Source organism: Chinchilla lanigera, unplaced genomic scaffold, assembly GCF_000276665.1.
Source record: "Chinchilla lanigera isolate Chin_1 unplaced genomic scaffold, ChiLan1.0 scaffold00092, whole genome shotgun sequence".
In the NCBI taxonomy this organism is placed as follows: domain Eukaryota; kingdom Metazoa; phylum Chordata; class Mammalia; order Rodentia; family Chinchillidae; genus Chinchilla; species Chinchilla lanigera.
Genome location: NW_004955493.1, coordinates 5,434,380 through 5,503,804, shown reverse-complemented (window position 1 = coordinate 5,503,804; position 69,425 = coordinate 5,434,380). Strand labels below are relative to the sequence as shown.

Sequence of the window (69,425 nt, the reverse complement as noted above, 5' to 3'; positions counted from 1 at the left end):
CTCAGTGCAGTTTGCATGATATAGTATTTCTTTTTTTGTGTGTGAATTGTTCCTGTAAAGCTTAGCTTGACCATGTGGGGAGTTGGAACAGATCCTCTATTATCATTTCAATTTTATTAATAATTATTTTCTTCTTGGGCCAAGTTTTGTAATTTGTATTTTTGTCAAAGATTACTTCAATCTAATTTTTTATTATTATTATTATTTTAATTTTTAAAATTAAAAAAATGACAAAACAATGAAGACAAAATCAAACAACACAAAAACAACAAAAATTATACATGATCTCAAGATAGAATGATAGAAATTTACAATCGTTGCTAAATTACATACTGTTATCTTCAACAAAGTTGCTCAGTCCTTTAGACATAAAAATGTAAAATTGATCAAAGAATTAAAGACGGTAACAAGTAAAAAACAATAAAATAATTTTAAAAAACACTGGAAATGATGCAGAGTGTCACCATACAAAATGGCAGGAGTTCAACAATGGTTCTTATACTGCATATTGTTTTCAGATCAGTCATTCTAATTACCAAATTCAAGCGTGTGAAACTGGTCAAGAAAAAAAGAAAATTTTAAGCATTGACTGTTCCTCTCAATCTAATTTTTCAAATGTATTGGGATAAAGTTGTTCATAGTATACTCATGTCTTCTAAAACTTTTATTTTATGTGGTATGTCTTCTTTGCCATTTATAGTATTATTTGTACCATTTCTTGTTAAATCTCACAAGAAGTTTGTCTACATTACTGGTCTTTAACAAGACACTAACTTTTGGTTTCTATAATCTACTGCCATATTTTGTTTTACTCATTTCTGCTTTTTTTATTATTTCCTTTTTTCTGCTTTTCTCTGAGTTTGTTATTTTTCTACCTCTTAAACCAAGCAATTAGCTACTTTACATTTCTTTGTGTTGCTTTATAGTAAGTGTACTTAAGATTATAAATCCCCTTCTACTTACTGTTTTAGTTGGTTCCCATGTGTTTGTGGTTATGTCAGGTTATGTTACTCTTTTCTGAATATTTTGTAATTTCCATGTAGGTTTTCCTTTTAATAACTGTATTTTCCAGTTTTCAGATGTATATTCTTTTCTTTTAAAAATGATAAAATCTTTCAGCTTTCAGAAAGGTTACAAAAGTTAATGAAAACCTGCATACACACTCCTGTATGCTTCACCTAGCTTAAGAAATAAAACTCAAATGTATGCAGTGCATATAATTTTATTTTTCATAACAGATATAAACAGTAAGACAAAATATTCATTCTGACTTCCTGACTCCTTCCTCAGAAGCGACTTCACTTACTCATTTAAGATGTGTATATTCTATGTGTTCTAAGGGTTTCTATTTGGCTCTCTGTGTTGTTGATTTTTAATTTTACTACATTGTGGTTTGTAAGTGTGATCTACAGATTCTTTGGAACTTATTGAAGTTTCCTTTGTGGTTTTGTGCATAGTTACTGTATATGTTCCAAGGATGTTTGAAAAGAGTATCTACCAAAGTTCTTTTTGTAAAATATCAGCTTGATCTCATCACTTCTCTGATAGCGTCTATTGTCTTCAGGGGAAACACCAGTCCCCTTAGTGTATTGTTTGATCCCAAGCTTCCTGTCTCGCCAAGGCCTTGGCCGCTTCTCCTATGAACAATAAATCTGTGTGCCTGTCCCATGCATCTCAGGGTCAACTTTCAGGAGAACATTTGAACTGTAGACTTCTCGAGCAGACGGTTGTCCCATGTGTGGCACATCAAAGGTCCCAACTAATAATGAACCCACAAGCGAAGGCACTATCTTCTGAGGGTCGAGTCACAGGGAGGTAGGACAGTCATCCTGCGGGGAACCACGGTGCACCGTCAACTCCAACCTCTCACTGCTTGCTCCTGCTGAACCAGGTGCCCCTCACTGAGGCCCTGGCTGCTCATCTGTCCACTGTTTTGTCCTCACTTGTCAGCACTGTCCCTTCTCACGTCTGCCTGCCCCTACCATGGTGGATGGCTTCCAATCAACAACTGACAATTGCTCCATCTTCTAGTTAGTCCCACTGCCCACTCTAGGGTGAATCTGAACTGAGCTTCTATGCTGAGGCCCCTGGGACGGGGATGGGGCCGGAAGGCATCCGTAAGTGACCTTGATCACTGCACAGGTATGGCTTTGAGCTTAGCTGGCACCTCCCTCTGCATCCCCCCTTGGTATCTGTTGCAAATCTTCGCCCTCTCCTCATCTCCGCCGTGCCCATGTTCAGCAGCGTGATTCTGCTTTGCTCCTTTATGGAGAAAACAGAAACATCACGGTGAGCCTTTATTTAGCACCCTCCCCTTTCCTCCTGTTTCAGCGACGTCTCTTTCTCTAGGGCAGGGATAATCCTGTCTCCATGTGCCCTTGACCTCATCCTCCCTCACATATTTTTATTCTCGATTACTCTCTCTGCTCCTGAGTCTTCAAGTCCTCTTCCTAGGTGGGTAGTCAGCTCGCCCTCCGCTTCCGTCCTTCCCTCCTCTCGCCTCTCTATCTGGCTTCCTCTTCCTTTTCATTGAGACTGTTCTTGTTGGCCTTCACACTCGAAATCAGTGACACATCTTTCCAGACCTCTCCTGAGCAGCGACAATCCTGACCACACCGTACGCCACATGCCCGTCTCTCCCATCTATGTGCCTCTCACACCACTCAGGCTTGAATTCCCTTTCTTTATTTTCTATCTCCTTTCCGGCCCTTTGGTCCAGAAATCTATCTCTAGCACTTTCTATACTTGGTCTTCAGCTTTTATCTCTCCACACACCAGGGGAGCACTGGCTCCACAACAAAAGGGAACAGGCTCTCCCAAGATCTGAACAATGCCACCAAGGGTGACTGCTGGCCCACTGTCACCAGATTTCTCCATTTTTCAAGAGCAATCATGTACCCTAAGGTTTAACGTAAAACACCTCCACTTTAAACAGTGATGATGAGCTGGGCGTGGTGGTGCACGCCTGTAATCCCAGCACTCGGGAAGCTGAGTCAGGAGGATTGTTGTGAGTTCAAGGCCAGCCTGGGCTACAAAGTGAGCTCAAGGCCAGCCTGAAGTGCATAGTGAGACCCTGTCTCAAAAAGAGAAGAGAAAACAACAACAACAAAAATAAACAGTGGTGACAAAGTGAGAACTTTTACAAAACTGTGTAAGGCAAACAAAACATACATGTTCCTCCATTGGTCTGTTTTCTTCTCTGATTTGACTGTCTCTGAGGCGGTTTATGAAGTTCTTATTTAATGTCTTAGTTCCTTTTCTCACTGCTGAGACAAAATACCCGTTAAAGTTAAAGGAGGAAAGGTTTATTTAGTTCACAGTAGAGGTTTCAGTTCATAGTTTGCTGGTTCTGAGGCAGGGTGGCATGGCAGAGAGGCATCACAGAGGAGAAACAATTCATGGCAGGCAGCAAGCAGCAAAGTAGTGAGGAAGCAAAGCAGCAAGCAATGACCAAGGGGCCCTCTTTCTGTCCCTTACCTCCTATCTATGCGATCCACCTTAGATCAGGTAGCAGTCATACCCAGGGTAGGCCTTCTCATTATCCACACTCAGAACTATGCTGATGGAGAGCACTACAAAGCAGACCTGAGCAAGACTTAATCAACTGGCTTTTCATGTTCACTTGTGAATCTGTCCAAGGCCTAGGCTCCTTGTCTGGAAATGGCGGACTCATGGTAACTGAACCTCTGTGAGTCACTAATCTCTACTAAAACCTGTAGTGGTGATGAAGCCTGAAAGCCTCAACGGATAAGACAAGATCGAAGCCAAGGACACCTGGATCAGACCTCAACTGGATAAAGACTATTGCCTCAGGCATCTCACTCCTCGGTGGATTAACTTAATACTTTACTTAGAGAAGTCCTTGAGTGATTCTGCTCTTCTTGAGTACTCCCCTCCCTTCTTCTGATAGCCAAATAACTACAGATCACCCAGAAAAGGTTTTGGTCTTAGCCCTAAGAGAATCTTGAATTCTGTGAGAGGGCTTTGATCCTCCTGGAGCACTGAAATCATTCCATTTGCCTCTTTTATTTAGCCTTCACAGTACACTTGTTTGGGAGATTGCAGACCTGATCAGCCTGAAATAACTAAGGGATATTATTAACCCGATACTATGCCAAACCCAATCAGTGGACTAATTTAGAAATCACACACCCTTAATCCCAGCATCACACACTCTAGATCCAGCCACCTCTGAAGCGTCCCACCTATAACTGCATGAGGCTTTGGAGGAACATCTGGATACAAGCCATAACAGTTAGTAAAGGTAACTGACATTTAGAGGGCTTCCTATATACCAGACACCCTCTCAGGGCTTCGTGGCTAATTTGCACAACAACCCCAGCAACAAGCTGACATTATCATCCCTGCTTTACAGATGGACAAACTGACGGACAGCTTGAATCTTCTGTTCCGGGGCTCAGAGATTTTGAGTTCTAGGACCAGGACTCAATGTTGACCACCCAGCTCCAGAGCTCAAGCTATTCACCATTACTCTGTAGGCTTCCCTCTCCTGGCAGATGAGAAAATAGTCCGGAGAGATTGCGAGGCTGTCCAAGATCCCAGGGGTGGCAAGTGGCAAAGCAGGGATTTTAACAAGTTGGGAGAGGGAGAGTAGAGAGAGGAAAGGGGAGGGGAAGGGGGAGAGGAGAGAGAGGCATTTACTGTATTCTTGTATAGTCAGCCATTATTACCCAGCTAGGCTACATTCCCAGCCCTCAGGCTAACATAACGCCTGGGAGAGTCAAAGCAACCCACTCACTTCCATTGGGAGCTTTATGAGGGCTTCTCACAGCACTCCCTAAGTAAGACAATACTGTGGCTAACACTTAACCCACACTTCCAGGCCACAGGTTTCAAGGGCTGTGCCAACCACGTGATTTGCATCTTCTAAATCTCCCCTACACTCTAGCAGGGACTGTTATCGCCGTGGAACAGAAGGGGACACTGAGGCTCGGAGTAGCTCAGTGGCTTCCCCACGCTCAGGTAATTCAAAATTCTTGACCACGATGTCGCACTGTCAGTTCCCATAGTAGCAAACCGAGGTCCAGGTCTCAGCATTCCCTTCTGCCTGCGGACCGGGGCCAAGGAGGCAGGCACGGGCGGTACGCCCGCCCCTCCTTGTTTTCGGTCGGGGTTATCAGCGGAGGCCTATTGGCGTCAGTACTTCCAGCCGTGCGGGAAATCAGGAGATCGCTTAGCTGGGGGCCCAACCCACAGATTCCCGAAGCGCCATTATTAAGACGCGCGGGGGGCGGGGAGGACCGGAAATGCGTCATCCGATGGGCGGGGAGTCTGCTGGCAACCACGAATAGGAGCGTCGGCTTTGCGTTCGCCCCGCCCCAAAGGAGACCGTGAGTCCGCCTTCCGGCAGTCACCGGCTGCACAGTCTGGGCAGCGTTGGGCGCTGTGGCGGGTAAAGCTCCGGGCCGGGAGCGGGAGGCCGGCAGGGAAGGAAGAGGGGCATCCGGAAAGATGAGGGGGCGGACGAAGAGTGGGGCTGGGCGGGACGGGCGAGGGGAGTGAAGCCCAGGTCGGGCCCGTGCGCTCTGACGGCCGGGCAGCTAGGGGCCGGCGGCTCTCGAGCTCCTCCTCGAGATGGGGAAACTGAGGCGCGGCGAGGGGTCGCAGGCGCCGGTGGAGCGGGACTGCGTCGCGGGACGCGCACAGGGTCACAGACCGTAATATTAGGCGGGGAAAATGCGCCGGTCGTGCTGATCCGGGGTGAAAGCCGCCAGATACACGCTTCTCTACCACCTGGCTGGATTTGCGGGAAGCGCAGCCTTCGGCCCGCCCCCGCCCCCGTTTCGCGCGCAGGCGTTGTTGTGTAAAGTCCACGCCCCTCCCTGTAAAGCCCCGAGGCTCGATGTGTGCACAGTCCAGACTTGCTCCTCAGCAGGCCCCTCTGACAGAGTCACAGCCAAGCACGTGCTTACTGCCCGGAGGGAGAACGAACCATCTATAAGCCCCTCTTTAGGTCAGAGCACATGTTCTTTCTTTCTTTCTTTTTTTTTTTTTTTTGGAGATTAAGAGTAGAAAAATGTATTGGGGATAGGAATGGGGAATAGAAATAACTCCTGAGACACAGGAGGGGGTCGCAGATAGGTTGCCATGAACATGACTTTACGATTATCATTTTAAGCATTGTATAATTTCTAAATTCTGTGATTATAAAAGTGCACATTTATACGTTTTTATAAATCTTTGTATATATTTACAATATTCTCTTTTTTGTTTTAAAAATAAAAGAACGAAAGCGTATGAACAAACAGACATCCATTTACAGAAGAGCACAAGAGCAATACAAGTGGGCCAGGGATATAGCTCAGTGGCACAGGTGCCTGCCTGGTAGGCGCAAGGTCCTGAGTTCGATTCCTGGTACCAAAAAAAAAACCAAAACAACAACAACGATACAAGCGATACTAAAGTACAGACAAGGTGACAGGAAATTTTCAAATCTAAGAAGGAAGTTTTTGTTTCCGGACTTGTGCGATTTGAGCATTGGAGATAAGACACCCACAGCGTAGTTTGATTGTTCACACATTTTTCTTGCTTACCTGGGGCTGGGAGTGCCTTGAGAACAGAAGTGTGCTTTGGAGTTGCCACCTTATCGCTGTCACTAACGGTCACCTCTGTCCCCTTAGCGTTAGTTTCCTCCTCTGTGAAATAAGTAAGGTTCCCTTGGATAAATGAGGCCGCCCGTGAAGCTGTGGCACTTTGTCTAGCGTATCATCAAATGATAAGACAGCTTTGTTTACCGCACAGACATTTCTGTTTCACAATGATCTGGGTGGGTAGAACATGCCAAGGGTCATCCACCTCTACAACAGAGACAGCTGATATGCTTAATAAGCTAGTTATATTTATGCACCTCTTCCAGTTCCATTCCCTCCACCCTTGTCCTAAATGATAGTATTTGAACCTCTTCTGTACCTCCTCCTCCTTATTAACATTGGTGTCTGATGTTACTTGTGACAGGCTCACATCTTTTTCTTTCTTGTTTATGATATATAATATGCCTGTATGTGTGAGGCTGGCACAATGGCACAGAGGTGTAATCTCAGCTAGGGAGACTGAGGCAGCGGGGTGGAAAGTCTGATTCCAGTCTGGATAATTTAGGGAGACCCTAACTCAAAATATAAGTAAATAAATAAAAAGGGCTGGGCGTATAGCTCAGTTGTAAAGTGCTTGCTTAGCATGTATGACATCCTGGGTTCAGTTGCCAGTCTTTCCCTCCCTGCCTAAAGCATGTAGAAATATAAACTTGAACAAAGGCTATTTATCTGGTCGGGATGGTAGCGCATACTATACGTGTAATCCCAGCATTTGGGAGGCCGAGGCAGGAGGATCGCTGCGAGTTTGAGGACAGCCTGGGCTATGCAATGAGTTCAAGGCCAGCCTGAACTACACAGGGAGACTCTCTCAAAAAAAGGCTATTATTACACCACCAAAAGCCCCCACTGAATGCTTTTCTTCCGCTTCCCAAAGATAATCATGAATATTTAGTATTTTGTTTTTCTTTTTACCGTCTATATGTTTCTCTAATGAATACAGTAATGTTTTTGCTGGGTTTGGAATTTTATTTGAATGGGGACCTAGTACATGTGTGTGGCTTGCTTTTTGCATATAACTTTTTTTTTAGAAGTATTTGTGTTATTGTGACTAGCTCGCCTTTGTCTTCATTACTGTTTTGAATTCCATGGTATGATTATAATCAGTTTATACAGCCGTTCGTCAGTTGATAGGCCTTCATACTCTTGCCAGGCTTTTGTAAACATATCAACGTGTTCCTGGGCCAGCGTAGGCGGTTCTGTAAGCTATCTACCTAACAGTGGAGTTCTGAGGATATGCTAATTAGCTTGTAAGAGCAGATTCTTGTCTGAAGTGGTTTTAAGAGTTTGAGCTGGAGATGTAGCTTAGTGGTAGAGCCCTTGTCTAACATGTATAAGGCCCTAGGTTCAAGCCCCTGTACTGCAAAAAAAATATTCTACTCTATCAGCAGTGAAGGAAAGTTTTAGCCATTCTTTAAAAGTTTTGACTGGTGGTGGGTAAGACACTATTTCATTGGATTTAACACCTATTTGCCTGGTAACATTGAGGTTGGGCATCTTCTTAAATGTGTTTATTAATCACTTGTGCGTTCTCTCTCTTTTTAAATATTCCTTTTTGCCTGGTAACATTGAGGTTGGGCATCTTCTTAAATGTGTTTATTAATCACTTGTGCGTTCTCTCTTTTTTTTAATATTCCTTTTCTCCGTTTTTTCCTCTTACTGTTGTCTTTCCTATCCTGTGGGAGTCTTTATTCTGAAGATGAATATTTTGCAGCTGTATGTATTTCACATCTGTCAGTTTATAGCCTCCCCATTCCTTCCACCTTCCCTCCCCCTCTTTGGTATTTTTGTTGAACAGAGTTTCCTAATTTTAAAAGTCAGTTTTACCAGTATATTCCATTGTGGTTTGTGCTTTCTTGTATCTTTTAAAATCCTAGAATTTTGATTGGAATTGCACTGGTCATTTGCAATTTTAAAGTGATTGCTTTCAACATTTCATCTTTAAGTTTGCTGTAGATTTTTTTTTTTTTTTTTTTTTTTTTGATCTCACTTAGATACCAGAATTTCCTTTGGGCTGATTTCCTCAGTGGCAGATGACTGGCTTAGCATTTGTGAGGCCCTAGGTTCAGTCCTCAGTGTCATCCCCAAACCCGTATTCATTTTTAGTATGAGTAAATGTTGAAGTTTATCAAGTTTTTTTGTGCATCTATTAAGATGATCATATGCTCTTTTCTTCGTAAATGGGAAGACTTGCGTTGATTGATTTTTAAATGTTAAACCATTGTTGAGATAAACTCCCTGAGTGACGATATTTCAGTCTTTTTACATTGCTGGATTAGGTTTAGCATGTTGCTTAGGACTCCTTTATTCTGGTTTTGGTTTTTTTTTTTTTTTAAAAACTGAGAATTGAACTCCACCTTGAGTTTACCAGGCAGATGCTGTGCCGCTGAGCTAAACCCCCAGCACTGCTTAGGATCCTGGTAGATATTTTCCTCGAAGATATCCTGTGTGTAATTGTGTCTGTGATTTTCCTGTTGTTGAAGTCTTGTTAAGTTTTAGGGCCCAAGTTATGTCAGCCTTATGAATTGGGCTGGGGAGGATTGACTTTTTCCTGGCTCTAGGATGACGCATATAACTTTTGTTCCAGAATGTCTGGGAAGACTTCCTGATAAGTTTTATTGAGACCCAAAGTTTTCTTTGCAGGAAGATGGATTTCCCATGAAATGCTTTTCAGTCTCTAGGACTTAAGTTTTCAAATAATTTTTACATCAGTTTCAAATGAGTTTCCTATGACTTTGTACATATTTAGAACTTCGTATTGTTATAAATTGTTAATGATATGTTTAAAAAATGTTTGTGTCACATGCAATTAGTTTGGTCTTTTGTGTTCTAAATATTGTTTATTCATAAAGTTCTCTTAGGAAGTCTTGTCAAAGCTTATTCACACTCGCTGTTTTTTCAGATTTTTTTGCGTTTTTTTTTCCTGTGTGTGTCTGCTGCTGGGAATTAAACCCAGTTCTTGTTCGTTTGTTCTTTGTTTCTTTCTTTGTTTCTTTCTTTGTTTCTTTCTTTGTTTCTTTGTTTGTTTCTTTGTTTGTTTGTTTGTTTGTTTCTTTCTTTCTTTCTTTTTCTCTCTCTCTTTCTTCCTTCCTTCTTTCCTTCTTTCCTTCTTCCTTCCTTCCTTTCTTTTTTTTTCTTTCTTTCTTACACTGTCTCCTTCCCCCTCTTTTTTCTCTCTCTCTCTTTGAGACAAGGTGTGCTATGTAGTACAGGCTGCCTTTGAGGTCAGTATGTAGCCCAGGCCCCAAACTTGTGGAGATCCTCCTACCTCAGCCTCCCAAATGCCAGGATTATAGGTGTACACCACCAAGCCTGGCCCTAGTTTATTTTTTATGGTTCTACTGTTCTGTTTTTTTTTTTTTTTTTTCCTCATTTGTTGCCTTCTTTAGGATTCATTATTTTTCACATTACATTACTAATTTGGAAATTATATACTCTATTCTCGTTTTTTAAAGAAGTAGTTACTTTAGAAATTATGAAATGAAAATGTAAAATTCATAAACTTTTTATTCTGTTCACAGCCATCATAAGGGTATTAGAGCACTAATTCTAGTGGGCACTTATCTCTCAATGTATGCGCTAGTATTTTGTATATCTTAATTTTTTTTTTCATTTTTTTTCCAGTACCGGGAATTGAACTCACGACCTTGAGCTTGCCAGGCAGGTGCTGTGCCGCTGAGGTAAATCCCCAGCCCTGTACATCTTAATTTTAAAAGTCTCACAGATACTCGTTTTAGTGTTTTATACAATCACAAGTCAGCTTGAATGTAACCATGTGTTTACCAACTTCTTTGCCTTCATTTTATCTTTCATCATAAACTTTCCAACTTGTAGCCCTTTTGTACTGAGATACTTGCCTTGGAATTTCCTTAGTGAAGATCTGTTGGCCATTTAACCTTTCCCTTTTTGTTGTTTGGGGATATTTTACTTCATTCTCAGTCTTCAGTTCAATATTGAATGCTACATTAAGAGACAGGCCGTCCTAGCACATTGACGGTGTTTTCTCACTGCCACAGGTTTCCGCAATTCCTGTTGTGAGGTAACTTGTCCGTCACCTGGCCTGTTCTCTGATTTGGCGGTTGAAACGACCTTAGCACTGAGCTACATCCCTTGCCCTTTTTAATTTTCTAAAGTTTGAGACAGGGTCTTACTAAATCGCTAAATTACACAGACTGGTTTTGAATTTGTGATCTTCATGGCTCAGCCTCCTGGAGTGTGTGCTGGAATTACAACTGTATGCTACCACACCTCATTGGCCTATTCTTTGGTTGCTTTTAATCTTTGATACTCTAGCCTTTTCCACCATGGGCCTAGGAGGGTGTTCTTAAACTTGTCCTCTTGGAGTTGGGCGTGATGGCGCGTGCCTGCTGCAGTCCCAGCGCTCCAGAGGCTGAGGCAGAAGAATTGCCAAGAGTTCGAGGCCAGTCTGGGTTACATAGTGAGTGCAAGGCCAGCCTGAACTACGTAGCACGCCCCTGTCTAAAGAAAACTAACCAACCAACCGACTAACTAAATACAGTTTTCCTCTTTGGGATTTGATGGGGCTATCATGACTGGTACCATGATTTTTAACATTTGCCACCAGGTAAAGCTCAGGGAGACCCTCATTCCCTCAGGCTGGGTCGGAGCGAGGACCGCCGAATGACTCTTTGACTGCCATTTCTTTTCTCCTCTGGTGCCCCTCTGCAGTGCCGAAACCATCTTTCTGAGACACAGCCGGGCTAATACCACCTTCCTGCTTTGAGACCTTTAGTTTGGAGAGCTTTAGTTCCCAGGTTTCCCTGCATCCACTGGCAAATCACTGGTGCGCAGTACCTGGAAGGAGAACGGGCGAGTGAGGGTACCCGACCCTGTTGGTAGGACATAGACCCGACAACTGGCTGAGGCGGAGGTTTCAGGAGATGCTCAGCTGTGTGGGTTACGTATCGCTGTGGCCTGACGATTGACAAGGAGGAGGGCCCAGGAACAGGGTCGAGGGTGGTGGGAGGAGAGGCTGCGTGTAAACTCAGTTAGGACTTGTTGAGGTACAGGTGCGGGTAAGATACTCTCTGGGGTGTCCAGCAGGCTGTCGGAGAGACTAGTTATGGGATAGTGCATCTTCCCAGATTGGAGGTCCAGTTGATGGTGCTGTAAAAAGAGAACAGTAGCTGGGCCTGGTGATGCATGCCTGTAATCCCAGCACTTGGGAGGCTGAGGCAGGAGGATCGCTGCAAGTTCAAGGCCAACCTGGGCTACATAGTGAGTTCAAAGCCAGCCTGACTCTGTTGTCTCAGAGAGAGAGAGAGAGACAGACAGACAGACAGACAGACAGACAGACACACAGAGACAGAGAGAGACACAGAGGCAGGACAGCAACAAGCATTTTTGTGTCTCCTTTGTGTAGCAGGCTCTTGGCAAGCTTCTGGCGGTCCTGTCTCGCTTACATGTCATCTTATGCCTTTAAGAGATATGTATATTATTATCCCTGCTTTGTAGACGAGCAGAGCCTTAGGGAGACAGCACATGTTAGCTAAAAGGGTTCCTTGCGCCATTTGCCCAAGGCAACAGCAAATTTGCACCGTAGACTGCGGCATCTCCTAAAGTGAATGTTAACACCTCAGAATCCAGGCCCCATGAGTCTGACCCTCCCCGAAAGGGGCCCAGGAATCTCTATTACTAAAATGCAAGGTAGATGATTCTTGAGGTCAGGCAGGTCTGGCACACACTGGCCCCTGTCTAGTCGCAAACCCACGCTCTCGGGCCCTCCCCTGTGGTGCCTCTGAATGACAGGAGCAGGTGTTTTGAGCAGTGCTTGTGTTGTACGTTTATCAGCTCTGATCTTTGCGGTTTGTGGAAAGATAGCATTTTATTAGAGAGCAGGAGATTTTCGAAATAGCCCGTAGTCCTGCTGTGACAGTTGATTTACTAGTGGTTTGGGGAGAGGAAGAGGAAACTAACATTTATTGTTTACTAGCAGCTTTCTAAGCAGTGAACGCTTTTATAGTTTTGTGGGGAGAAAACACAGCCCCTGCTAAATCTCTGCGAGGCCGCAGGTCTGGTAAGTGGCTGAGCCAAGGTTCAGACTCCAAATCGCCGGGCAGTGAGAAGAGCCAGCACTGGTGTAGTGCTTCCTGGCACTGACAGGCTCACGCATGTACTTACTGATTTAGTCCTTGTAGCAGTTCTTTGGAGGACACTTCTATCATTGTTCCTATTTTACCGAACAAAACTAAAGCACGTGGAGACTTGCCCAGTTTCACACATCTGCTAAGTGGTGGTGGAGCCAGGCTGGGAGCCCCAGTGTTCTGCCTCCGGAATCTCTGCTTCCCGGCACCAGTGTGGGCAGCCCTTGGCTCATGTTCTTTTCCCCTTTGTAGTAATCACCGCGAGGAGCGTAATTCTAAAAACCGTGATAAACATATCTTTCTTAGCATAAATGAGTACAAAGCCCAGAGCACCGCTTCTGTGCGCCCACAGGTGACTAGATTTCCTGTGCTTCTCTCAGCTCCTTTACACATGCAGGGCAACGCCAGAAGAACGGGCGCCATGACCGACGTGCACCGGCGCTTCCTGCAGCTGCTGATGACTCACGGTGTGCTGGAGGAGCGGGACGTCAAGCGCCTGCAGAACCACTGCTACAAGGTTCACGACTGTAAGTGTCATTTCCCTGTCCCCCGCATGCGCTGCTGCTTGTGGATTGGGAGCTAGTGACGCTGGCGTACTACCCTGCGACAGGGTAGGCCGTCATCCTGACCTGAGCATTCACCTCTCCTTGCGCGTTTCCACCGTTCCATCTTTCCGGTCTCATCCTTCCCTGCTCCAAGTCAATGTGACATTTAGCTCAGTAGATAAAAACCTTGATTCTAAAGCGCTGGCCTGTGCTCCAGCCGACTTCCTTGTCTGTAAAACGGGGTCGGCGATTATACACAACACGTAGGGTGGTTCAGGGAAGTAAGAGACGTGAGGCACACAGGACCCTTGGCCCTGGCAGAGCTCCACTGTCGGGTCAGTGCAGCAAGTGGAATCAGGTCTGCAGGCCTGTGGAGGGTCACTGTGGGGAAATCTTGCAGAATGAAGGAAGCTTGGTAAGTTATTGCATGAGGTCATTTTGTGGAGTACAAAATGATTTTCATTGCTTAGGAGTACAGCTGCAAGTGAAAGGGGTGAACCGAAAGGGTGCAGTGCCCTGGGGGGTGCTTGCTTGCGGGCAGGAAGAAGAGTGGGAGTGGGTGCCCAGTGCGGATTACAGGGGTCTTCATCTTCATCCTGTTCTGTTCTTTTAGGAAATGAAGACATAAAGCAAACGTGACATTACTGGCTTTGTCACTTCTGATTCATGGGAATATAAATATTTGCTTTTTGTTTTGCATTTTTGTATTTCTGTCTGTATTTTTAGTTTTCAACAGAAAAGTAGGAAAAAATAACAGAGGTGAGCTGAGCCAAGAAGAGTGAGAAAAGGGTCTGCGGTCTGGGCCCACAAAGCACCCAGGTGAATGGACACGAGACGGGGCCATGTTTCAGTAGTGCCGTTTCCACAGCCTGCTAGAGCTGGAGCCCACATCCTGAGAGCTGGGGGTGAATGGGGATAAGAAGGAGAGATGGTGAATAGAGAAATAAATATTCTTTCAAGATGTACAGAAGAAAAAGGGAGGCAGGGTGAGGGGGTCCCACACGGCATTCTGCAGAGGCCTGGTCCACGGGGGCCTGCGGTGGGATTCTGGGAGCCTGAAGCACAGGAACAAGTCATAATCCTGGAGGGTCCCACAGTAAGGCGCACAGGTGACCACTAAGGCGTGCTGTGGGAATGCCTAGACAGAAGGTACGAAGTGCAGGAAGAAAAGGTTCTTTGGGTGTGCAGGTTTTCAGATCTGAAGTGGCCTGCGCACTGTAGGAACGGTCTGGCGTCTAGTCTGTGCCCAGCGCAGACCTGTGGGAGAACCGGATGCAGGAAAGTGGTGTCCGTGCTGTGTCTGGAGCTGTCGCTCCAGTCAAGGTCTGGGTGCAGTAGTCGCCTGTACTGTGGAGGATGGGGGTCTTTGGTGAAAGACTTCTTCACTGAAAGGGATTATGGTATCTGTCAGCCTGCCTTCCTTGCTCTTTAAAACACCCCCCAGGGCTCTCAGCCTGCCACCCAGCCTCCTGCAGAGATAGGCCCAAGAATGCCTGACTCGTCTCTTATCTGCAGGGCAACGTGTTCCTTTGTCCTTTTGGTTTCTCTTTGTAAGTCCTGAATGTAAGTGGTGATACTGCTGGGGAAGTTTCACAGTTGGTGCAGGGAGCTGCATGGTACCTTAATACTCAGAACGAAAGTGTTTTTGTCTTTGTTTGACCTTTAAAACTGGTCTGAGCTAACTTAGGAAAGTCCTGTACAATATATCTAGGAATTGGTTTACAGTAGTTGCCCCTTACACTCAGGGGATAAATTCCCAGACCCTTAGTGGATGCCTGAAACTGGAAGGTACCAAGCCCTAGAGAATCTGTTTCCTTCCAGTATACACATACACACCATGATAAAGTTTCATGTATAAGGCATAGCAAGAGATTCCCAGCACCTGATAATAAAATAGAGCAATTATAGCACTGTTCTGTCATAACTTATGTGAGTGTGTGCTCATGCTATCTTGTATCTGACTTTTCTTTTGTCTTTTTTTTTTTCCCCGGTACCGGGGAATCGAACTCATGACCTTGCGCTTGCCAGGCAGGTGCTGTGCCGCTGAGCTAAATCCTCAGCCCTGTATCTGACTTTTCTGTATTTACCCTGACTGGGGTTCACTTGGGATGAACAGCAGCAAGTGAATCCAGGAGTAAGACAGGACTTCATATTTTACACTTTGTGTGTCCTTTTTTTAAAAAAAATCCAGACAGGCTTATGGTTAGAGTGAGCAGGATATAGCTATAGTCAGTTTTCTTCTATCTGTCATTAAAACCAAAAAGCAAAACATTAAAACATCAAAAAGCATGTGCTGGGCCCAGTGGTGTGCACTTATAATCCTATCTGCTCAGGAGGCTGAGATGGTGAGACCAGCCCAGGCAGCATGGTGAGACCCCATCTCAAAACCAAACCAAAACGAAATACAACAAAAAGTTTGTTCCCAAGCATTCTCGTTGCTAAAGAAATGTTAAAACAAGTGGAAAGGAATTGCCTGAAATTAAGTCAATACTTACAAGCCCTGATATTATTCATCTCTTATGCACTGAAGAGATGCCCAGGAAAGTCCCTGTACCAATTGGAAAAATACTTTGCTTCTAAGAGAACTGTCAGACAAAGTGAAACCACAAGGTATTCTAATTGCTCCTTCCCTGGGTTTGTCCCCTGATCAAAGCACTTCTTATTTTGGGCCTCTGTTTAGGCTGTCTTTTTAACTGTCCTTAGGGGGTGTCATCTTCCCCAACATCTCCTGGCTAGTGAAGAATTTAGATTTGTTCTGAAGTCTCAATGCAAAGTCTTGAGCCTGGCCTTTCAGAACAGTGTTGGGGACCTGTGTTCTTAGAGGACCTTAGATTTTGGGCCAGGGTTGCAGCGATGTGTGTAGTAGTTCATCCAGCAGAGCTTCCTGAGTATCTCATGTGAGCCAGGCTGTGTGTGGGGGGACTGGTGACATCGAGGTGAAGTGTTTGCTTCACCTTGGGTTTTGTGAGTCATTCAGACAAGGAGTCAGATGACTCCACTAGGAGCCTCTTGCTGGTGGTAGTCACAGGAAGCTTAAATGGCCATGTGGTAGTGTTGAGGACGACTCAGGTTTGCAGGCTTCCATTTTTGGTTAAGTTGGATTCTCAAGGACCAATACACTCTCCTGCCTGAAACCATCAAAGATGGACAAAATATGTGAAATACGGGACATTCCTCAATGGGTGAACAGTGATCTCTCTCTCTCTCTTTTTCCCTTTGGTGCTGGGGAACTGGGGATGGAACCTAGGGCTTTGTATATGCTGCCAGGTGCCCTACTAGTAAGCTACATCCCCTGCCCAAGAGTGATCCCCTGAGAAACATATAATGAGATTTTTTTCCCCACTTCTGACACTAAATAGCTGATATCTTTTGCAGTACTACTTTTCCCATTCTACAGATAGTAATGTAGTGCCCAACAATTCATTTTAATTCTCACACTGTTTACCTGGACTTAACATTGGATCCCACAACTGGAAGGGACTCAGTCCCACAGACTGCCCCAACTTCAGATGCCAGCTGCAAGTCCTGGCCACCTGTACTTCTGACTGACTGGCTGTAAATCAGGAGTTTCCATGACCTACCTCCTTGCCTCCTTCCTTGTGTTTGATAATTTGCTGGAAGGACTTGTAGACCTCAGGAAAACACTTTCCTTACCTTTGTTAGTTTATTATGAAGGATACTACTCAGAAGTAGCCAATAGGGCCAGGCTGGGAGGTGGAGGTGTGTGGAGGACCTGTGCCCTCTCTGAGTGCACTGCCCTCTCAGCACCTTGATGTGTTCAACACCCCAATCTCCAAAGCCTATCATTTTGGGGTGTTACGGAGGTTTCATTATATAGGTGCCAGTTGACTCGTTTCTGCCAGCTTGAACCACCAGTGGTACATGCATGACTCTTCCATCAGGTGGAACCACGCCATGGCACTGTCCCATACTGCCCGATGGCGCCGTTGTGCGTGTACCGCTGGTGGTCTGGAGCGGCCCGCCAGTGAGACATGTATTACGGCCACACCTTGAATGAGTTCAGTCTTTAGCCATTAATGATGAGCTAGTCCCTGTCTTCAAGGGATAGGGCTGAAGCTTCCAAGCCTCTCATCCAGGCTTGGTCTTTGTGGTGACCAGCCCCCATCGTGAAGCTGCCGAGGGGCTGCTAAGAATTGCCTCATTAGATGTGGTTGGGCATGTTCAAGGTGGTATAGCTGTGAAAGGGTTGCCTCATTGAAACAAGAAATAGTCCCATTGTCACCGTTCTCACTCAGGAATTCCAAGGCTTTGAGAGTCTGTACCCGGAACCAGTGACAAAACCAAAAATCTTCTCTTCTACAATAGGTGTGAGTGACAGTGAGCACTGCAGTAGTCCCGACTCATTGCATGGCAGGAAGTTCCAGGCCAGGGCCCTGGGGTTCCCAGGCAGAGCTAGGCTGACTCCCTGAGTTAGGCTGAGATGAGAATTCAGAAGGACTCAGGCGGCTAGAATTTGCACAGGGGAGAATGTTAGTACTTGACGTAGGAGAGAGACAACTTCGGAGACTCCCATAGTATCTCTGCTGCAAGGGTCATCATGGGAATCGCTGAGACCAGGGGAAAAAACAGTTGAGAGGATTAAAGAGAATAATGCACGGGACTGGGAATAGTACTGGTTCTAGGCATTGATGGTGTCTATCCAATATTTAAGGAAGAAATATAGGCTGAGCATTCTTAATCTAAAACGCTCCAAAATCTGAATGTTTGTGAGTACCAGCAGGGTACCACATGTAGAGAATTCTACACCATGTATCTTTCATAACAAAGTTATTTAAAATACCATACAAAATTGCATTTAAGCTATTTGTAAGAAGTGTATATGAAAACATAAATAAATTACTTGTTTATACTTGGATCTTATCCCCAAGATAGCTCATTATATATACATATGCAAATATTGTGAAATTGGAAAAAATATAAAATTGAAAATATTTCTGGTCCCAAGCATTTCAGATAAGGGATATTCAACCTGTACCACCAAACTTCCCCAGAAAACTGAGAAGTAACCACCTGTCAACTCATTTCATGAGGCTTGCATTGTTCTGAAACCAAAAGCTATTACAGGAAAAGAAAAAACAACCATGATTCCTCATGAATTTTAGATGCTGAGATTCTAAATACCGTTTTGGCAAATGTAACTCCCAAAATATATAAAAAGACTGATGTCTCATGACCTAGTGGGGTTTATCCCAAGAATGCAGGATTGGTTTGGTATTTAAAAGTCAACATAATTCATCGTATTAACAAACTGAAAAAAAAAATCACTTTAATACTGCAGAAAAAGTTGGTGACAAAATCTAATGTCTACCCTGCATGGTGTAGCAGAAATTTCTAACAGCAAACTAAAGGGATGATGAGGACCAGGATGTAATGAGATACACAGACTTCGGGGCTTAGAGCGGGAGCAGGGGTCGACAACTGTCTGAACCTCAGTATCTGTTCTCGATAAATAACCTTGTACAAAGTGGGGAGAGAAGGAAATTAATTTAACTTGATGCAGGACTTGATGCAGGACTTAATTTAACTTGATGTCTGTAAAACTTACAGCTAACATCATTGTAGCTGATACTGAGACTGAGGACTTCGCTCCTAATATCAGGGAGAGACAAGAATGTCTGTTCTCACCTTTGCTATTCAACATTAGCAATGGAGACTATAGGTTGTAGCCTCTGCACTTAGGCAAGAAAAAACATTTGGATTGGAAAGGAGGATGGAAAACGATTGGTCTGTTCGTAGACAGCGTGGTTTTCTATGTAGAAAATCTGAGAAAAGAAAACCTAAGAAAAGAAAACCCACAGAACTAATAGATGAATTTAGTTACATTGCCGAGTATGAGATGAAAGCCTAATATCAATTGTATTTTTATGTATTAGTAATGAATCATCAGAAATTGAATTTTAAAATGGTGCCATTCATATTAGCATCAAAAACATCAAATTCTTAGGAGTAAATCTATCAAAAATATATAAGACCTGCATGCTGAAAACTGCGAAGCCTTGCTGAGAGAAATCCAAGGGAAGGTGAATAAATGGAGAGACGTGTCATGTTCGTGGGCAGGACAACTCAGTATTAAGATTCCAGTTCTTTAGAGATTGATCTGTAGATTTAAATCAATCCCAATGAAATCCTAGGTGCTTTTTATAGAAATATCAAGTTGATTCTGAAATTCATATGGAAATATAAATAACCTAGAAAAGCCAAAACTGTTTCAAAAAAGATGATTAAACTTGGAGAACGAACATTGTCTGATCTCAAGACTTATTATGAAGCTACTGTATCCTAACCATATGATTGTGGTGAAAAGGTAGATACACAGATTAATGGAATGAAATTGAGTGTGTAGAAATAGATCTACACATAGATGGGCAGCTAGTTTGTGACAATCGCCGGAGCAGTTCTATGGAAATAGTCTCTTCTGTAAATGCTGAAAAGAAAAAATGAACCTTGAGTTATACTTAGTACCATATACAAAATTTAACTTAAAGCGAATCGTAGACCTAAATGTAAAACTTTCAAGCTATAAACACCTGTAAGAAAACACAGGAGAAAATGTTTGTGTCCTAGAATTAGGCAAAGATTTCTTGGAACCAACACCAAAAGTCTGATCATAAAGATCAAGTTGGTAAATTTGACCTCCAAGTTAAAAACTTACGCTCTTTACGCTGTTTAAAGAGTGAAAAAGCTATCGTGCTTCTTCCTGATTGCCCTTTGCAAGACAGAAGGGTGTATTTTTATTTTTTCCCTCCCTTTTTACTTGGCTCAAATTCATTTTTCCATTACCCTTCTGGTTTTTTCCCTGCCTTTAATAAACATGAAACTGCCACAAAAAGAAAAACCCAAACAAAATACTAGGAGAAACTATTTACAAGTGACATATCTAGAATATGTAGAGTTCTCAAAGCTCAGTGATAAGAAGTCATACAACCCAATAAAAGATGGACAGAAGAGTGGATGAGTCATTTCCAGGTAAGTCATACAGGTGGCAGATAAGCTGAGGAAGGATGCATAGTAACAGTTAGGCAGTAGAAGAATGCAAATTAAATCCACAGATAACACCCAGCACCTGTTAGAATGGTTAAAATTAAACAGCTTGTGCATACTAAGAATTAGCAAGAACACAGAGGCTGGAAATGTAAAACGTTACAGCCATTTGGGAAAAGAGTGTGGCAGCTTCACTGGCCCCAGAGATTCTTTTCATGGGTCTTTACTCAAGAGAAGTAAAAATACAGGTCCGCAGAGAAGTCGGTACGGAACTGTTCCGAGTAGCTTTACTTGGAATGGCCTCCACACTACACAAACCTGACTGCCCATCAACAGATGAACAAATCCATGGACTATGGCATAGTCACATAATGGGATGTTACTTAGCAACACAAGACAGTGAGCTACAGACGTTTCTCATTCAGCAGCCGGGTCACATTCGTGCAACTAGTCATTCATTGAATTGGTGGCTAAGTGAAGAATTTTATGCGTGACAGTATTGTATGTACACTACAATATTCAGAAGAAAGAAGTGGTCAGAGGAAACCCCAGCTCTTGGCTGGAGCCCCTGCCTCGCTGATCGCTTAGGGTTACTGGGGAGCAGAAGCAGAAAGCGGGCAGAACAAGTGGCCCAGCCAGAATTCCTTAAGGAGTCCCCAGGCACAGTGCCCTCTCCTATACAGCAGAGTCAGGTGTACTGTCCCGCCAGCCGTCCACCTGGCCCTGGGCCCTCACCCCCACTGCGTGCTGCCGTCGGAGTCAGCCCCAGTTTCGTGGTGGTTTCCTTGCCTCAAGATCCTAGGTCTGCTTTTCACATTTATTTCTCATTTTGAAATAATTTCACACTCATAGCAAAGTTGTAAGAACAGTGTAACCCCACCCCCGAATCATTTAATAGTAAGTTACCAATTTTCTTATAATTTTGAGTTAGCGTTTAAGTGACCAATTTAATAAATCTCATCAACCCTTGAATTCTAGACTTTCCTTCTAGCAGGGATTTTCTCCTAAATAACTTCAGTTTCACCTTTAAATTAGGAAATTTGAATTGATACATCATTACCATGCAGTCCATAGACTTCACTCAGGTTTCTTTCTTTCTTTCTTTTTTTTTTTTTTTTGTCTTTTTGAGACAAGGTCTTGCTGTGCAGTTCAGGGTGGCCTTGAGCTCACTTTGTAGCCCAGGCTGGCCTCGAACTTGCAGTGATCCTCCTGCCTCAGCCTCCTGAGTGCTAGGATTACAGGCGTGCGCCACCATACCCGGCTTCACTCAGGTTTCTTTGGTTGTTTCAATACTGTCCTTTGTAAAGCAAAGTACCCTTCCTAGGGTCATGGGTTGCATTTATTTGTTATAATTTCCTTAGTCTTACGTGAGGAGTATTCTCAGTCAATCCTTGACGTTTCCAAATGTGGCAGTTTTGAAGATTACTCCTTAGTTATTTTCTAGATAGCACTGTCTGCTAGAAATATAGTGCAAGCTGCGTATAGAATTAAAATTTTCTGGTGAAAAGAAACAGGTACAATTCATTTCCAAAGTAATACTATCCCAACATTTTAGCAATGTAAAAAATGATAAATGAATTATTTTACATTTTAAAAAATATTCTGTCTTTGGAATCCGGTGTGTATTTTACACTTAGAACATGTCTTTTTTTTTTTTCTTTTTCTGGTACTGGGAATCGAACTCATGACCTTGCGCTTGCCAGGCAGGCGCTGTGCCGCTGAGCTAAATCCCCAGCTCCACTTAGAACATGTCTTAATTTGGATTGCCCACATTTGAAGTTCTCAGATGCCACATGAGATAGTTGTAGGATGTTCATCAGCTTGGTTTTGTCTGACGTTTCCTCCTGATGAGATGCAGGTTGTGCCTTACGGTTTTGCAGACATCGTGCAGAACGGTGGCGTGTTCTATTTTCATCCCGTCAAACGCTGCGCAGTGTTGGGTGAGATGCTATCTGCCAGGCTGTCTGACTGCAAAGCTACCCTTTCTCTTGTGTGGTTAGTAAGTAGTTTTCAGGCCAGTACTTGGAGACAAAGTAGATATCCCATTCCTCGCCCCTTTTGACCCTCCAGTTTTAGCATCCATTGGTACCTTTTCCCTTAATTCATTTTTACTTTGATCGATGCCAGAGTGCCGTAAGGTACTGTACTGTTCAGTATGCCCCAGTGCTGACGTTCCGTAATTGATTTTGCTATGTTTTATGGTACTTTTTAGTGGGGTTTAAAATTATTACTGTTCTGCCGGGCATGGTGGCACACACCTGTAATCCCAGCACTTGGGAGGCTGAGGCAGGAGATTGTTGTGAGTTCGAGGCCAGCCTGGGCTACAAAGTGAGCTCAAGGCATGAACTGCATAGTGAGACACTGCCTCAAAACCACCAAAAAATAAAATAAATAAATACAATTAAAAAAAAAAAAAAAACTATGATTGTTCTAAGGAAAGTCAGGTAAAGTACCCAAAATTTTATATTGAAAAAAGTAAGATTTGAAATTTTTCCAGTGAGCAAAATAAATGAAATGTTTGAACAACTAACAGCAGAGCGACTGAAATGCTTGTGCTGAGAATAGATCAAGGAGCGCAGTATCACAGGAATGTGTTCGTTCAATCTTTTCAGCTTTTGTCAGACCTTGCATGCCTTCGGCCCAGGCTTGTTCTAAACGTGCTGATTTTTAATGAACCCCACTGGGCTGCAGGCCGCCGTGTGAGTCCCTGTGGGGTTGACGCTGTAGTTCAGTATTCTCTCCTGTGTCTGCAGTCGGACTGGTCAGCACCTTCTCTCAGAGAGGGCTTGGTGCTAATTAGAAGCCGGTTCCCAATAAAATTTCCTTCTGTTCTTAATGATCTCACTGTACATTTCTCCCCTCTGGCTGTGATGAGCAGTTAATAAGCTTACTGCTGTTAGAGTTGGCTTATCTTTCTGGGATAATCAGGAGGAATGGCACCTGGGATCATAGCTGAAGAGTGGAAAAAATTAGCTTGAAACGCAACAGCTAGCATGTTGCTTGGTGAATTTTTCAACATCTAGGATATGTGACTGGCAGTTGTGTGCCTAGGCAGGAATCTTGGGGTTCAGGAACCGCTAGGAGATGCCTTGTAAAAACCCGAGGAGCGCTTGGCTGGAGCAGAGTAGCCCTGCCTTTGGGATGGGATGTGTGTTCCGTGCACAGGTGCTTCCTGCCTAGCTGTCACAGGCAGTGGATTTGTCACTTCAGCACGTGCCGGAGGGAGCTGGTTCAGCTAAGCTGGCTGTCCGCAAGCTGTTCCGCTATTCCCTGCAGAGCGCTGATCGGCTTCTGGAGCTCCTGAGTGGGCAGGGGAGGGGGACAGCGCCACAGGAGGTGTCAGAGCTGCTGCTCCTCTCCGGCACAGTTGGACTGCCTGTTTCCAAAGAGCGTGGGTCAGGTGACCCCGCATCTAATGACCCGTGCCCACAGGCAGTGCCGTGACGGTGGCTTCCGTGTCGTCCTGGCTCCAGTGACCCAGAACTCACTGGATGGACAGGTGTGCGCAGGAGCACACGTCAGCGGGGCCGGGCAGCAGACGGGCCGGGAATGCGCCCCTCGTGGCTTGCTGTGCACACAGGGCCGGGCACCGTGGCGCTGTCCCTGCTCCAGCGGTGTCATCGTGGCCTTCGGTGCCCCTCGTGTGCAGCTGAGACACAGGAGCTGTGCAGGAAGCGTCGTGCTGCGTCCTGGGAGCGTGGCTGAAGAGTGGGCTGAATGTCTCTTGGTTTTCCACAACACGGCCTCTGTGTACTTGGAAACATCTTAGAGCAGTATGTCTGAAAACAGACTGTTGCAAGCATCCACCTCTGTGTAGCTTTAGAGCCCCCCTGTCCCAGGCACTCATTTCTTTCTCTTCTTTTTGTCTGAGACAGAGTCTCCCTATGCAGTTCAGGCTGGCCTTGAACTCACTTTGTAGCCCAGGCTGGTCTCGAACTTGGCAGTGACCCTCCTGCCTCAGCCTCCTGAGTGCTGGGATTATAGGCGCGCGCCACCACCCCCAGCCCTTATTTTTCTCTGCTTTGGTTTAGAATTATGAGGGCTAAGGAGTCAGGTTACATGGTGGCTGAGCAGGGAATTATTTTTAACTTTGTACAGTGGAAAAAGTCAGTCACAGAGAAAGGGGGGACAGTACAGCACAGGCCTGTGTGTCCAGTACCCAGGCCAAACCACGGTGAGCTCCTGACCAGTCTCATTTTCACTGGACCCCCCCTGCTGCCCCCAGTGTTGCTTTGTAGTCGTTCTCGACGTCATTGCATACCTAAGTAATGGTTTTTAAAAACAAATGTCAGGTCTTCTTGTCTGTGCATTAAACAGTTCATGGTTAGATGTCTGGTTTCTGTTGCAGACTTCGCTGCTTTCTGCCCAGTCCTTCACTTCTCTGACTCCTGTTGGCCCTTTTGAAAGAGACAGTGACTGGTGCCGGCTGGCCTGGTGGCTTCTGAGGTCTGCTGAGAAGATGGGGGCAGTGCTGTGGCACACACAGCGTTGGTGTGCCGGTGTCGGAACTGCGGGGTGTGTCACAGGATTTGCCACACGAAAAGCGACTGTGCTGCCGTCCCTGTCCTTTCAGGCTCTGTCCACAGCCGTGCTCTGGAAGTACCGCTGGCGGCCCTCGCCGTGGCCGTGCGTCTGGAGGCTGGGGTCGTCTCCTCCTCCGGCACGGATGAGAACTGCAGGCTGAGAGGTGAAGTCTTGCGGCTGCTCCTGCCCGCCCGCCTCCCTGCATCCCAGCCCACGGCCTCGGCGCAGGGCCCGCCTGCTTCCCCTTCGGGGCTGTGCGGGGCGCGTTGGCCCCTGGGTGGGCTAGGCCCCAGGGGCTTATTCTCTGCTCTCATTTTCTCTGCCTGAAAATAGCATTTTCTATTTTTGGTCCCTAGCTGAGAACAAAACTGTTTGTTGGTGAGAAGTTAGGGCAGGACACCTTCTGACTACCTGTTACTCAAATGTGTAGCAAACCCACAGGGTCCCGCTGACCTCCGGGAGCCAGGGACCCTGATTCAATAAGAAGAGGTTCACTGGGAGAGATTAATTTTGAGCAAAGGAGAAAAAAATTGTACACAGCCCGAAAAAACTCATTCGCAGTGAATGAACCCAGCCCCTTGTCCCTGGAGGAGCAGCGTCCTGGCTTGGTCCGGGCCGCCCCAGCCTGTGCACGCTCTGGAGGGCCATGTGTCGCCTGCCGCTGTTGTCAGGACTTCCAGATCAGGAAAGCACTGCCGCCTCTCCGTCCGCCTGCGCAGCGTGGGCTGAGCACGCAGGGGCCAGCCAGTGCCTGGGGCTGGGCCGAGGTGGGTGTCCCCGGCCTGGCTAGGGCTTGGCCTCCTGTGTGCCGCCTCCCCTTCAGCCGCACCTGTGCTGTCCTGGTAGCTGGCCGGGCGCTGCCCCCTGTGCGGGTGGAGCCCCTCTTCGGGGTGCCGCAGGGCCCTGTGCAGCAGGCTGTGTCTGTGGTGGGTCCGGTGTCGGGAACGTTCGCTCAGGTCTGCCTGCAGAGACCGGGTGGCTCCGTGCCCAGGGCCTGGGCATTGCTGTCAGGCAGCCCTGGGCTCCATTTCCAAGTTAGGGAAACTCTGAGCAAGTTATTTGGTCTGTTCAGGATCTGCTCAGGATTAACATCATCTGTACATAAAGGTGGCGTTAGTAGCTCACGTATGGGCCACTGTTACCATGATGAAACGCACCAAGCTTGGGAGTGGTGCCGGTTACCCAGTAAGGACAATTACAGTCACGCCAGCCGCCTTCCCGCAGCCCGTGAGAATCGCATACAGCTGCTGACAGGTAGAGAAAACACAGGTGGCACCGAGGATGCAGGTGCACAGGGTCGCCCTTGCTTGGCAGACGTGGCGCTCCTGGTTGGGTGTGTCTGCAGCCGGAGCAGAGGCGGTGGTGGCGGTGGACGAGGGCCTAGCCGCCCTGCTTGTCGCCGGCTACGCCATGTCACCCCCTGCACACTGCTGGTGTGCGGAGACCTGGCCTCTGATCCAAGCCCTGCCTGACAGCAGCGGGTCCTGTGCTGCTCACCGAAGCCCGTGTCTTTTTTCTGTCGGTTTTGCAGCACAAAGGGTAATTTGGAGACACAGAGCTGGCTGTGTCTTTCTTCTACGTTCAGTGTTCAGAGGCGCTGCTGCCCACAGGAGAAAGGTATAGATGTAGGTTATGCTAGTTCTGAAGAGGGGAGCAGTGTTACCCGCTGAGGCTCGTCTGACGGGCATTCCCATTGGAAGTAGCCATCTCGGCGTGGCAGGATGCCGCCTGTCTCTCGCATCTGACGTGGCCTTAGGCTCGGGAATACTGGGGCTAAGTGTCGTTAGCCCTGTGTCCCAGCAGGTTTACAAAGAGCAGCTTCTCCATGGCCCCAGGGGCTGGGGGTGCTAGGGGCAGAGCTGTGAGCCTCAGCTGCTGCTCCTGAAGGCCTGCGGTGGGGAAGCCCAGGGAAGCCCCAGGCTGCTGTAACTTGACCCTCGGTGGGTGTCGGGCCCTGCCACCTGCAAACACAGGTTCAGCGTGGCCAGCTCGGAGAGGGCTGACGGGGACCTGGGGGCCGTGCAGGGGTGAGCCGGATGCGCAGCAGCACCTCCTGGCCAAGGCAGCTTCCCGCGCTGTAGTGGCTGGCTGGAAGCTGCTCCAGCAGGGGGCCTTGGTCCCTGCTCAGGGTGGCAGCCTGTCTGGCTGTGCGAGTACTGGCTTCGCTCTAGGCTCACTGAGGCTGTGGCCTCCTCCGCTCCCGCCTATGGTTCCCTGACTATGGGAGCCCACCGCGTCCACACAAATGTACAGTTAAAAACAGAAAGGCCAGGGTCTCGCCTGAGAGGGGACTGGGCCGGAGGCAGCCAGACCTTGGCAGGCGACTGCAGTGTGGGTGGCTGGACACAGGAACCGGAGAGCTGTAACTGAGAGCTGTGCAGCAAGGGAGGAAGTGCCTGAGGAGGGGGTGCAGGCCGGGAGGGGCGCCCTGGTCAGGCCTGTCTGGCATGGGGCCTGGGAACCCGGGAGCAGGGAGAGGGCTGGAGGGAAGTGCCGGCCGGACGCGCAGTGTGAGGCTGCGGGGAAAGGGGCAGAGCGAGGGCAGGGCCAGGGGCATCCAGCCTCTGGTGCTGTCCCCGTGCCCCAGGCTGCCCTCTTGCCGTCAGAAAGCAAAGCCAGTTGGCGGGGGGGGGGGTGCGCAGGGTTCATTCCCAGGGAGTCCTGAGAACCCTGAAGATGAGATCGCCAGTGGAGGAAGCGGCAGGCGCACCCTGCCGGGAGGCTTGTGCGGAGGGGAGCCTGGAGGTGGGGAGCAGCCCCTGCGTGGTTTCCGCAGGGGACGGCGGTGGGCAGCGCCTCCTCCTCCACCTCCTCCACCTCCTTGCTGAGGACCCTGGGTGCACTTGCATGGCGCAGGCTGAGGTGCTGGGGATGGCCGCACAGCCAGGACCTGGAAAGGCCACGGGTTAGAAAGCCTTTGATCTGCCCACGGAGCACATTTTTCTCCGTGACACCCAGGAGGGTCCTCTTCCGTGGAAAGTGTGAACTGTCACTTCCAGGGGCGGGACTTGCTCCGAGTCACGTTGGCTGGCAGCGTGCAGCCTCCCCACAGAGGACCCTGTTGCGTGCCCGGGGAGGGGGTTTCCTGAGGTCCGTGCTTTGTGGGGCCGAGAGCTCCGGCACGGCGGAGGGGCAGGAGGGCCAGGCCCGCGAGGAAGCGCTGGCGCCGTGCAGGAGAGGGGCACGCCAAGGCATTCTGCACGGGCAGGAGGAGAGCGCTTCGGAGACAAAGGGCCGCTTGAGTGGGCTCCAGGGGAGGGGAGGCCGCAGGGGACACGCAGGGGGCGTCGGGAATCGGAAGGGAAGGCGGGGACAGAAGTGCAGCGGTGCCCCCTCCCCACCAGCTTCCCAGGACCAGGGCAAGTTTCACTGTGTGTGGCATGCGCGTCCCACCTATTTACTGTTGATTTCTCATTTAAATTGCTTCTGGAAAAAATAAAAGCTGTTTGAAAGGGAGGTTAGGCCCGGTGTGAATGGCACATTAGTGGCACTGTGTGGCCTTAACCAGTCGGCCTCTGTGCTGGAGCTCATGGGCCGGGTTGTCACCACCCGCTTCACCCGGCCGCGTGCTCCAGTGCCACCAACACGCGGCCTGTAGTTGGAGCTGCACTGCAGGTATTGAGGCGGCTGGGATGCGCCCTCTGTACGAGGTCAAATGTGGACACACTCAATGTCGCCACAGTTCCCTCCTCCGGGTCCCCCCCTACTGGAGTCCCCTCCTACTGGCGGCCTTGGTTCTCCGCCGAGGGGGTGGGGGGACCTTCCAGGCCTCTTTCCTGCAGTGTTGCCTGGTTCGTCCTGTTACGGTTTTTAACAGAAGTGGTAACATTTTGCGATCTGGAAGAACATAAATCTTGGGAAGTTATTTTAAGAAGCGAAAGCAGCAGTACCTGCTCGCAGTTTGAAAAGTGTCACAGTACAGTTGGGGCGGGTGCGGGGCGGTGGTGAGAGGATGGGGGTGGTGCTCTGCTTCTCCGTCCGGACGTTGGTCACGTGTGTTCAGTTTGTGAGAAGGCATTGAGTTGTGTGTTAACGTTCACGTGTAGATGTGAGTATAGATGCAGGTTATGCTTCATAAAGAGCCACAGGTAGTTTTTTAGTTATTTAGGGTCTCGCTGTGCAGTTCATGCCGGCCTTGAGCTCACTTTGTAGCCCAGGCTGGCCTTGAACTTGCAACGATCCTCCTGCCTCAGCCTCCTGAGTGCTGGGATTCCAGGGGTGCGCCACCACGCCCGGCCAGGTATTTTTAAAAAACGCGTATTGCAGCACAAAGGGTAATTCGGAGACACAGAGCTGGCTGTGTCTTTCTTCCACGTTCAGTGTTCAGAGGCGCTGCTGCCCACAGGAGAAAGGCCACGCTGCCCGCTGGAGGCCCCCCGTGAGCCGTGTCTCACTTCCCCTGCAGCGTCGTCTTCGCTCCTTCCTCCCCTAGCTGACTGGTGTCCGTTCCTCCGGTCCCCCTGTAGTAAGCCCACCCCGCAACAGCCCTCGCCCGAACAGCAGCCTGGGCGGTGGCCCCCTGCTGGCAGCACAGTGGGATGCGCCTCGAGGGCAGGTGCCAGCTGGGTGCTGGAGCCAGGCTTTCCGGGCCTTCTGGGCTCCCTGGGGCTCTGGCCACGCCCGGTACTTGTGCCAGGCCTCAGCACTTGTACCGCGGAACAGAGCCTGCGCTGCCGAGGAGGCGGGGGGCGGCTCGCGCCATTGCTGGCTGCGGGCATGCTCCTGAGGGCCTCTGCTCTCACCCGCTGCTGGTTTCCTCCCGTTGCCCTGGCCAGCCTGCTGGTGTTCAGTTGATGTGTGGATACTGTGCTAGGGAGGAAGGAGCGGTGATGGACCCGCCACGTGAGGATGTACAGGGACACAGGCTCCCCGGGGCCCTGGGACGCACTGGGAGAGCTGGGCGCTCACCGCAGGACCACAAAGGTGCACGCTGGGCATGGTCCCTGGCAGCAGGGCGCGCTTCAGGGGTGCAGCAGGGCTGTCAGCGAGCAGGAAGAGCAGGGCAGTCTCAGTGGCTCAGATACCATCTCACGCAGCCTTCCTGCCCTACTGCACCCTCCGTCTCTTGTCTGCTGATCTCTGACTACTCCAGGAAGAAGAGAACCACAGCCTACTGGCTTTCACCCAAGAGGGCAGCACCTTTGCCCCTTCCTGGCTGGGCTGCCTCTATTCAGATGCCACAGAAAGATTAATACTAGCTGCGTGCTTTAGGTCACGCTCCTCCCCCCTTTTTGCCCCTGTTTGCAGACAGTGCTCCAGTAGACAAGCTGGAGGACTTCATCAATAACATTAACAGCGTCTTGGAGTCCTTGTACATCGAGATTAAGAAGGGCGTCACCGAAGATGACGGGAGACCCATTTATGCGCTGGTACGTGCACAACAGCGCCCTCTAGTGGCGTTTCTGAGGACCTGGCACAGCCAGTGGACAAGTGGCCCATCTGTGCAGGCTCTGCCGCTGGGGAGGGGGTGGCCAGCGTTCAGTTAAAATACCAGGTCTGATTGTTGTGTCGACTGATTTTTTTTTAGGTGAATCTTGCTACAACTGCAGTTTCCAAAATGGCCACGGATTTTGCAGAGAATGAGCTGGATCTCTTCAGAAAGGCTGTAAGTGGCGTGGAGTAACCCCCACTGCCTGGCGGCTGGGCGTCTTACGGGATGCTTCTGCCTCCAGCATTAGACAGAAGCCGTCGTCTTGGAGGGTCAGCGGGAGGTGCAGGCCGTCGCTGCTGTGTGGGAAGGGGGGCTGCTTGGGGCGTGGCCGGCATTTCTGCCTGGCTGCCCAGAACGCCCCTGGGAGCGGCGGTCACACTGGGGACCGGCTCCTGGCTCTGCCCCGTGCTGCTGATTGAGCGCACACGCCTGCTCCGCCGCGCTTCGGGGCGCTCGCTCAGTCAGCACCCGGCGAGCACAGTGGCCCTGGCCCTGAGCGCATTGCAGTCACTGGGGGTGCACGGAGCCCACTCCTCCCCACCCCGGGATGTGCTGAAGCTGAATCTGGGGGTCCAGGTCCCTAATTTAGACTCCGTGGGGGCGGTCAGCAGCGCAGGTTGAGGACCGGGCTCTGGAGGAGGGACTCTCATGTTCCTGCCAGGAAGCCCACCTCCCCATTGGCCTGTGCTCGCTCTGCCAGGCCCTGCATCCTCAGGGCCGTGCAGCTCCTGCGGTCTCCTGCTGGCACCCCCACCCTGCCCCGCTGCCTTCCCAGCCCCCAGCCTGAGAGAGGAGAGGCACCGCCACCCCTCCAGTCGTTCACTCGACCTCCTCTCCTTCGGGTGGGCGGCAGGAGGCGGGGCGGACCCCTCTGGGTCTGGGACGTTGGGTTACTTCTCTGGGAGGACCTCACGGGAGTGACCCTTAGTCCGTAGCGCAGGACACGCCCATGGCCCTCTGACGCACAGTACGACACTGTCTCTATAGGGCTGCACCAGGGTGCAGAGCCGCCTGGGGTGGGAGCAGTTTTGCTGCATCCCTGCTAGAAGTGGGCTGATGGCTTCCAAGGCTTTCTGCTGATTTAAGAGAGGAACGCGGGGCCTACTCTCTTCCAGCTGGAGCTGATTGTTGACTCAGAAACTGGCTTTGCATCTTCCACAAACATTTTGAATCTGGTCGATCAACTGAAGGGCAAGAAGATGAAGAAGAAGGAAGCTGAGCAGGTGCTGCAGAAGTTCGTGCAGAGCAAGTGGCTGATCGAGGTACGCCGGGCCCCGCCTTGGTTCGGAACTCCTCCACACCGCAGTCTCCAGTGGTGGCGGCTGAGCCGGGCCCTCTTGGTGCTTCTCTGTGGCCCTGCGAGGAGGCCCTGGGTCCCCCAGGTACTCACACAATTGTGCAAGATGCTACAGCTGGAAGTGGCAGAGCTGGGAGCTGCGCCCAGGTTTTCCAGCTGCAGGGCCCCTTAAGCCTGTGGCGCAGACCGTGAGGCAGGGTAAGCCGGTGTGGGGCACGGCCCTGCGTCTCCCTGGGAGGAGTCAGTGTGCCTCCCGGGCCGGGGAGCGGGAGTGAGGTAGGAGTGAGGCCGGTAGTGCCACGCCACGGCACGCGGAGCGGCCCGCGGCCCTGCTGTGCTCGTCGTGGGGTGATGCCAGCGCTCTGTTCTCCGGGGCCGGGGGCCCTCCCTGGAGAGGGGCTGAGGAAGCCCGGGAAGGACAGGCTGAGAGCAGGCCTGCCGATGGGAGAAGCCCTGGGGTCTGCTCTCTTTCCAGGAAGGCAGCACTGTTTCCAGGAAACGCGGGCCTCGCTCCGAGTGGGCCCAGCTGCCTCACTCCGCCCCCTGCGGGGCGCGGCGTGTGTGTCGGATGGGCTGTGCTGGCCTCAGCGTCGTCCCGGGCCTCGGACCTGGGGCTGGGGGCCGCTGCTTGTGACAGCAGCCCTTCGCTTCCCGCCAGGGCAGCTGGCCGCCGGCTCCTCTGTAGGGCTCTGAGCTGTGCCTGTGGGAATGGGGCGGCCACCCCTGCAGTCCTCCCCGGATTCGGACCCCGGGGTGCCTGTCGGGAGGCAGGGGCAGGAAGGGGCCCGGGCAGGGAAGGTGTGGGCAGGGCTGGGAGCTCGGCATGTGCGTCGTGTCCGTGAGCGCGCCTGCTGCCCCGGGAGGGGTGCTGTGAGCTTGGGTTTTAGCTGACCGTGCGCAGTGGCCTGGTTACACTGGCACCCTGCCGGTGGCACAGCCCATGGTCAGGCCCAGAGTCGGTGGACTTGGCAGCAGGGAGTGTTCTCAGGCCGCTCAGGTCGTGACCAGCGGTTCTCCCTGGGGTGTCTGTGGCCTGGGCCAAGCAGGATTCTTAAGGACCGGGGTTAGGGCTTTGTACGCCCCGCCGCAGATGCTCCGTCAGGCTTGCGCAGTGGGCGGCTACACGGGTGGGTGGCGTGGCACGAGAAATACTGGTCATTGCAGGACGATGGCCCTTGGCAGCCCAGGCAGGCTGGTGCCAGAGACCCCAGGGGTGACTCTGAGAAGGCGGGGGCACTGCAGGGCTTAGCGTGCCGACGGGCCCTGGCAGCGCTGGCAGGACTCTCCTTGCTTGCGGTTTGGAGAGCAGTACAGGCCGGGGACTGGGGGCCTGTTCTTCCCAGCTGGACGCCAGGTCAGGCCAGGGTTGCCGGGTGCTGTGGCTGCCTGGCTGGGGGCGGGGGCCGTGCCTGGCCCCGAGACCCTGCACAGAGTCCCTGGGTGCTGCTGACTGTGAAGTCTGAAGTGGAGTCTCAGTTCTCAGAGTTGTAAAAATGAAAGCGGGCAGCGCCCGGGCCAGGCAGGTAGGGTTCCCTCCTCGGTGGCGCCATCTCCTGGCGAGGCCTGGGCCGTGGGCCTCCCGCTGCCAACCCCCAGGCAGGCAGCTCCTTGAATCAGACGTAGCAGCAGAAGGGGTACCGGGCTCACGCCCCAGTTCAGTAGTTGATTGTGACGAAACAGAAGCACCTGGCGAGGCCCCGTGGCACCTGCTCCATCCTCCTTGCTCCAGCTCCTCTCAGTGACGGCAGAGGGCCGGCCGCACAGGCAGCGGCTCTTCTGGTTCCTGGGCTGCAGAGAATTTCCAGTGTGCCAAGGCACGGGAGCAGGAGACCCAGCTTCCTCGAGCAGGCCTGCCACCCGCGCTGCGGTCAGCGCCCGCCCGGTCCTGTCCGACGCCCTCCCACCTGGTCTGCAGAGCGAGCCCGGGCCCTGTGCGGGCCCCGTGGCAGTGCTGCTTCCTGGCCGGGCCGTGCGTGGGGGCGCGATGGGAGGGAGGGGGAGCGGCGGACGCAGCACTGGGACGACGGCCTCTCCTAGCCGGGGCTGCCGGCCCCCCTGCTGAGGTCCGGGACGGTGCTTTGTTTGCAAGGCTCCTCCACACGTGGAGGGATCACGTCCGTCAGACACAGCAAGGCCCTGAGAAAATTGAGGGGGCAAGGGAACCTTCACCTCCGTGGCCTTTTAGGTCTTTGCCTCGGTTTTCCCTGCTTGGAGGTCTTTCCAGGGGGCGTCGCTGACACGGGTTGCCTGGCGTTGGTGAAAGTCCAGTGGCCGGGAGCATCCAGCCCTTGTGTCTTCCTGGGCTTTGGGCTGTGGGACTCCAGAGGGACCGAGGCCCTGAGCTGGACAGGCCCTGGCTGAGGACGCCCGCCGCGTGTTCTGTCCCTGCAGAAGGAAGGCGAGTTCACACTGCACGGCCGGGCCATCCTGGAGATGGAGCAGTACATCCGGGAGACGTACCCCGATGCCGTGAAGGTCTGCAACATCTGCCACGGCCTCCTCATCCAGGTATGGGGTGGAGCGCGCGCTCTGGTGCCCCCCGCCCCCCGTGGCTGACCAGGCCGTCTCCGTGGACAGGGCAGGGCCCTCCCGCAGCCACCCGCAGGGCGTGCCACGTTGCTGCCTCAGTTCCAGCCCACGGGCTCTCCCTCCGTTCAGTTTCCTCCAGAAAGGCCCCTCCGAGTCTTGTGCAGCTGGCATTACCGAGGCAGCTCTGTGAGGAGTGTCTTCCGCGTGGATTGTTCTGAGCCGTCTCCTCTACACTGCTCGGAAGGCTTCACAGCCATCGGGCTGGTGCTGGCCGTTGTGTTTCCTCCTGTTTAATTTTAACTTTACATGACCGCAGTCTCTTGATGGGCCTCTCACACGCATGCCTGGGCACCCAGGGGCCGTGCCCGTGGGTCAGGCTCCTGGAAGTGTGATGCTGGGCTAAGTGCGCTCGCTGTCGTTTATGATCCATGTCCCCATTTGCCTCCTGCCATGCTGTGGCCGTGTGTGCCCCGTGGGGTCTGTGTGCAGGGAGCCGAAGAGGTCTGGGCTGATCTGTCAGTAGTCTTCAGCTGCTTCTGCCTGTGTTTATATAATATATTCAGAATCCCAACCCAGAGCATTCACACTGAGCTATATCCATAGCCCTTTTTATTTTTTATTTTGAGGCAGGGGTCTGCTTAAGTTGCGAAAGGACCCAGCAACAGGCCGTTAGGTACCTTCAACTTCTTTTTTTTTTTTTTTTTGAGGAAGGGTCTCACTATAGTGCAGGCTGGCCTTGAACTCACCTATGTAGCCCAGGTGGGCCTCGAGCTCATAGAAATGCTCCTGCCTCAGCCTCCAGAGTTCTGGGATTATAGGTGTGCTCCACCATACTCCCCAGATGTGCCCAGAATTCTTTCCTAAGACCCACTGCTCTGAGGACCTGGGGATCATTAGCAGTATTAATGAGACTGCAGAGCCTGCTGCCCATCTCTGCAGCTTCCCTGCGGGTGGTGAAACTCCCTTCAGGGTGGGTGCGAGCTCCCCCTTGTTGGGCCTCTTCCAGGGTCAAAGCTGTGAAACGTGTGGCATCAGAATGCACTTGCCCTGCGTGGCCAAGTACTTCCAGTCCATCCCCGAGCCGCACTGCCCCCACTGCAACGACTACTGGCCCCACGAGATTCCAGGTGCGGGGGTTGGGCTGGCGGGACCAGCAGCGCCCTCGGGCCTGTGGGCCAGGGCCAGGGCCGCACTGCAGCAGCGGGGACCCCGACTTGCCCGGGTGGGTCCCAGCTGTGAGCTGTCTGCATGAGGCGCTCTGCAGCGCTCTCAGGACGGGGACGCCAAGGCCGTGTCCGCAGCTCCATGCCTTCTTCCCGAAACCGGGGCTCACGGGGCGCGGCTGGGGCAGAGGCGGGGTGGGGGTGGTGCAGAAATGGGCAGAGTCTTGGGCCTGGGAAGCAGCTTAGGTGGGGGCGGCTGCTCCACGCCGCCAGCCTCCCTGCTCACCGTCTTCCCGCCTGTTCTGTGCGCAGAAGTCTTCGACCCCGAGAAGGAGCGGGAAGCTGCTGTCTCCAAGCCCAGCCGAAGGTCCCTGCGGTCCCGGCAGCATTAGCAGCGTCCTGCAGGAGGGCGGCCCCTCCGGAGCCCTTGCGGGCAGGGGGTGCCACGCGGCACACGCACACACACGCACACACACACACACACACACACACACACACACACACACACGCTGCGCCCCCGCCCCGCCTGTGCTCCCTGTAGGCAGGTCTGGAATAAAGGCATGCTGAGCGCTTGCGGGCGTGCGGTTTGTGTCTGGCCACCCCTGCTTGGGCTGACGTGGTAGCGGAATCCTTGGCTTGGGTTGCAGCTGGGAAGCTTGCAGGCTCCTACTGTACGCCGGCAGCCTAGGGCAGCGCTGTCCTTGTCAGAGGGCTCTGGCCTCAGCCCCAGCCTCTGGTCAGGGACTTGGTGTCCCGGCTCCCCGCGGTCTGGATCCTCCTCTGGCCCAGGAAGCGAGAGGCCCGAAGGCAGGGTGACCTGGTCTTCACCTAGCTGCCCCAGCCGGGAGCCCGAGTCGGCCTAGATGCCCCCTCCCCTGCCGGCCCTCCTGCCTCGGCTGTCCCCCGCATCCTGTCCCGTCCACCTGCTGCGGGGCCCCTGCTGGATCCGAGCCCTCACCACTCGAGGCGGCTGCTCCCAGCACCCGTTCCTGCCACACGCCTGCGCCCTTCCTGCAGGCAGGGCAGCGTGCCCCACCCTGGGCCACAGGGACGGCCGTCTCTCCCCCCACGCCTCCCGACTCTACCTCCCGATGGGCCCGGCACCCTCCCCTCTGCCTTCACCCTTTCCCGCCACCCCTGCCGCCCGCGGGTCCCGGGTCTCCCTGCAGTGCCTTGTCCTTCCCGTCCCTTGGCTGCCTCACCTGCCACCTGCTGTGGTCCCCTGGCTCCTCCAGCTTGTCAGGACCCTTTGGTTGTTACAGAAAAGTGCACTGGAACGGCTCACACAAGGGCAGTCTCGGCCGCGAGCTCCTTCAGGAGGGCTTGGGCTCGTGCAGTGGTGGCAAACCTGTGGCTCGCACGCTGCCGTGGCTCTGTACCCCCGAAGGCCCTAAGAGCTCCCCAGCCCTGTCCATGGCTGCAGTGACATCACCGGGCAGTCACATTCCTGCCCCAGCTCTCCTCTCCTCGCGCTGGCTTCTTGTTCAGGCCGATGGCGGGGGTTTCCCAGAAAATCCAGCCACTGTCTTCATGGGTGCAAAATGGATGCTCTGCCTCCAGGTCTCACACTCACATCCCACTGCTAAAAGGAAGAAGGGGTCTCATTCAAACCCCCCAGCCCCACCCCAGCACGCGGCTCACGGCTCTCAGCTCTGGCGAGGACGCTCGCGGAGGTACGGATGGAACTCCAGCTGGCACTGGGAAATCCAGGCTGTCCTGAGCCCGTGGGTGGGATGCCGGTTCCTCCCATGCCCCGTGCTGGGTTCCCTGAGCAAACTGGAGATGCTGTTTCCGGAGCGGGGAGTGACCTGTGGATGTGGGGTGGGCAGGCATTCCCCATCCTGGTCCACTCTAAAAACACAGTGGCGCTGTACGTGGGGTGTGGTGGACGAGTGACACGGGCTGGCTGTGGACATCCCTCCCAGACCTGGTCCTGTCCCCTGAGCCTCAGCGCGCCCGCACCCACCCGCAGGGGTGCGACCCAGCCCAGCAGGGCGTATCTGCAGGGTGCCCAGGAGGCCAGTGGCCAGGCAGGCAGCAGAGACCTGGCCAGTGCTTCACCAGCAAAGGGGTTGCTTGGGAGGTGGCTCTCAGAGGCGCCAGGCGGAACTGACGGAGACGAGGAGGGCCTCGGGGCTCCGTCTGGATGGTGAGAGGTCGCAAGGCCCCGCTGCAGTAGCGAGTCCCCTCCGGCTCCCCTGCCTCCAGCGTCCCCTCCAGCTGTCGCCGGCAGCAGCCACCCTTTCCACAGCCTTGGGGGACGTCTCCAAAGTGGCGTTGGAAGAAGGGACAATGGATGACAAGAGGCAAAAAGCCAAGGCCCTTGGGCCGGCCAGCTTCCTGCTCGTCCTGCCCCGCGGTGTCAGCGGTCAGCAGGAGGCCCGTTCCTGGGGTGCGGTGCAGGGCCGTGGAGCCTCTCAACACCCTGCCCCCGGGGATACGGCCCTCCCGTGCTAGTTCCTGTCGCCAGCCTTCACCATGGCTACCAACCAGCAGGCACCGTGGGAGGCCTGGCCAGGACCCACGCACCGTCCCATCTCGGGCGGCATCCAGAACGCCCTCCCGCCTTCTCTTCCTCTCCCTCCGCTCCATCAGGGCCCGACTCAGTCCACGAAGCAACTCCCTGCCCGCCTGGTCACTAGCCTTCCTCTGTCCAGGCCTTTGCACTGCAGCAGGGCAGGCACCTGTCATGTCCCCCGTGCCCCGTTCTCTGCCTGCCCTCCCCTGGCCCGGCCTTCCCGCCTTGGGTCCACAGTGCCTGCAGCAGGAGCCGGACCCCAGCACTCGTCACTTCCAGGTTCCTGCTTGCGCACTGATTTCTGTTCCACCGTCAGCTACCCAAACCCTGTCCCGACCCAGCCTTCCCTGTTGCCACTGCGTCCTGTCCCCTCGTTCTGTGGCCCCTGAGGCGCGTGCCCCCACGCGACTCTCTCGAGCTCCTGGTTGCTGCCCTGCAGTGGCTAAAGTACCGCCTTGAGAGGAGCCCCAGCGGTTCAGCACTGTCACCAGCGTCCAGCACGGGCTGTGGCACGGAGCAGCTCCCCACATCAGGATGGGTACCAGGCCAAGCAGCGCTGGATTCCAAGCAGATGTCAGAGTCCACAGCCCTACGCCTGGATTCCCGGCAGCACGGGCCCCCGGTGTACAGGACTAGACCTCCCAGCTGCCGTCGGACAAGGCCTCCGTACCATGTGTTAAAGTCAGTGGCTTCTGGTGCCCGACTTTAGACCACTGTATCACAGACAACCTCTGTTCCCTGGCAGCAGTGGCCCTGCCAGCTGCAGTTGATGGCGCCATAATGGCCCTGCCACTGGCAGAAGTTGCGAGCCACACAGCTGTCACTCCTGCCGGGAGGGGTGGGAGCCCAGCCTGGCTAACCACAGCGGCCATTCCTGTGCGCCTCAGGGATTGCCCTTGCCCTGGGCATGGTCCCCAGGCCTGGCCCCAGCATTTTCACAGGGTTTCATGATTTAGATTGAGGCACCAGCTGCTGAGCCTGGAGGGACATATCCTCCCCTGGCGACAAGGCCTGGCTTTGAGGGGAGAGTGGGACACCAAGTGGGGAACGCTGCTGGGGCCCCCTGCTCTGTCAGCACCGCGTCATACATCTGTTCTTGTTTTTGCTTAAACTACTGTGAGTCGGGTTTCTGTCAGCAGAATGAGTCCCAGCCCAGCTGGTGCTCAGGGCCCTGCAGAAGCCAGACCGCACCTCGTGTCTGCTCCTCACCCACTAGGCTCCAGCCGTTCCTGCCCACCGCGCTGTCCCTTGGCCCTGAGGCCCACTTCCCTGGCTTCCTGGTGACCCCAGATCCCGCTCTGGCCTCTGCTTCCCCGACCCCTTGTCTTCTGGAACTGTCTCTTGGCTTTCCTGCCTGTGGCACTTTCCATGCAGGACGTGGCCCCAGGGATGTGTGGGTCTCCCCCCCGAGGCCACGTACTTCCTGCCACGGCAGTGTGGCGTCCTGTGCCTCCTTCCCGGTGCCTGCCCTGCCACAGGCAGCTGGGGAATTCGGTTAAACAAGACTCAAAATAAAATTACACAACTTTCTGTGTGCACTTACATTAATGAAAAAAATGAAAATTACAGAGCAAGAAATATTAGAGAAAATCAAGCATGCAGTTTCACTCCTGGATACACCACCACCCCCATGGAGCTGCCCTTTGGGACGTGGTGTGTCCACGTACGCACAGAGGCATGCCTGTCTGTGTCACTCTCTCAAGGTTAAGCACACCGCGCATTCACCCAACATGACAGAATCCCCTCGTGAAAATGAAGAAGCTTTTTAAAGAAGAAACGTCCTAGTTGTTCAGCAGCTTAATCTATTTCATTGCACCGCTGGGCCACTTCCTATCAGCAGCATTTGGGATCCCGTCTCGTGCTGTTCCGAGTAACGCCAGGACATGGGGATCCCTCTTACAGCCTCCAGCTTCCCCGCATCCTTCGGATGCATTTCCAGCAGTGGGAGCGGCAGACCCTGAGGAGTCCGAACGTTTGAGGGTCTTGGGTTCTCTGCTGACCTTGGGCCCAGCTGCTCTCCCACCAGCAGGAGCCCCCACCCAACACTGAGCCTGACAGCAGGAAACATCCGGGCTAATTAGTTGGCATCGCTGCTTTTAATTTGCATGTCTGGGTATTAGTAAATTGTGATTTTAAAAAACCCATGTATTGCTATCAAGAATGGAACATGGTTAATATTTTCTCATATTTACATGAAGTTTTTCAAAAGGAATAATAAAATTTCCATAAAGTAATTTGTAGTTTTTTTTTTTTTTTTTGTCTTTAATTTCTGCTTTTGTGATGGGTTTGGAATGAATTCCTGTACTTCGTGGTCATTGCCATCGAAACCCAGACACTACTGAGCAATGCCCCTCGGGCAGGTCGGGGAGAAACCTCCCAGGCTGCGGGGAAAGGACCACTTGTTTTTACACACAGGCCAGGAGGTCTTAAAGGTCAAACCATGAAATGAACCAGTATCTACACAAAGGGGGCCTGGGCCTCCCCTGGGCAGAAGGACGCCCTCCTCCACGCAGACTGGAAGGGCAGGGAGAGCTCCAGCTGCCGGGAGGGTTCTGGCGCTGGTGTGGGTGGGTGCCCAGTGGAAAACCTATCCCGCTAGGTCTCTGTGCTTCTCCCTGTCCTTCCGTAGCGAGAACAGGAAACTCTCTTTGCCTGGCCAGTAAGGACCCGCCCCTGTGACCAGGCCTGTGCTTGCCTCACCCGAATCTGCAGGCCAGTGGCTGCCCTGGGCTGGCGAAGAGAAATAGCAGTACTGTTATGGTTGTTCACCGTGTCAACTTGAGAAGTTTAAAAGGTTAACTGTGTGACTCAGCAGGAAGCCGGGGTGCTTACTTTGTATTCATCCTGAGCCTGTGCAAGAGGAAGGCACGCAGAGGGTGTGGGTGTAGAGGCCCCGCTCCCCGCACCCAGGGCGGGAAGGCTGCATGCAATAAAAAGGAAATGAGAAAGGACAGGTTGCTGGTTCTTCCGGGGAGCTCCAGTCTTCGCCTTCAGCTCGGTCATCTCCTGGCTTCTGGCAGACTGTTTGGCTTCCGCCTGGGACTCTTCAGCCTTCTGGTGTAGGCTCTCCGGCCTTCGTTATAGATTCTCCAGCCTTCTGTCACAGACCCATCAGCCTCCTGATACGGATTTGCACGGATGAGCTCCAGGCCCGGGGCCGGGCTCTTCAATCTCCAGGGTGCAGACGCCCTCTGCACGCTTCCTCACCCAACTCTGGGGCTGACCATCGTAAGCCAACCTTGTCATTTCTTGTACATTTGTTTATCTTGTGTTACATCTGCTTCTCTAGTAAACCCTGACTGATACAAGTACGTAACATTCTGTGTAACTTGGATGGATAACAATTGCTCTGCCATGCACACGTGCACGTCCCCTGGGCCTCTGGTAAGGCCTAGCACCGCCCGTGCTTCCAGACAAGACACAGTACTGTGCACGGAGGGGTCTGGGCCCAAGCGCACGGCAGTTGGCAACAAGACAGGCTGGCACCCAGTGGGTGTGTTCAGCGCCCGCGCCTTCCAGCCGCTTCCCCCTCCCCAGCTTCCGGGTGTCGAGCCTCCGGGTGGGCTGTGCGCCTGGAGTGTCCCGGGTCCTCCTGCCTTGCTTGGCCGCACGCCCCGGCCTGGAGCACGCCCTTGTCCTGCACGCCTCCCCGCACCTGGGCTCCCCCGCACAGCGAGGCTGCTGTGCCCTGGGCACCACCTAGGCTGCGCACCTCCACATGGCAGGCTGCGGAGGGAAGGTGGCGATGAACCGCTGTGTGTGTTTCCAGCGCTCCCCGCTCTTGGCCAGCTATGACCACCAGAAGCTGACCGAGAAGCTCAAATCCAGCGCCCGCACGTAATGCCAGTATTTCACCGGGATGAACAGGATCTCTCCAGGAGCCAGGGTGCACGACAGGAAGGGCGCCTCGGCAAATTTGGGGAACTTCTCCAGGTCGGGGTTCTCCACGTCCACCTGAAGGAAGAAAAAGAAGCCATTGCGGGTCTCCCAGGACAATGGGCGAGGGGGCGGGCACGCCCCGCGGTCCCGGGCACCCCCGCGCCCACCTGGCTTGTGTTATGAAGAAGGTGCGTCTCATGAGGGTACAGGGCCTCCGAGTCCTGCGGGGAGTACAGCCGGATGTACTTCCTCCCGATCACCTGCGGAGAGACCTTGCAGTGTCGGCGGGCCGCTGGCTTCCTCCGCCCTGCTCCCGTGCCTGGCCCGCCCTGCTCCCCCGTCCACGCGCTTGGGTTCCATGCGTGTGCTCTCCCCCAGATGTGCACCAACAGCCCCCCATCACCGCTGCCAGGCACAGGACGCTCTGGATGCACCGAGCAACTGTGCACCTGTGTGCTCCTCACACCCTCAGGGGCTTCATCATCACCCCTACTTTTTGGGGAGGAAACTGAGGCAGAGAGAGGCGACATGAATTACTCAAGTTCACGAAGCTGAGAGGGAGGGGACACCTGGAGTCACACCAGACAGCTTGGCTCCTGAGACCTGGCTCTCAGCCCCTACCTACGGGACGGCCTCTTTGGACAGGCCCAGGCGCACCCAGGGTGTCCATGTATTGAGCCTCCTCTCTGCCTGCAAAGGGCGGGGTGTCGTACACGGGCAGCTGTGTGCCCCTTCCATGACAACAAGCTCGCACTCCTCTGCCTGGGTGCCCGCGCAGCGCGCCCACCCTGTCTGTATCTGGAAGGTGGCCCCTGGAAGGTGGCCCACGGACGGCGGGCAGGGGGATGGCAGCGTGGGGCAGCGGCAGCTTGTGGCTTCCTCTTTCCCTGAGGTGCCCCTGTGCCAGTCCAGGATGAGCCCCAGTGGGGAGAGGGCCCCCTTGAACCCGCTTTTTTCATTTTGATCCACATCCCTGTAGTGGCTCATGCTTCTGCTGTCCAAGGGGCGACGATGTGGTGGGGTCACCAGGTGGGGCCAAGAGCAGACAGGAGCCCCTGTTCTGGAGTCCCACCTGGGCCAGGAAGTTCTGCTGGGGATCCTGATGCAGTGGGGACACGGTTCCTGGGGGACCAAACCAGGCATTGATGGTGATCTCCTCCTCCTCCCCGCTGCCCAGGCAGCAGTAGTCGGGAATGCTGATGTCCCGCTTCAGCTCCGGGATCTGCGGGCACGAGAGCAGATACAGGGAGCTGACAGCCAGCCTAGGCACAGCAGCCCACGCAGTGGGGACCACGCCTCCTCCATCCTGATTTCCGTGGACAAGAACTTGACAAACAGTGAAAAAAACCATAATTATTAGGTAAGAGCTGTAAGCTTATTTTCATATGTGTTTCCATATGGTATGGATTTACTCATTTTAAAACCTGGTATTCATGCTTTATACTTAAGAATAATAAACCAGCTTATCATTTTCTAAAGAATTAAATGTCTTTTTTGAAAATTACAGTACTCCATAAAAGGAGATCGAAGAGGATATCAGAAAATGGAAAGATATCCCTTGCTCATGGATAGGAAGAACCAACATAGTGAAAATGGTCATACTACCAAAATCGTTATACAGATTTAATGAATCCCAATCAAAATACCATTAGCATACCTCAATTCATTTGGAAACAGAGGAGACCTAGAATAACAAAGGCAATCCTGGGCAACAAAGAAAAGGCAGAAGGCATCACAATCCCTGACTTGAAATTATACTACAAAGCTACTGTGAAAAAATCAGCATGGTATTGACAAAAAAAAAAAAAACAAAAAAAAAAAACAACAGACCTGAGGATCAGTAGAACAGATTAGAAGATGCAGACACAACTACAAACACACTCAGCTACCTTATCTTTGACAAAGGGGACAAACATATTCACTAGAATAAAGATAGCCTCTTTAATAAATGGTGCTGGAAAAACTGGTTTTCCACATGCTGAAGACTAAAACGACACCCATGTCTATCACCATGCACTAAAGTAAAAATGGATCAAAGATCTAAATATTACAACAGAAACACTAAATCTACTGGAAGAGAAAGTAGGTAGAAATCTTGAAGACAAAGGGGTAGGCAAAGAGTTCAGAAACAAAAGCCAAATTGCACAGGAAATACTTCAAAGAATCAACAACTGGGATCTCATCTTATTAAAAAGTTTTTGCACCTTGAAAGAAATCACTAACAGAGTGAAAAAAAAACCCCAAACAGGGTAGGAGAAATTTTAGCTAACTGTCCCTCAGACAAAGGACTTCTATCTAGAACATAGAAAGAATTTTAAAAAATTAGGTCCCCCAAATTCAAAGACCCAATAAAAAAGTGGGCATCTGAGATGAATATACACTTCTCAGATGAAGAAATACAAATAGCAAATAAATATATGAAAAAATGTTCAACATCATCAGTCATTTGAGAAATGCAAATCAAAACAATCCTAACATTCCATCTCACCCCAGAAAGAATGGCTACCATCAAGAAATCAACCAATAACAAATGCTGGCGGGGCTGTGGGGAAAAAGAAACCCTTCTCCACTGTTGGTGGGAGTGTAGACTGGTGCAGCCACTGTGGAAATCAGTGTGTAGTGTGGAAATTCCTCAAAAAATTAGGATAGAAAAAAAAATTAGGATAGAGGTCCCATCCAACCCAGCTATTCCCCTTCTGAGTATTTTCCCAGAAGAATTAAAAACATCATACCATAGCGATATATGTGCACCTATGTTTATAAAAGCACAACTTGTAATAGTCAGATTGTGGGAAAAACCCAAATGCCCATCAACTAAGGAATGAATAAAAACGATGTGGTATTTTTATACCATGGAGTATTACTCAGCTGTAAAGAAGGTTAAACTTGAGGCTTTTATAGGTAAATAGATGCAACTAGAGACAATACTTATAAGTGAAATAAATCAGACTCACATGTGTAAATATTGGATTGCTTCCCTAGTGTAAGAACCTGAAAGAGTAAATAAGACCAAAATGTACAATAGGTATTGTGAAAGAGAAAGAAACTGCTCAAAAGAAAGAACAACTGGGGGCCTGGTGAAAGGAGAAAAGAAGGGAAAAGATGTGGTGTGATAGCTAAGATAATTATATTACTAATTTCCATTAGTTAATTGAAAAGAATGGTTTGTGCTTACATTGTTTGATCAATTGTGCATGCCTTGATCTTATAATCTGAACAACTACTCTGAAGATAATAATATGCAATATATTAACCATTGCTAATTTCCTATACTTTGTTTTAAAATTCTGTATCTTTTTTTCTATTTAAAATAAAAAAAAGAATTAAATGTTTTAAAAAAAATCAAATTAAAGAAAAACAAAGAGAATATAGGATTGGATATTTACCTGACCTCTGAAGGGGAAGATTTTCCAAAATTTACCAAAGAAACTACAATGGATATATTTTAAGTATATTCAGCATAAAGACCAGCGAACTAGGAAATGTATTAAAACAGCTCTGGGGAGTGAGGGATTAAGGCGGAGCGTCCTTGCAAGTCAGAAGGAAAGCACCACACTCTCAGGCCATAAACTTCACAAGTAATCAAAGGACAGGAGCAGGGAGATGGCAGACTAGAAGGGCCTCGATGTCATCAGCAAATAAGCCCAAATGAAGTCAAGCGTGAGTCACTATTTCCCATTAGTCCCATGGACATGGACTGAGACTCTCCCGGGTGACAGGTGCTCGGGGGCTGCTGGGGCACATCGGCGACCCTGCCCAGACGGCGGCGTGGCCACGAGCAGATATGAAGTGCACCCCAGTCTGAGCAGCTGGCCGGGCTCCCTGCCGAGGCGCATCTGAGGAGCTGGGCTCCCCAGGGGCAGTGGTGCGAGGCTTACGGCGCTCACTTGCCGCAGCACACTCAGGAGCCAGTGACGGACGCGTGTGACAGATGCCCCTGGAAACCGGCAGCACGCGGCACCCGCGCTTCCTGAGACCTCCGCTTGCCTCCGGTCTCCGACGGCAAGGCCCCTGCCATCTCTGGGTAAGGGCGCCTCTCCCCAGCTGCCCACTCTTCCCAGCCCAGGGAGGCACGTGATGCTCCCCAGCAGGCTCAGCCCTGACTGTCCGCGTGTCCAGGCGCCCCAGCCCCTGGCTGCACCTGCTGGTACTTCTCAAGCTTGAGGAGAACGGAAACGGGGCTGGCAGGGGCCTCCCGTGTTTCCTGCGAGCAAGCTCCCCCCTCACCGTTGGCATGCTTCCGGCGCCACTTTCTGTAATTTCCGCTGCTGACCAGGAAACCAGGGGCTGCCTGGGAAGGCCTGAGTGCTCCCTGCAGGGAGCGTGGGCCTGGATCCTGCTGTCCTGGTCTCTGAGAGTCCGTCTCACGTGGTCAGTGTGGCCGAGGAGGGCTGCTCTATCCGCTGCTCTGGGCAACAGTCAAGCTCACGGTCTAAAGTCCCCAGTGCTGCAGGGAGGCCTTAGCCTATTCGCAAGATTCTGAAAGGTCCCTCAGAATCTTGGCTCCCCGCCACATCCCGCTACTGCTTCTGGCTCACACAGCACCAGATCTGGCCCTGTGGGATGCTGAGCAGAACGCTGATTGGTTCCTGATGACATAGTCAGGATTTCTGAAAGGTGAGTGGCTGAGGGGATCCCATCATCAGAATCTTACTGAAGATTCAAAGATTCAGAGACTGCAAGAAAACTAATTCTCCCATGATGCGACTAATAGCTGAAGACAGGCCTAAAATGGCCAAAAGCTTCACAACACAGGGTTTCTGCGAGGAAGGTCAGGGGAGGTTGCTGGTGGGAGCCTCTGAGCTTCCTACAGGCCCCAGAACACGGTCTGTGCCACGCTGCATGAAGGACCCCAGCTCAGGCTGCCCCGACTGCTCTCTGAGATGCTCTGAACTGCATAGGCAACGACCTTGCGGGGGCAATGACCCAAGTGGCCCTCCACTGAGTGAGACCCCCTTCAAGTCCTGGTTTGTCTTAAAAGTAACAGTGAACTCAGCCTTCTGCTCCTGTGTGGGTCTTTTCTTGCCCTAGGGCACTGCAGTGGCTGCTCCAGGGCTGTGCCCTGAGGGTCCCGGCTGACTGCACTGGGGATGCTGTGCCCAGGAGGACTGAGGTCAGGGCAGAGGCTGGTCTTGGGGACATGAAGAGGGAGCACCGGATAGCAGCCTCTCTCCTTCACTGAGCAGGAGAGGTAGACACGAGGCAGATTTACGGGTACTAGCGCAGGCAGGCTGGGCAGGAGGCCCTGTCCCCCACGCCGCAGCCCCTCTGAGCTTGAGACACACAGGCTGAGTCTGGCACAGCCCAGCCTCGGCAGCAGAGAGCAGCAGAGTGACATTTCTGGGACTGACTCAGACCTGTCCTGCTTAGGTCAGGCACCCGGACCCGCCCCAGATCCTGCCAGTGGCCGCCGCCCTGCCTACTCCTTCGGTCTCAGCATGCCGAGGCCACGCTGGTGAGCTCCTGAGTGTTCTGGCTCCCAGACCGAGTCTCCCTCCAGTGCCGCCTTTGCCCACGTGTCTACCCACATCTGGTGGTCCACACGTGCTCCAAATCTCTCCTGAGCCTGCACATCAGCTCGCCTGGGCCACATCCTGTGGCTGTGGAGCTGCAGCCCGCTGTGTGTCCTGCTGTGTGGCGCCTGTCCCCAGGACTGTCCTCCCGCCAGCTTCCCCTTCAGCCGGCAGCCACCTGGACCCTGTCGACAGGAAGATCCCGGGGGGCGGGACCTGTGGTCGGTCCTATGTTCTCATTGCTCGCCCAGGGGAGCAGGAGCACACAGAACCTGCTCTGTCCGTCTCCCTGCCCTTGCAGCTATCCGTGCTCTGCTGGATTCTTCCGGGGAACTTCGAGCTCAGAGGCTTCCCAGGGGACCTCAGCACACAGATAAAATCTGAGTCCTTGGCCTGGTCTCCAAGCCCCACCTCCAGGCTGGCCCCGGCTCCCCTGCCCACCTTCTGTCTCCACTCTTCTAAACCCCTCTCCTGGCGGCCACTGCAGCGCTCTACCTGCACCTCGGGGTGTGGGCGCCTGTCCCCAGGACTGTCCTCCCGCCAGCTTCCCCTTCAGCTGGCAGGAAGTAGACTGGAGGGTCTCTCTGGCCCGGGCCAGGTGTGGGGAGATGGTCGTGTTCACGACGTCTGGGTCGTGGGAAGGCCACCGAGCCCTGCCCAGCCTCTCCCTTTCATGGCAGGCGCAGAGCCGGCGCCCTCACCTGGCTCTCTGGAACCCACAGCTCAGTGCTGACCACACCTGCGCTCCTGACCCAGTGCCGCCGCCCTCACCTGCCCGTGGCCTCATTCCCGTGCTGCACACCTGAGCCCTCCCTAGTCCAGGGTCTCTCACGCCTGGCGTGCCACTGTCCCCAGCTGCCTGTGGCGAGGAGGGGACGGTGCCATCACTAGGAGGGCGCCCCTGCTTCTGCTGGGGAGCAGCATCAGCGTGCAGCTTCCTTCCCTGGAAAAGAGGCAGGCGGGGAGGGAGAAGGGTGCAGGAGTACGGTCTCAGACTCACCTGGTCAAAGAGCTGGTGCTGAGCCAGGTACCCGACGTCCCTCGCCTACCCCGCAGGGGAAAACCAGAGGGACAGAGAGCCCGGTTAGTGATGACAGACACCTCTCAAGCTGAGGCTACGTAGTTGGTGCTGTGCCCCCACCCCAGCTCCAGCCCCACAGCCCGCAGGGATGGCCCTACTCTGTCTTGCTGGGTCCCTCCTCTGCCCTGGGGCTGACGGGACCAGTGCCCTCCCAGCAGGATGGGGCCGAAGGGTGGGAGACCGAGGATCTTGGCGGTGTCCTCCCAGCCGGGTGCCTGACCGAGTCACCGTCCCAGGGCTGCTCCCCAAGTGACAAATGCAGGCACTTTGCATCCATGTTTTCCATCTTAAAAAAATGTTAACAATATACATAACATAAAAGTAACGCTTGGCCCCATGTAAGTATCCAGTTCGGGGCATTAAGCACAGTCACCCTGCTGTGCAGCCGTCACCATCTACCACAGAGCTCTTTCCATCAGCAAAGTGAAACTCTGCACCCACGGGGCAGCAGCTCCCCACCAGCCCTTCCCCAGGCCCTGGCAACCGCCGTTTCTAAATGATAAAAATGGGGCCATATATATATATATTTATTATTATTTTTTTCTTTCCTTGACACTTCCTTATTTTCTCCCCCTGGTGCTAGAGAAAAAAACCCAGGGCCTCATGCACACAAATCACATGATCCACCACTGAGCTACACCCTGGCCAGGAATCTGCTTTTTTCTTTGATAACACAACTTGAATCTCATACGGATCTGACTTGTGATTTGCAGGGTATATAATGTTTTATAACTAAGATAGACTATTGTTAATTCACTAATCCCTTGCTGGTCGACATTTAGGATGTTCTGCCACACTGTTGTAACTATGTACTACCCTTGCATTTGTGCGGTACAGGCTTCCAAAAGTACAACTGAGTCAAGCACCAGTGCACAGAAAGTGTGAGTAGTGCCTGCCATGTATTCTCCCAAATGCTGACCTGTCTGTGCTCCCACAGGTGAAGGAAGGGAGCACTCATTTTCCTCCCCCTTTAAGGGATATTATTAATGCCATAATGTCCCTGTTCAGGCGCCAGTTATGAGATTAATAACATTCCTTAGTTATTGCGGGCTGATCAGGTCTACAATCTCCTGAGTGTACGGCAAAGGCTAAATAAAAGAGGCAAATGGAATGATTTCAGGGCTCCAGGAGGATCATAGCCCTCTCCCAGAATTCAAGATTCTCTCTGGGCTAAGACCTAGACCTTCTCTGGGTCGCCCGTTATTTATTTGGTTATCAGAAAGAGGGAGGGGAGTACGCAAGAAGGGCGGAACCACTCAAGGACTTCTGTAAATAAGGTATTATGTTAATGCACTCAAGAATGAGATGCCTGGGGCTATAGTCTTTGTCCAGTTGAGATCTGGGTATCCTTGGCTGTGATCTTGTCTTGTCCTTTGAGGCTTTCTGGCTTCATCCACCACTACAGCTTTTACTAGGGATTAGTGACTCACAGAGGTTCACTTACTATGAGTCCACCATTTCCAGATAAGGAACCTAGGCCTTGGACAGATTCACAAGTGAGTATGAAAAACCAAATGATTAATTTAAGTCCTGCTTCTTAGTGGTCTCCGTCACCCCTTTGCCTGCATTGGTTTTGTCGTTCGGTGACAATTTCAGATAAATGAGGTCAGTGGTTTATAACTGGGCTCCCCCATGCTCCAAGGGCTCTTTTATTTATTTACTTTCTTAGTGGATGTTTGCTATACATAGTAATTACATTTGTTTTGGGGAGTTGGCACATACATATCATTTCTTCATCATTTTTGATTCCTCCCCTCCCCATTTTCTTCCCCTTCTCCAAAAGGTTTGCCTCTGTTTCCTCCATCTATCCTTCATTTTCTATTTATTTATTTATTTATTTTGAAACGGGGTCTTGCTATGCAGTTCATGCTGGTCTCGAACACACTATGTAGCCCAAGCTGGCCTCAAACTCTCGGCAATCCTCTTGCTTCAGCATCCTAAGTGCTGGGATTACAGGCATGGGTCACCACACCCGGCCTATTTTACTCTTTAATTAATTTACATTTAGGTTTCTCATGTAAGAGAAACTCTGTAACATTTAACTATCTCTGTCTGCCTTACTTCACTTAGCCTTATGGTCTCACAGTCTCTCCATTTTTCTGCAAGTGATGATTTCATTCTCTTTATGGCTGAGTAATATTCCAGTGTGTGTGTGTGTGTGTGTGTGTGTGTGTGTGAGAGACATTTTCTTTGTACGTGTGTCTGTTGATGGGTATCTAGGCTGTTTACAGAGCACAGCTGGTGTGACGGTGCTGCTGTAAAGACAGTTATGCACATATCAGTACAGCACGGTGTCTATAACCCTTGTGGGAATGCCTAGGTGGGTACGGCTGGGTAGAATGGAATTTCCAATTTCGGTTTTTGAGAAGTCTTCATACTGATTTCCAAAGCGGTTGCACTAGTTTATGTTCCCACTGGCAATTATTGCTTCAGGTGCCTGAAGGTCTCCGTGGAAATGGCTGTGTCCTGGGGGCTCAGATGGGAGCAGAGCTCACAGCACTCCGGGCACCGTCACCCCCACGGTAGCCAGGGCAGGGACAGCTTCATCTGATGGCTCTGAGGCCAGGGCAGGGCCGGAGCAGAGCGGCCGCTCTTCAGGATGCCCTGGGGGTGTCTCTGCCTGCCCACTGCTGTCCTGCAGTCTCTTCCTCCAGCAAACACTACTGAGGCCACGAGCTGAGCCCCAGGCAGCCAGCCCGAGGCCAAGGCCATGTCCATGTCCCGGGCAGGGCAGTCGGGGTCACTAACTGAGCACCGGCCACACTGCACGGAGGGAGCCGTTTCTAACCGCGTGAGGACACGATGCATCCGGCATCCGCAGCCCGACTCAGCAGCTCAACAACGCCCGAGGTCTCTGGAAGTCGGGCTCTGAGGATGTGAAGGAACTAACCAGCTGAGGCCACACGGCCAGCAGGGACAGCGCTGGGTCCAGCCCTGTGCAGCATGGCCTCCTTCTAGCAGTGTTCCCGCTCAGGGTACCCGGCTCTTTCCCGACAGGGAGATGGTGAGGCGTCCTGGACTGGACTTGCTGCTGGTCACAGCAGCTAGAATCAGCCAGCATGGCCGCCAGCTTGGATGCTCTGCCTCAGGAGATGCATGGATAGAGCGCCTGGGCCAACAGGAGCGGCCGTGAGGAAGCACGTGGAAGAACCACCAGGCCCCGCTGCTCACTTGAAGAAGTGTGTGGAAGAACCGCCAGGCCCCGCTGCTCACTTGAGGAAGTGTGTGGAAGAACCGCCAGGCCCCGCTGCTCACTTCGCATGGGTCCTGGTCCTACTTTAGGGTCTGTGCCTGTCTATGGGTGTCCCAGGCCCCAGGAGGAGCTGCTGCCCCTGCTGCCAAGACTGCAGTGGTGACACGGAGTGGACAAGCTGCCCACAGGAGGCCCAAGTGAGCCAGCAACCCCCGCCCCAGTGCCTGTGTAGAGGGCAATGAATCTTAGCATATTATTTTGGATAAAATAGTTTTGGTAAAAGCCTACATGGTGCCTTGGGAAGCCTCCCGGGATAGTGTAAGAGCTAATTCCCCCATCAACACTGCCCAGCAATGTCTCCCCAAGATAAGGGGCGCCTAGGCCTAGTTAACCCTCCGTGACCCTGCCTGGGCAGTTCCATCTCCTGGCCCTAGGTAAACATTGTAACCATCAAGTAAATGTATGGTTATCTAAAGGGGGACATATAGAAGAGAGTACAGAAAGTATATATCATTGTGGTTGGGCTCATGACCGGAGCCTGACCCAGTTATACGGCACAAGGAAAACAACATGTGGCCAGGGCTACAACATTCCTTTCTGTTACCATGGAAACCAAAAATGTATATAACCTGGGAACAAAGACAGGTCCACGCCCACTTCCCGGACTTCCAAGTCGGGATGAGAGGTGACTGGTCTAAATTAAAAACTTTGTCTGTTCTCTTTGGTCTCTTGTGGAATACAGCCCGAATTTTTGCCGTAACACCTGCTGTCTGTGAGAGGCGAAAGTACGGCTGCACAAGCGGTGCCTGTGAGCGCTCGCGGCAGCCTGTGCACACCAGCCAGAGTGGAAACAACCTGCACGGCTGTCCGCAGATGAACACACAAAATAGGGTCCACCTGTTATGGTTTAGCTCTAAAATGTCCCCACAAATCCTCGCGTGTGGAAGGTGCTGGGACCCTGAGGGCGCAGCGGTCCCTGGAGTCGTGTCCTTGAGGGTGATACTTGTCCCTGGCTCCTCCCTTCTCCCTCTGCTTCCCGGCTGGCATGGGTTTACCACCTTTCCTTCCGTCATGTCTCTGTGCTGTCTCTGATTGGAGCCCGCTGCCAAGCACTGGAACTGCAGGCCGAAAGAAACCTCCTCATTTAAGTCATGGGCATCAGGCGTTTTGTTACAGTGGCAGGAAAGTGGCTGAGACGCCACGTGCACCATGGGATATTCAGCTAAACGCTGTGCAAGGGAGGGAAGCTGCCTCAGGGGCCTCAGACCCTGTGACTCCACGTATGTGACATGCACAGAACCGGCCAACAGCGCAGGCAGAGAGCAGATCTGCGGTTGCCTGGGGTGGGGAGGAGTGGGGGATGGTGACTAAGGAGCACCAGGCTCTCTGGGGGCGAGGCACATGCTCTGGAGTTAGGGAACGGTGGCGGCTGCACAATCTTATGAATATACCGAAAACCACTGAACTGTACCCCCAGAAAAGGGCCTGAAATGAGGCCCTGGTGCTTTGCTGGTGGCCTGCCCTCCTGCGGGCAGCCTACTGACCCCAGGACCCTGGTCTGGCACCCTGGCCCCACTGCATTGTGGAAGGCTATGCAACCCCTGCACTCTGTTCTCTGCCCTGGAAGGGAGCAAGGAGGAGCCGAGTCACATACCTCATTCGTGATGTACTTGCTGACAAACTCCTCGACAGTCATGAGGGTCTGGGACCAGTCCTCGTCCGTGTACCTGGAGCCGACCTCCACGGGGACAGTGCGGCAGCCGGCCACCTCCCGGATGTAGTCCAAGCTACGGGAAACCCATGCCCGGCCAGCGGTGTTGGCATCATGGCGAACATCTGCCGCCCCCATGTGGGGCGGTTCTGTCCGCGCTTCCCTTGGCTCTCACAAACCCCAGGCAGAGTCTATGCTACCCTTCACAGTGCTGCCGGGGTGCTCCGCGCGGAGACCAAGGCCACACAGCTGGCACGCAGCACTGGGCAGCTTTGCAGACAGACTCGAGAAGCTGGTCTGCGGGCCTCTCCCTGCTGCTTCCGACCCTTCCTACTTATCTCTGTGCTCATCCTGTGTGAGTGGCCAAGTTCCCAGCTCTGGACTCTAGGCCTCATCTGGTACTGACCCTGGGGCCTTCAGCGAGTTACTGGACCTCTCCGAGTCCTGCTTCCTTGCTGCAAGATGGTGAGATGACAGTGCCGGTCCATGGGAACCGGGGAGGATCAAATAAGGTCCAATACGGCAAGCCCCTGTGCTGGCACCAGGCACTAAACAATATGCATTGCGACAGCGGCACCTATGCCACAAATCCTCCTCACCCAGCCTCAGCAGGCAGCTGTCCCTCAGCAGAACCCCTACAAAACAGGCTGACCCCTCTCGCCTCCCTCCCAGCTGTCCTATTCTTCAGCAGCCTTGGAGGTCTGGTTCCAGGGTTGACTCTTGCAGGTGCCAAATGCTGAGGATAAAATATAGTATGGTAGCAGCTGGGCATGGTGGTGCACACCTATAATCTTAGTTCTCTGGGAGGCAGAGGCAGGAGGATCTTAAGTTTGAACCTAGCCTGGGCAACTCAGTGACTTAGCAAGACTCTGTTTCAAAATAAAAAAAGTAACTCAGTGGGATGGCACACGCCTATAATCCCAGAACTTGGGAAGCTCAGACAGGAGGATCGCTGTAAGTTCAAGGCCAGCCTGGGCCACATACGGGGTTCAAGGCCAGCCTGAAGTGCAGAGTGAGACCCTGTCTCAAAAAAAGGTAGGAGTGTGTGTGTGTGTGTGTGTGTGTGTGTGTGTGTGTGTAAGGGGGATGTACTTCAGTGGAAGGCCCTAGGTTCAGTCCCCATTATCACATACACACACACATACACACACACACACACACACACAAGCAGAGCAGTATGCACAGCCTCTTGAGGAGCACTTTAAGACATCTCCTGACTACTTATAGTACCCGACACTGACACAATGTGAATGCTGTGTAAGGAGCTGCTAAACTGCATCAGACACTCAGTGTCACAGCTCTGCTTTCCCTGCTGACCTGCACTGGCTGAATTGAAGGACACGAAACCCATAGGTGTGCAGGGCCCCTGCGCCTCCCCACCGCCAGTGCATGCACGGCTGCTCTCTAGCGGCCTGCTGACCCCCTCCCCCACTCTCCACACTCCTTCTCAGCTCCACCTCGGGGACCCGGGAAGACCTGTGGCATTTCCAAGATCCCACAGCATGCCTTCCAGGCTTCACTCTGAGGTCGCCACTCAGGCCCTCATTAAAAGCCTGCTCGGCAGCTGTGGAAGGGAAGACTCTCACACCCTCCAGCCTAAATTCAGACCGCCTCACTTTTAATTCGGCTTAACCCCTAGGCAGGGAGTCCCAGGGCTGGCAGCGTCTGAGGGGGGCTGGAGTGGCCTGTGGGTGGCAGGAGGAGGCACTTAGAGGGTCCGGGGGATGCTAAGATGGGGAGAGGGACCTCGCCCTGTGGCAACCGCTCACCTCCACTTCTTCATGCACGGCCAGTGGTCAGCCACGCCGGCCAAGATCACAGGCCTCCCCGGAAGCAGAAAGTGCTTTCTGAAGTGCTGGAGGGAGGGACGGTGGAGCCGGGGCACTGCTCTCTCCAGCCTGACGTCCGGAGCGGGAACGTGGTCACGCTTTGCTTTCTGTTTAAAATTGAGATGAAACAAAATGGTGACTGACTCAGAAATTCACAATTTGGCATCGTGGTAGGAGGACAGATTTCGTTAATAATGCAGCATTTATTATTCTACTAGTTTCTCTCAGGAGATCAAGGTCCTTTCTTCCTTTCCCTTTTGTGAAAAATGTTTGTTCAACTGTAAGAGTAATATATTGCTATCATGGAAATTCTGTGTTAAAGGAGACCTCGGTACCTCAAAGCGCACCATTAAATAAAGCGTTCTCACCCATGCGTCCTCTCTCCCCACCTTTCACACCTGCTGGACGTCAGCCAGGACCAGTGAGCGACTCCGCGGCCTGCAGCCGATGCCGGCTCTAAAGCAGTTTTCACGTTGTCGCTGGTCAGCCTGAGCAAGTTAAGTAGTGCCCCGCGCCTCTGGGACACAACTTCACACACAGTGCCAGGGCCACCGACTGGCACGTGTCCCCTGCCCGCTGTTTCTGCTGCCACAGTCTTCTAAGGCAGCTTTGACCTACACACATTCCCTGGACAGAGGCCTCTGTGGTGATCCTGAGGGAAGCAGCCTCCGACCTTCCCCGAGAGAAGAAACGAAGCCTCAGTGGGAAGTGAGTGCAGGGAGGAAGCAGGACCCCTCGGTGCCACACACCCAGCCCGGCTCACCCCGCCACCACAGTGCTCAGGAGGCTGAGGAGCTGCCACCGCGCACTGGTGAGGGCCCTGGTGGAGCGCAGCGAGGCTGAGACGCCTGCCTGAGTCACGGATGGAGCGTGGCGTGCGACTGCGAACCTGGGCAAAGTCCACATTCTCACATCTTTGGGGGCAGACACCATGCCGTGCCAGGACTGATGTGGGCATAAGGCCCTCTCCACACTTCCTTGGGACATACTTGGAGAGGGACCAGGCCACAGCCCTGGACTCGGGGGAAAGATATTTGTCCCCTGACCTGCGTATTGGCCCTGTCTCTAGAGGGCCAACCAACACACCCTGCCAACACACACTGCGCGCCGGGGTCCACCTACAGCCTTGTCTGCTAAAGCTGTCTCGATGCTTTTGTTATGTGCATCTCTGTCCCTTCTATTTCTTAGCCACAGGTATGGTGGGAGGTTTCCTAGCATGGTTTTTAACAGGTCTGTGCCCCTGAGAGCACCCACTCGAGGTTCCAGTCCTTTACCTCGAGGTGCCAGCTCCTTCTTTTACTAATTTGTTCTCTCCTTAAAGGACGGAACCAGTCTCTCTCCATCTCTTCCCCCTTGAGGTTTCCTTTTGTGACATCCATCTGCATTTTTCTTATATAAAACTAATACTGTAGAACATTCTAAGCGCACAGGAGAGCACTGAGAGGTATGTCAGAAACACGTCCTATCTCCACTTGCAGTGTCCCGTAGGATCTTAGTCTTTTTCTTTGGGGGATCTAATTTCTACTTTATAGACTAAGAAACAAGGCTCAAGGCAAGAACTGGGTTGCCAGGAGCGGGTGAGGCCTCTGTCAGCCCCGGGCTCTGGAGCCTTGTGGGTTCACTTTGCTCAGGGCCTACAGGGGACTTTGGGGCACAGACACCTCTTGTGGCTTATATCTAAATATCCCCCTAAAGCCTCATGTGCTATAGGTGGGGCTGAGTCATGGGTGTGTGGAACTGGATTAGCCCTCTGATTGGTTTAGCATGTTTCTGGGTGTGGATGATGGACCTACTGAAGAGAAACACTCCCCCAGGTGTGAGTAGCATCAACCAATAGGCTCGCAGCCTGGGTGGAATGAAAAGGGAAAGGAGGAAGTTGTGCTGCCCCCTGCCTGCCATGCAATGAACTCTTTCTCCTCTGCTACGGAATGAGCCCACAATGGACTAAAACTTCTACAAACTGTGAGCTAAAATAAACCTCTCCCCCTTTAATTTGTGGGTGTTGGGTGTTCTGTTCCACCAACAAGAAAGTAACCAAGACATCATCTAAACACCAGGCAACCCCCCCACGGACCACAGCAGGCAGCTCACAGCAGATTCTCACCAGTGCTGCACTGCATGGGCACAGGGAGGGGAAATGGGGGCTGGGGCGAGCTGGCCAGGTGCAGGTTGGCTCTGCCACATGAACCCCTGGACAATGCTTCTCTCGGGATCACAAAGATCCTACCCTTCTCCTAAAACACTACTTTTGTGGGAACTGTAGAAAAAATTTTTTTTGCCAACATGGACCTAGCATCTCCACTCCCCAAATTAATGGAGGCACTATTTTCAGCTATGGGGTGTGGGGGACTATGAATCACAGACGTGTGACAACTCTAGGAACACGGGGCTGCGGGACACTCAGTGTGGGCAGTGACGCACTCCCCAGATACCTTTAAGCTGGGCAGTTCCTGGCTAGGACTGCAGTCAGGCCTCTTTCTAGACACCAAGTGCGCCTGGAGGACAGCCACGACTCTGATGAGGATGTCCCCAAGGATGGCCGCGCCCATCAGCAGGCCCATGTCACACACTCGCAGGGCTGCAGCCACAGCAGTGACCTCCCGAGGTGGCTGGCACAGACACAGGGCCTTCAGGAGGCAGCCGAAGGCATACACCTGCCGCCAGGCCTTGTTCACGTCCTGCCACGGCCCGGTATTGAGCTTCTCCCAGGCGTAATCCAGGACGGCCTCGCTGGCCTGTAGACAGTCGGCCCACCGGCCCCCGTGGAAGAGCTCCACGGCCTGCTGCAGCAGCAGTGCCGTGCCTCTGTCCACTTTCTCGCCAAGGTCCAGCATCAGGTCCTCCTTTGTGGATGGCAGGAGTGCCATGAGGGCCTCCCAGAGGGCATCTCCAGGCCCCTCGGTACCTTCCGCCATGTGGCCCAGGCCAGCTCGTGAGATCAGCACCTGAGAGGGGAAAGACAAGAGTCAGGGACCAGGCACAGAGCCCGAGGCTCACCCGCAACGCTCTCTGCTGGGCTCGAACTGCGTCAGCACAGGGCCCCTGTCTGCATACACTGCTCTGTGTCAGGGCCTGGCACAATGCCCGGTCCTCAGCGACCCTGGGCAGCTGTCTGCTGAGAGCGGCGTGTGTCCCGTCCTCCTCTGGAATGCCTCCCACACCCCTCCTCTGCCTGAAGAACTCTCACCCAACCTTTCAGGCCGGTCTTAAATGATGCCCCCTAGGAAGCTTTGTGGCATTCTCCAGCAGTGTTTTGCGCTGCCCGGGCCCTTGGGCTTCTCTGACAGCACTTGTCATGGGATACAAGTACAAACAGTTCCTTACATGGCTGCCTCTCCAGTGCTGGAGTGTGGGCTCTTCCAGGGCCGGAACACATCTTACTTCCCCTCTTCCTCAGAGCCTAATGGCTAAGTCTGGCTCAGGGCAGGCGCTCAATAAGAGAGCCGACTGGGTAACTTCTCAGGCAGTGCTATGGTCTGGTAAGCGCCTCCCATGGGCCGCTGTGTTCAAGAGCTGGTCGTCAACTGTAGGGGGCACCATCAGGAGGTGGGGCCAGGGCGGAGGTAGTCAGGGCACTCACTGCAGGCAGTGCCCTTGATGGGGATACAGGGACCCCAGGCCCACTTCCTGTGAGGTGAACAGGGCTCCTCTGCCACTCCCACCACGCCTCAGGCTCAGAGAAGCGGGGCCAGGCAACCTTGGACTGAAGCTCTCAGATCACGAGCCGAAGTGAACCTTTCCTCTCCAATTTGATTCATGTTGGGTATCCATTGCAGTGACAGAAAGCTGACCAACTCAGAAGACATTTGAAACACATAAACCTGTGCAGGAAAAGATGAAGCCTCACAGCTGGCGCTTTTGGGGGCTTCAGCCCGGGCACTGTGAACGGGTGGCAGCCGTGTACCGTCGCGTGAAGCGAATCTACTCCTGCCCACCCACAACCACGGTTTGCAAGGTGCTTCATGCTGCACATCTCATCCTGCAGCTGTGACTGCCATGGCAGGGAGGGCGTCTGTCCCCAAAGGTTCACGTGTTGCAAGTGTGGCCCCAAAGGTGGTGAAGCTGAGAACAGCGGGACCTTTAAGAGGCGGGGCCTGGCGGGAAGTGCAGGTCACTGGTGGCCCCATTCTGGGAAGGCGTTAATGCCGCCCCCGCAGGCACGCACAGCAGGGGCCAGTCACCAGATCGTGGTTTACAAAGTGAGGCCACCCACATGTCTGGCCTCCTTGCTGGCACCTGCTTTCCCTTCCGCGTCTCCAGCACGGTGCAGTGCAGCTGGCGTTCCTCGCTAGGTGCTACAGCTATGCTGTTTGGACCTGGCAGCTACCAGAATTGTGAGACAAATCAACCTCATCTCTTTAGCAACACGTAACAGGGAAAGACACACCCTCCAGCTCATCTGATGCAGAACGACAGGGCCCGGCACGCTTTTTGTAGGGAATTCTTTACTGGGAGTTGGTAGAGAACTAGCCATAAAATATTTCAGGCTTTACCGGTCACACAGTCACTACTACCACTGCTCCATCACGTCAGCATGAAGGCTGCCATCCACCACCCAAGAACCCATGGATGTGGCTGTGTTTCAATAAAACTTTATTCATAAGAACAGATGGTGGCCCCTGTGTAGTTTGCCAACTCCTATGCTATCCTTACAAAATTCTTTCAGGCACACAGGCCGTTTCCTGGGCTCAGCTGCCACTCAACGCCAGCTAATGTGAAAGTAGAGATGTCCATGGCTGCCAGGCCTGCCCCATAAACCTCCTACAGCACCTGCCACACTTGACCTACCCACTGGCTGCAACTGAAGGACTCTGAGCCCCTGGGGAAGACAGGAAACTCCCAGCTGGGGAGGAGAAGCCTGCCTGGGCAGGGCACCCAACCAGGACTCTCCATGCTGGAATGGCTCACGAGCAAGATATAAATGTGTTTAGCCATGAAAGTGTTGATGCTTGATCTAAGTAAGCCTGCCCTGAAATAGTAACTTCTATGTTTACTATTATTTCTAACAATGGCTCCTTACATATGTCCGTATCCTAGTCCCCGGAAGCTGTGAACATGTTACCTAACGGCAGAAGGGCCTCTGCAAGTATGTTGAGAATAAAGACCTCAAAGATGATTCTCCATTCTCTGGATGGGCCCAACCTAATACCTGAGCCCTTAAAAGAATTGCTCCCAGCTAAAGCTGGACCGCAAGAGACATGTGATTTTCGTAGGAAGGTCAGAGCTACGTAACACTACTAGCTTTGAGGGCAGGAAGGGGGACGGCAAGCTGACAGGAATATGAGCAATTTGTAGAAGCTGAGAAAAATCAAAGGAATGGATTCTCCCTTCAGGCCTCCAGAAAGGAACACAGCCCCACTGAGACCTGGATTTTAGCCCAGTGACACCCACATCAAACCTCCACCTACAGATCTGCAAGGTAATAAATCTGTGTCGTTCACAACCCCATGCTTGTGATGACGGGTTACAGCAGCAGCAGAAAGGCACCAGGTCTTTTCCTCATGGATGGCAGAGGCTGAGGGAGACGGGTCCCCTCTGTGTGATTCGGTTATGCAGGACCGTAACTGTCGCCTTGCTGGGAGACGCCTACCTTCTCGGCCTGCACATGGTGTTGACACAGCGTACAGGAGAGACCCACAGGGCAGAAACCTGAGTGAGACCTCGAGCCAACTGCAAGCGAGGCCCCTCAGGTCCTCTGCCCCATGGCCCCCAGCAGCAGAGTCCAGCCAGCAGACTCCTGGAGCTCAGATCCCTCTCTGGAAGAGCCCTTGGATGAGAACTCAGCCCTCACTGACAGGACGGCAGCTCTGTAAGACCCTGGTGCAGAGGACCTTGCTGAGCCGCGCCCATACTCCAGACCCAGACAGAACGAATGAGTGCTGCTCTACACCACTACGTTTATGACCTGTTATGCCACAAGAGAGCTAATCAACACCCCTATCCAGATTTCACGCACTCTGCCACTATAACTGAATACAACAGCCTGGGCAATTTATAAAGAACAGAGCTTTATCTAGCTCATGGTTTTGGAGGCTGGGCTCCCACCCTCAACTCAGGGAGCGCAGCAACAGTAGGCAGAGTCCTGAGAACGTTACACAGACCCTCATTTTTAACCTTCGCAGTGACCCTGTGAAGCTGGTAACATTTGCTCTAGACCAGGGATGCTGGGAGTACTTCATCACTCTTCATTCCTACAGAACCTGAGAAAATATTACCACCTCCATTTCACAGATCAGGAAATGCAGGCAGAAAAACAAGCACCTTGTCCAAAGCAATGCAGCTAGTAAGAGGCAGGGCTGAGATTTTAAACACAGACAGCCTGGCTCCCACTCTAAGACCTCACTGATGAGGGGAGAGAGCCACAAAATCACGAGCTCGCATGTGAAGGACTGAGGGAAGACGGTGAGGAAGGAATGGTTACCCATTTAGAGATGAGAACATCTTCTCACTCTGTGTTAGCAGGAGGGCAAATCTTTTTCTCATTTATCATTCCGCAGCCCCTTTTCCTGAGCCTGTCCTAAAGCCTACAGTAACGACCATAATTTTAGAGTTGTTCTTAGTTCTTCAGCCGGTATCCAGGCTTCCCGACCAGATATATACTTGGGGTGGTAGTGGTACTGGGGATTGAACCCAGGGCCTTGGCACTAAGCTACATCCCCAACCACTTTTCAATTTTTAAACAGGATCCTGCTCAGTGACTACACTGCCCAGGCCAGGCTTAAACTTGTGATCCTCTTGCCTCAGCCTCCCAGAGTGCTGGGACTGCAGGTGTAAGCCATCATGCCCGGTTCTCTTCCCTCTAATCTTACAGCTTGCAGTACTGTGGGTGGATGGAGCTGTGATCATTTCCCACCCTTCTGTTTTGCTGAGGAGAAAAGTAAAGCCAAGAAAAAAAATGAAGTAATGTGCCCTAAGCCCCAGGGTCAATCATGTGTGACCAAAGAGGACTTACATGCCAGTTAATCCTGGTTCCTGGGCCGGGGATGTAGCTCAGTGGCATAAGCCCTTGCCTGGCAAGCCTGAGGTCATGAGTTCGATTCTCAGTACCAAAAAAACCCAACCAAACAAAAAAAATTCCTGGTTCCTTTTGTGTGTGCTCTCTGTGCTTTCAGACAGCATCTACGATGTGAGGTTCTCCCAGTGAGTGACGTTTGAGAGGTATTAAATTGATATTTAGATGTCACTGCAAAATCTCCTCTCCTTCAAGATGGTGCTTTGGAAAGGTGATTAGCTTATGGGGGCAGGATAACTGACTTGCCATTAGAAGGCAGCTTTTGGTTGGAAGAGGCAGGTGGCCCATGGCATGACCCAGAAAATGTACCTTCCTGTCTGGCTTTCTCTTGAACTCTCTGCTCTTTCGACTCCGTTTGCTGGACACTATGCCACAGGCAACCCTCCTCTGCCCTGCCCCTGTGCCATGCCACTTCTGGCCTGGCACCAGCAGACTACAGACTGAAGCCTCTACAAACTGGGCCAACATAACCCTCTCCTTCTTAAGCTGTATTTTATTCCAGCAACAAGGGAAACGTCTAAGAGGCTCAGTAAGCAATCCGTTCACAATTACAGTGTGGCAGTGTCTGCCGAGAGCACTCTGGCTTCAGGGGTGAGGCTGCACCAGGCTTTTGGACCTGCTATTTGTAGGCACTGCTCAGCCCTGGACTCACACTGGAAATCCTTCCCAGTCGGCTCAGATGGAGACTTCAGAGAGCCCTTGTGGTCTGCCAGGATGGTTTCTATTTGCAGGCCCCTAGAAGTCCCAGAAGTACTTTCTGTTGACCTGCAAACAGTCTTCTTGGATGGTTTCATAGTCCAACCTCCCAGCATGGTCTTATCCACTCCAGCCAGAATAAGAGAGCAGGCGGACTCTGCGGCCTTCCTTGGGTGGCCCCTGGTTCATCTCAAGTGTCTTAAGTGAGTCTTATAAAGCAAAATGGAGAAGTTTCATCGTGAGCACCCAGACTTCAGAGGCCTCACATCTTTGTTTCTCATAAATGCAGATTTCTTCAGTGAACGCCTAATACAGCTCACCTTACATAGGAACTTCAGGCCAGTATACAAGTTCCAGTTTTCAAAATTGCTTTCAGATCGCCTCTACGGCTACTTGAAATGGGCCTCATGACTGATCTTAAAACACAGGCCTCCTACAGGGCCTTGCATTGGCAGCACGAAGCAACTTCCCATGGTGAAAAGGCATGCTGGCCTTGACATTCCTATGGCCTGCGTCCAAGTTCCCAGAACCTCTCATAATTTATCTTTTAAACAGCTGCCACATCAAACAGACTTCTGGTGAGGAGCCAGATCTGGATATACAAAACATATTTCCAAAGTGGCCTGTGACCTGCTTTAAAAACCTTGCCTCCTTAGAGCCTGGGGCTTACCAAGCTTACCAGGGTCAGGTGAAACTGGAATTTGCCTTAAGTTTTGCAAATCAATCTTACAGGTTTTGTTTTGTTTTTTAAATAATAAAGAAACAACAAGCTGGGTGTTGTGGAACAGGTCTGTAATCCCAGCACACAGGACGCTAAAGCAGCAGGATCAGTACAGGCTCAAGGCCAGCCTGGGCTACAAAGGGAGTTCATGGCCAGTCTGAACTGTACAGTGAGACCCTGTCTCAAAAAGACAAGAGAGAAAAAAAAAAAAAAAGAAGAAGGAAGAAGAAACAAGAAGTGTTCTATTTGTTGTGTCCATCATCTCTCCAGGAAGCAGCCTGATGTGGGCTCCTGTCAGGTGGCCTTGGGGGATAAGCATCTTGTTGGCTCTCTGAACAATCTTCCAAACACCTAGCCTCAAGTGGGGCTGGAAGAAGCATCCTTCCCGCAACCAACTACTTGAGCTGGTTCTCCAGCCAAGATCAGCCTTCCACATGGCCTCACATCTGGGATTTACAGAACATACCCACATCCTGCTTTGATCAAATAGCTTCTCGATAGTTCCGTCAAGCAGTTTTCCAGAGGGAGGGCCCAGTTTGAGCAGCCTGTGGTCTGCCTTTGTTGACCGGCTTCCTGGAACTTCTCACCGAATAGCCTTTTATAAAAGGTTGTATTAATGAATCTTCCAGAGGACAGCCAAGATGGGAAAAAGTGTTTCAGAGTGTACCACAGACTGCCCTAGATTGGTTTCCTAGAGCTACACAAAGTGGGGTTTATTGTGAGGCGTATAAATGGTCAGGTATAGGTAGATTAACTACATAATTTACCATGTAAACCAGGATACTATTAATATAAATGCCTGGACAAATAAAAACCTGGGGTTATTCCAGGCAAAATGACACCTACAGTCACCCAAGTATAGGCCATATGAGAAAGTCTGAATGGCCCTGTACCCTCACTATAATGTGGTCACCCAGAGCTTGGCAGGTACTGGCCTTAAGAGACCTCTTTTTGGTCAAAGAACCTTTTTGTGTTTTTTGAAGGGGTGAGAGGAGCCTGAGTGGGCCTGTGTCCTGGCTTTGCAAACTGATCTTCAGATGTCACATGCACTGGCCTTATGAGATGTGACAGCTTTCAGGCAAAGGTCAGTTATGAGTTGTATAAGACTTTTCTCAGTAGAACAAGTAAGTCAGCTATACCTAAAAGCTCCTTAAGTAAAGGTGTTTTTATTGGTGTACAGAATGATCATTTTTGGAAATGGGAGTCAGAAAAAGACTGCATGATCTGCGTGGCTTTGTCTTGGCTTTATGAATCGATCCGAGAGCTTCTTGTGGGATGTATTAAGCACAAAGGAGTCAAGTCACAAAAGAGCCCACACAGACCAGTTCTGACTTCCCAATTCACCATCCAGAATCCACTGTGCAACTGAACATTTAGTTTAGAACACAGTCAAAATGGTTCCTGCTTGACGGAGACCACTACAAAGTGGCTCTGAGCAGGATTTAATATTAACCAACTGGCTTTCTGTATTTATTTGTGAGCTATCTGAAGCTTAGGCACCTTGTCTGGGGATGGGCAGTGACTCATAGTTAAGTCAATCTCTGTGAGTCACTGGTCACCCTGAGGTCTGTATTGCCCTGAGAAGCTGTGACGCCTCAAAGGACAAGGCCACAGCTGAGGACGTTTGACTCCAACTCCAGTTCACTACAAGGAGATTGCAGCTGCAGGCTCCACTGTCCTACAATAAATACCAACCTAAAGATAAGGTAGCTTTCCTGATTGACATAATTTACTACTTGGGAAAATTCTCCCAAGGTCCTGCGAGATTCCCGAGTTTTCTTGAGTATCCTCCTCCTTTGTTTGAAAACCTAATAAATATGGGCTGCCCAGAGAAGTCTTTGTCTAAACCCAGAGAATATCGAAGCTGTAAGAGAGTTGGACCCTCCTGGCGCCCTGAAATCATTTCCACTGTCTCATTTATTTAAGCCTTCACCGTCCACTGGCTTGGGAGATTGCGGGCCTGATGAGCCCGTAATAACTAAGGGTTATTTAACCCTATAGCTGCTGGCTGTAAGATCTAGCCTTCTAGGTAGCTCCTGTATAGTCACGGTCTTATTTCTTAACCATCTGCCAGTGTAGTGTTTGGTAAGGCTTCGGGAGAACCCACCAGTCACCAGAGTGACACAAGCTGGCCACACACTGCAGAAAACCTTCCCTGGAACCTTCCAGGTCACCTCTGCTGCTGGGAACAAAGCTGAGTAACGTCTTCAGTTTCACCGCGGGAGAATTCCACATACACAGGGACTCTGTAATCAACTCTGCATCGAGTTTGGACAATGCGGGCTACTTTGCCCACGGTGTGGCCCCGCACCTGACCACCTCCTGCCACCTAATATTTTTTGGGCACGTAGACTCACGCTGCCGAATCCTGCGCACGGCAAAGCAACACCGGTGCTCAGAGCGACTTCCCGGCCGGGTGCGCGCCTCCCACACCAACCCTCCCCGACCACCTCTCCAAGCCTGACAGCCCTCCCCTCCCCGACGTCTTCCCGGCGCTGCACTGCCGCTGCTCCTACGCGAGACCCAATGGAACAATCCTTTCCAGTGGGCCACAAACGCCGCTCGCACCCAGGGGGCTGAGAGCTGGACCCTGCAGCCACCGACAACCATGGAAGTACCGATTGCGCAAGCGCAATGGGATTTCACGGCGGCGCCCCCCTAGGACAGCGCAGGCGCAAACCAGCTCGGGAGCAGGGGGCGGGACGAGCGACTGGCCTCGCGCACGCGCAGAACGACTACCGCGCGACGCACGCTGTGCACGCCGGCGGTTTCCCCAATCCGCCCACAACGCAGAAAGCTGCGGGCGACCACGTAACCGGCGCTCTCAGCCGCGGGTATTTCCAGGGCGCATGCGCGAAGCCGTCCTTTCCTACCCAGCTCTAGCGTAACTATGGCACAGTAGTGCTCTTGGCCCATCCACTGTATTTCTAAGGAACCAGAGCGGTCTGTGTTGCCGAATAGCTCAAACTAACCTCGCTAGAGTTTGGACGATGTCACTGTTGGCCGGGGGCTGGCGACACCTTGTTCCGCTTGGTCCCAGCACTGCCTGCTGTTCTCCCAGGCTTGCGCGAGTAGCATCGATCACTCGCAGCTCATCTGATCGCGACTGGTTGCCTAGAGGAGCGCCGAGCGACCGATGTCTTGGCCCCGCCCCTTCCTTTCAATGTCTGAGATGGTTTTTGTTTTTGAGTTTTGGTCTGCAAAGATAATTAACTTCCTATAAAAGAAGTTCATACCCACTATTTTACCTAACTCCAACTTCCACGTAACACTGTAGTTCTCCCTATTTTGCAAAGAGGTAAACAGGCTGAGTGAAATATTGTGTCTTATTTCTGAATTAGGAAACGTAGACTTGCCCAAATCCAACAGTTCAATGTACTTTAGGTACTAAGTTAGCACCCTTCCTTCCAAAAGGCCCTTTAAAAAACATCAAAATCCACTGGGAGGCTGAAGCCAGAGGATCACAAGTTTGAGCCCAGTCTGGGCAACTTGGCAAGACTCTGTCTCAAAAAACAAAACAAGAGATGGGAATGTAGCTCAGGAGAAAGGCCTCGGGTTCAATCTTCGGGGAGGGGAGGGGGGAGCACAAAAATCATGGCTAATTGATAACAGTTGTTAGGCAGTTAGACATTAGCTGGCCCAATAGACAAAGGGTGGTCCAAAATATACTTTGCCAGTTGTAGTTGAGAAACAAAGACCTAATATCATTTGTAAGGTCTCAGACCTAAAGCAGTCCCACAGAGAACAATGATATTTTAAGATTACATATTGCACACGTTCCTTCCCGTATCTGGCCACTTAGTTATCTGTTTCCAAAGCCAGGTTGTCTGTGTGCCATGGCCCACACCAAGTGGTATCAAAAAGGGGAGCATTCTTTAACGACTTTCCCTCCTGGGGCCGAGACCTGATTTAGATTCTTAAAGGAATTAAGGACCCGGAGGTAATACTGACAGCCTGAAAGGAGCAAGGAAGACATTTTTGAGATTCATCATTCCAGAGTGCCTCCTAAGAGAAATGCCTATAAGCATACAGAGCATGTAAATAAAACTATGATAATCATCATAGTTCCCTGAATCCCAAGAATAACTTCTGTGTGCATAAAAATGTTCTTAGACTCACACTCAGGACAGATGTCTCTGTGATATTGCCTACCTGCTCTGTTGAAGGCTTAAACCTATGTCTTTTTAAAAATAAATTCTAGCTATACTTTTGCATGGCTACCACATGTCACGGCTGAGCTTTTCCATCAAAGGAGGCACAAGGAACCCAGGACCAAGGAGTGAGGGGTTGGTTCCTTGCTCTATCAGGACCTGGTTATGATAATGATCATTCTCAATTAAGGAGAGAGAAAGTAAAGCAGGGAATAAAGTTTTTCATAACCCACCAAGTTCACTGAGGTGGTGGTGACGGGGCCCAGCAGTCGCAGGTCCACAGTCCACCTGCTTTTGTTCCCTCCACTGTGTGGTTGACAATGTTGAATTTTACCTGACCACTGGGCCCCTGGAAAACAGTGAAAGTAAGAGGAATTCCCCTCACCCTTTTTTAAAAATCCAGAATACAGCTTACCACACACAAAAAAACATCCTTCCCTATAAGACTGGGGTAAGACTCAGGGACAGGCACCCCCTTGTTTACCGATGACAAAGCCAGAAGAGACTCCCAATTTTCCATGCTTTGTCTCACAAGTGATCAGCTGAACTGCTTGTCCCCACTGAGCAGAACAAAACGCTTATGAACCAAACTTTGGATAAACTTCTCTCCTTCCTGTAGACCCCCGAACACTGGCCTACCCTCAGCCCCTTCAGAGTGCACAGCCCCTTTGGAGAACAGCCTGGCCTCAGGGTAAATTGTCTGTGACCTTCTGCCCCACCCTGCCACCCTTGCAGGCCACTTCCTGCTTGTGTTAACCACGCTTTTCCCTTTCTACAGAAGAGAAGCTCTTTGCCTTCCCTCATAGTCTTTGCAGATCTAGTGGACACAGATCCTCTCTCTTGCACTAATGTTCCTTGTCTGAAGCTAGAGCCCCTTTATTCCTTGTGACAATCCTTTCAGCTAAAAATCTTTCTTTACTTAGTCTGAATTTGATTTTTATTTGATAGTGGATGGGCAATGACTGTAGTAGGTGGGCACTAAGCCTCTAGTTTTCCAGACCCTTAAATGAGGGTCAAAGGAAATTCGGACCCAAGCCCCCTGACTCCAGAAGCCCTCCTCCCAGTGATCAGGGATGGAATACTGGCTGTTAGCTGGGAGCAGGGAGTGTTGCAGCCAGACAGAAAAATATTCGGTTTGCCAGCTTGATTTTTTTTTTTTAGTGTTGAGGAGTGAACCCAGGACCTCACATATACTAGACAGCTCTACCACGGAGCTACAACCCCAGCCTGGTTTGTGTTTTTCCAGACTGGCTTGTTGAGCTAAATTACAGGCCAACATGAAATGTCTTCTTAAAAGGAGCACAATTTGTCACCATGGGATTTCACTTCCTGTAGTCTCCTTTCCAGCCCCTCCCCTGCCCTTATTTCCAGCGGCTTTGGAAGTGGCCATTAAGCTGACAGACCCATCTGAGTGTTGTGGAAAGCACCGAGTGGACAAAAGCCATCATTCATGCCCATATGGGCGATTTTTCTCCACTAGATCAGAAGTCTGTAATTTGAATATGCCCAAATGTGCGGGGAACATTTGTGGCTCAATTATCAAATTTATTTAAAATATACACGGACACACAAAACTCCAGACTTGAAAACAACATTTAGCCTGGCCGTAGAAGAGACATTTAATTTACCTCAGCTGCATAAAGAGGAGAGTGATAACCGCTCCACATCCTGGCCCTTTTACGGATGCTACCAGGATCTTCTGTTGTGTGATGCAGAATCATCCGCTTACCAGTTTGGGCCTTCATTCCACCTTCAGCATGTGCTTCCCACTGCCTCAGCAAGGACCTAGGGAGCCTGGGACGACCTCGTGTGAAGTCTCCTGTGTGAAGGCTCAGAGCAAAAGACAAGGCAGCTCCTCTACAGCGCAAACGAAAGGTCCTGACAGAAGGTCCTGCTGACTAGAACTGCTACAAAGTCT

At 51.8% G+C, this 69,425-nt stretch overlaps 2 protein-coding genes across 5 annotated transcripts; one reads left to right on the top strand and one right to left on the bottom strand.

Annotated features, from left to right (window-relative positions):
* The first annotated feature begins 5,314 nt into the window (after positions 1-5,314).
* Positions 5,315-35,777, top strand: Nsmce1 (NSE1 homolog, SMC5-SMC6 complex component). 3 transcript variants are annotated; one of them, XM_013504878.1, is made up of 10 exons: positions 5,365-5,413; positions 5,894-5,974; positions 10,233-10,288; positions 13,093-13,239; positions 30,031-30,152; positions 30,311-30,388; positions 31,330-31,476; positions 33,903-34,019; positions 35,047-35,167; positions 35,516-35,777. In XM_013504878.1, the coding sequence occupies exons 4-10, from the start codon at positions 13,104-13,106 to the stop codon at positions 35,593-35,595; spliced, it is 801 nt and encodes a 266-aa protein (XP_013360332.1). In that variant the 5' UTR covers positions 5,365-5,413; positions 5,894-5,974; positions 10,233-10,288; positions 13,093-13,103; the 3' UTR covers positions 35,596-35,777. The 3 variants fall into 3 exon arrangements, with proteins under 3 accessions (XP_005405192.1, XP_013360333.1, XP_013360332.1); XM_013504879.1 differs by lacking the exon at positions 5,894-5,974 and having other exon boundaries at positions 5,340-5,413; XM_005405135.2 differs by lacking the exons at positions 5,894-5,974; positions 10,233-10,288 and having other exon boundaries at positions 5,315-5,413.
* Positions 35,778-40,955: 5,178 nt separating this feature from the next.
* Kdm8 (lysine (K)-specific demethylase 8) lies at positions 40,956-66,461 on the bottom strand. 2 transcript variants are annotated; one of them, XM_005405133.2, is made up of 8 exons: positions 66,329-66,461; positions 57,360-57,872; positions 54,868-55,034; positions 53,042-53,174; positions 48,114-48,158; positions 42,673-42,822; positions 41,768-41,860; positions 40,956-41,675 (listed from the first exon to the last, which is right to left on the bottom strand). In XM_005405133.2, exons 2-8 carry the CDS (start codon positions 57,840-57,842, stop codon positions 41,511-41,513), a joined length of 1,236 nt encoding a protein of 411 aa, XP_005405190.1. In that variant the 5' UTR covers positions 57,843-57,872; positions 66,329-66,461; the 3' UTR covers positions 40,956-41,510. The 2 variants fall into 2 exon arrangements, with proteins under 2 accessions (XP_005405190.1, XP_005405191.1); XM_005405134.2 differs by lacking the exon at positions 48,114-48,158.
* Positions 66,462-69,425: the final 2,964 nt, after the last annotated feature.

What these genes read in the sequence shown, in the direction of transcription:
- Nsmce1 (XM_005405135.2), top strand. Translation starts at nt 13,104, where the DNA reads ATGCAGGGCAACGCCAGAAGAACGGGCGCCATGACCGACGTGCACCGG. An exon ending in GGAGACCCATTTATGCGCTG is followed by an intron (nt 30,153 to 30,310) that starts GTACGTGCACAA and finishes ATTTTTTTTTAG; the next exon opens with GTGAATCTTGCTACAACTGC. An exon ending in AGAGCAAGTGGCTGATCGAG is followed by an intron (nt 31,477 to 33,902) that starts GTACGCCGGGCC and finishes CTGTCCCTGCAG; the next exon opens with AAGGAAGGCGAGTTCACACT.
- Kdm8 (XM_005405133.2), bottom strand. Translation starts at nt 57,842, where the DNA reads ATGGCGGAAGGTACCGAGGGGCCTGGAGATGCCCTCTGGGAGGCCCTC. An exon ending in AGCACCAGCTCTTTGACCAG is followed by an intron (nt 42,823 to 48,113) that starts GTGAGTCTGAGA and finishes TCGTGCCCGCAG; the next exon opens with ATCCCGGAGCTGAAGCGGGA. An exon ending in AGCAGAACTTCCTGGCCCAG is followed by an intron (nt 41,861 to 42,672) that starts GTGGGACTCCAG and finishes GTCTCTCCGCAG; the next exon opens with GTGATCGGGAGGAAGTACAT.